At 46.1% G+C, this 72,089-nt stretch overlaps 1 long non-coding RNA gene across 1 annotated transcript; it reads right to left on the minus strand.

Annotated features, from left to right (window-relative positions):
* Positions 1-9,265: 9,265 nt before the first annotated feature.
* On the minus strand, positions 9,266-51,713 carry LOC135912158 (uncharacterized). Its single transcript, XR_010567568.1, has 2 exons — positions 51,406-51,713; positions 9,266-9,539 (listed from the first exon to the last, which is right to left on the minus strand). It is a non-coding gene; the product is annotated as an uncharacterized lncRNA (long non-coding RNA).
* Between the last annotated feature and the right edge of the window lie 20,376 nt (positions 51,714-72,089).

The raw sequence follows: 72,089 nt of genomic DNA on the forward strand, positions 1-72,089 counted from the left end.
GCTCGATTATGGCGTTCACCGGCGACGAGCATTGAATGATGCGGTAGGGACCCGGATATTCCGCTGCAAACTTGCAGGAGAGACGAGTCGATTGGTATTGAACTGAAAGCCACACGAACAAGCCAACAGGGAACGTAGAGGCGCTTTAGCGAGGGCAAATCGTCCTTTTTGAAGACCTGGTGTCGCAGATGTAAATGAGCGTTCCAGTTGGCGGCACTCTTGGGCACATTAATCGTGTCATGAGGCTGGAAGGTACTTAGATGTATTAGGGCGGAATAGAAGTATACTAACCAGAATGTAAGAGGGCTCACGTCCGTATTGTAGAATGAAAGGGAAAAATTCACTGGTGGCTTGCATAGCTATGTTGTAGACATATGTAACGAAAGGAAGCACTGAGTCCCTAGTTAGAATAATGTGAGGCTATGTTCACGGTGAGGATATCACTGAGTGTTGGGTTAAAGCGCTCCCTTAAGCTATTAGTCTCCGGATGATAATTTTAGTGGGGCGATAAAGAATATTGCACTCACTGAGAAGCTTTTCGATGACTTGCAAAATGAACACGCGGCCTAGGCCGGTAAGTAGCTCACGTGGCGCGCCCTTTCGAAAAACGAAGCTGCGCGAGATGAACATGGCAACATCACGAGCTGAAGCTGCTGGAAGAGTGGTGGTTTTGGCATAACGTGTAAGTGGTTGACTGCCACAATAATCCACCGATTGCCCGCAAGGGTGGAAGGGAGGAACCCATACAGGTCTATGCCGATTCTACCTAACGGGCACGCTCGACTTTTCAAACGTTGCAAGGGGCCAGGTGTGTGACAAATTATTTTCCTGCGTTGACAATAAATGCAGGAGCGAATGTACTTGCGAATCTATGTGTACATTCCGCGCCAGTAGAATCGCTGGTGAACCGTATCATAAATTTTCAATACGCCAGCGTGCGCGTTATGTGCGTCTGCGTGGATGTGCGTGCACAGGTCGCAGCGCAAATGGCGAGGTATATCAAGAAGCGATTTGGTACCATTAGGCTGATAGTTGCGGCGGTAAAAGATGGCTTCCCATAGCGCTTAATGAGGTACTTGGCGATGAAGTATGCGAGAGAGCCGTAACGATGATGCCACTGAAAGCGTAGATACAACGTTGATCAACAAGGTTATCCACGGATCCTTGCACTGTTCTGAAGGCATGTCAGTGATACTGGTGCTTGCAAAGTAAGTTGCATAAATGGAAGCAGGTACAATGTCAGATGACACGGGCGAACGGGAAAGTTCATCGGCATGCTTGCACCCCATTGGTAAAGTATAAAAATATCGAATTCTTGTCAACGTGGGGCCGAGTGTCCCAGTCGACAAGACAGATCCTTTAATGTAGACAGCCAACAGAGCGAATGGTGTTCAGTGACGACATCAAACGAATGGCCCTACAAGAGCAAAATTTCTGTAACGCCCAAACAATTACCAAAGGTTCCTTTTTGGTAACCGAGTACTTGGACTTTGTCGTAGTGAGGGCACGACTCGCATATGCAACTACGAAGTCTGATGCCGCTGGCATCGGTGTGTACCTCGGTTCGAGCGGTAGGGTCGAAGTGATGTAGAATGGGCGGTGAAGTCAGGAGATGACGTAGTGTTAGGAAAGCCTCATCACACGCGGGCAAGCAACCAAGCAGATAGCCATCGCTGGTGAGAAGTTTTGTTACCGGTTCTATTATGGAAGCGAAGTTCGTCACAAAGCAGCGAAAGTATGAGCACAGGCCAAGGAAGCTGCGAAGCGCTTTGCTTTCATGGTGGTCGGTTCCGGGAATTTAGCAGCAGCACCAGGGGCCCTATACCGTAAACCTATTCATATATGTTTTTATTCCAATCTCCTGACGTCCAATTAGCGTAACCAACGACGCAAGCATCGGGTGGCGACCCGCAAGGTTGTCTAAACAGATCAATCAAACGCTCTCCTCGTTCATAGGAGGTAACTTTTGTTTGCTTGAAAAACGAATAACATTACCTACACTGAGCGAGCGGCTTGTCTTATCTATTTGTCTGACGAGAGGCGAGGAGCACGCTCCAGTGGAGAGGGATTCGATGAAGCCGAGCCACAGCACTGGAAATCGATAAACGGATGAAGAGGGTGGTGCCGGCGTCTGCGATAGGTCCGCTTTCCTTTACTTAGCTTGCCGTGGCTGGTCGAAAATCGCGGCGGCATGCAACGGAAGCTTAAGAATGACACTGAAACTGATCCTCAGGAAAAAAGAGTTGGCAGAATGAGGTCGTAACCGTGCCGAAAGTGCTGGCAACCGTTATACGGCCACGCAAAAGCTTTACTAAACGCAAATAAACCCATGCTCTCCGGCAGGTGCGAGTAGCCAGTGCCTGAGCGATCGGTGGCAGCCATCTTTTATTCCTTTCGGAACGGGGCAAGCTGCGGCTATCCAGAAGAGTATTCAGTTTTGTTCGGCACACTAATGCATCTTTAGCGCGTACACGTCACTTTGACGTGGTGCATTTTTGCGGTTTTTTCTGACGTCACGTGGCAGGCAGATGAAGTGGGTGCTGCCCGAAAACTTTTGACCAATAGCCGAGGGCTAATGGCGACAAGGCGTCGAATCAGAGATGAAAAAGTTTGTTTTGTTCGGCCAAATCCTGCTTAATGTGTGTGCACGTCATACAGATCGTCTATCGCGGTTTTCGTGACGTCGCGAGACAGACAGGTGAAGTGGGGGTTGTCCAAAAATGCTTTTCGCCAATCACGGAGAGCTGATTGCAGAATGGGAATAGAAAAGTTTGGAATTCTTATCTGTTATAGAGCCCCTAATTTCTGTGGATCGGAAAGGATGCCGTTTTTCGAGACTACGTGGCTCAGCATGACGTGTGGGCGAGCTCCGAACCGGCACTTCTTAATGTTAAGCTGAATTCCTACACCCGTGAAACAGCTGAATACTTCGTAAAGTCGACAGAGGTAACTGCAGAAATCAGGGGAAAAAAAACTAAGACGTTGTCTAGGTAGCATAGGCATGTCTTCCACTTTAACCCACGCAAGACATTGTCCATCATCCTTCGGAAGGTTGCGGGGGCATTACACAGGCCGAAGGGCATAAAATTGAATTCGTACTGCCCATCGGGAATTACGAAGGCAGTTTTCGGGCGATCGGATGATAGCATAGGGATCTGCCAATAACTGGACCTCAAGTCTGGTGAGGAAAAGAATTCGGCTCCTTGCAGCAGTCCAGGGCATCATCGATTCGTGGCAGAGGATACACATCTTTGCGCGTAACTTTGTTTACTCGGCGGTAACCGATGCGGAATCAACATGGCTGACGGCTGAATATGGTGTGCGCTGGCTGTACAAATGGACTACCCATTTGACATTATGGTAACCTTCCTAAGCAAATGGAAAAATCTTATATCTATCACTGAAACGGCAGCACCAGTGTCCACAAGCGCAAGGGTTGGAAAGCTACGCACAAATATTTTCTATGAGGTTTACTGGAGGAATTCGAGGAATTGAAGTTTTCGACGAAGACGCAGTTTGTGCCTCGGGAACTGCGGCATCAAATTTTCTGCGTCACGAGGGCAGGGTCGACGGCGCATAGGTGACAGAGAGTGACGTCGGGGTTATGGGGATCGGCGGCTAGCTCAGGGAAGGTGTTCGGGATAAGCGGATTGTTCTAGCCGCACTGTGCTGTTAAAGCGTCTATATTTGCACGCAGACGAGCGAAGGGCAACAGTTTGAAAAGGAGGGCGACGGTGACAGAAGCGCTCCGCATGTCATGCATAACCGCGACCATGCGCAGTGCACCATGGATTCGGAAACGTGGGGACTGGTCGTCTTAACGGAACTGGTAATAGCCTAACGCGTGCCAACACGGAAGGATAGGTTGGTTGACGGGGCGACAAGGAAGTGTCAACTTGCGCTCACGATAAGGGCGCATGCTCCAGAGGTGGCGGACGAGCGAAGGGCTAAGCGTCCGCGACCTCTCGCTGTATCACTTGTCATATGGCCGGGGCCCGATATTATGCTTGTGCTGGCTCGAGCGTCCTCGATAAAATGGAGAGCTGTCGCCTGGCCTCCTCCCGTGCGAACTTCTTGATCTGAATCAACAAGCCATTCTGGTCGCGCCTGGGTGCGTTGCATGCGCAATTCGTCGAAACTCTGGCAAAGGCTGACAACCTATGCGACGGTTTGTGGCTCTTTCAACTATAACATTTGAAACTTAGAACGACGGAAAGCTGAGCTAGTTGGTAAGGTTTCATCCTGCAAAAAAAAAACGTGAGGCGTGCAGACAGGACACAAGAGTAGAAAAGGGGACAACACGAACGTCAAACTTTTTTTTTTGCAGAATTAACATTTGAAATGCATCATGGTCTATTTCTTTGAGGATGTCCTTGATCTTATCCGATCCGTGCATCGATGGGTTTAGACGCTCACGCAAGCCGACGGTGTCTTCAGTATAACTGGTGAAGTTCTCAATGGGTTGTTGAGTGCGTTCACGAAGTCTCTGTTCTGCGTGGAGCTTGCGTGCCACGGGGCGGCCGATGATTTCCGAAAATGCTGCCTTGAACGACACCCAGTTATTAATCTCTGCTTCGTGGTTTCGAAAGCAGACTGGTGACGCCAGTCAAATAAAATATTGCAATGGTCAGCCTAGTCACTTCGCCCCATTTGTTGACTGCGCTCGCCCTTTGGTAAGTTGCTAACCAGTCCTCGACGTCTTGGTCGTCAGTTCCACTGAATATCGGTGGTTGACGCTGAGGAAGCAAGACGGAACAAACGGTGGCTGGAATGTGAAGCCTTGTATGGTGGTTTCTTCCGGCATCTCTGAGGCAGTAAGTAAGGTACGGATTCGTAGATCAAAGTTGAGACACTGTGAGGTTACCCTACACATTAAACCATATTGTCAGAGGGCTTATATACAAGATGGGCTACGCAGAGCGTCAGCCGTTGCTGTTGTTGTTGTTGTTGCCTACATGTGTGTGGCTCTTCTACACGATGGGGATTGGCCAAGAAATGGGTGGACTTTTCCCAAATTAATATGGAGCATATCTTTCCCAATATATATGGAATTAACATTGAATAGCGTAGAATAACTTGTTAAAATAAGTCATACGGAATTAGTAATAATTAATTTAGAAGTATCAGTGTAACAAGTGTAACACAGCTGTTGATCGAGGTAATTTTGATATCACGTATTCAAATTGTCAATCCTAGAACAATATTCCGAATTATCTGTTGTCGGATGTACCACCTATAAAATCGATCATGTCTTCAACTTAGATCCCATCTCGAATGGACTGGAATTTGAGAAGAGTTCGTGGTCATCATCGAAGGGTTTACCTTTTGCTCAAAACACAATTTGCGTTGTTTTTTCATATTGATTTTTAGGATGGCATTGGACCACAATGTGGTTAAGGGAGATAAAACCTGATTTCCTTGTGCGAAATTCATGCGCAAGGAGAACACGCTGATAGTCTCAAAATACGCCCGGTTCTGACTCAGTGTTTTTTTTATTTATTAGAAAAAGTGTATCGCGGTGCACGCCTATCCCACATAAAATTTCTGAATATACAAAATATTTACCGACTATGATGATACTCCCTCAAACAAAATTTGAGTGCTGCTCTATACGTGTTTTCGTTTCGCAATATATTGGCTTACACAGACAATCCGTCTCGGGCAGCACATTGTAGAAGGGGTGAAGTGTGGCGCGCCTTTCTGGCCCTAATCGGGAGATCACGAGAGGCACCGCATGGGTAAAGTCTGGGCGCGATTGACAGCAGCTGCAGAAGACAGATCTTCGCTCATGCAGCGCTTGGTATCCTTATATGGTATCGATGGACGCGCTCGTCGCATGCCATCGGTGAGTAGAAGACGGCATGCAATTCTGTAGGCATCGCATAGCGGCCGCCGCAGCAGAGCTCGCCTCGCACGGCACTACGCTTTTCTTCTCACGCTTTCACCATGCCCTCCTCCTCCGCTTTCCTTCTCTCGCTCCCTTCGCTAGCACCGTCTTTCATACCCTACAGCGCTCCGCGTACGCTCTTCCATTCTCTTTGCTCATTCGCTCGTTTACGCCGAAGAATGTTGACGCTCAATGAATAACGGGCGCCTAAGAAGGGAGCTCGAAAATCGCTTACGCTAAAGTTGCTAGTAAAGGCAGATTTCTGCCTATCGTAACGTTAGGCATCCCATTTATTCAATGGGATCAAACAGTAGCAAGGAGAAATTAGGAACGGAAAGCTTTGTTAATTTCACTCCCTGGTCGCTATCTTTCACCTTCTAAACTTTGCGATTTTGAGTCACCATGGTGCCGACTTTTGAAGCCTCTTTAACGTAACCAGCCTCCGTTTGCAAACCATCCCTCCACTACACGCGCCGTAAACATGCACATGCGTAAACTACGGAACACAAACGTAATATTCATCTTGACAAGGCAGAATTGCTGCGCGCAAGGTTACAAATCAGTATCCCAATAAAAATATTTTGCCAACGCTAAGAACCTGCTGTCAAGTCTCCCTCCGGGCTTCCTCATCCGATCGGCATTCCTACCAAACCCATCTTTCGTGTATGGCTCAATTTGGCCATTTGCCAAAGTAAACTGCAGGCAGAAAGCGGGTAAGAGTTGAGACCCATTATACCGCTCGCTACGCAATTACACGAACTCTGCCCACCTGCTGCGCCACGGATGTCGCGGATTTTCCACAGCGCAATGTGATGCTACTCTACGGCACTCCTCGACAGTATCTCACGGAAGGTGAACACTACTTTTTGTCAAACCTAATCGATGACATTATTCGCTGATGTTCTGCTGCACACCAAGTGGTCACTGCTATACCACCTCCAGACAAACGGCCTTACCCAACACCTCAACAGAAAACTCACCAACATTCAAATCAATTCAATTCAATATTCGATTTATTTACGAGATGGTACTAGATGGCTACCTGGGTGAAAAGCTGTGTAGACAACTTGACAGAGTCTCATATAGCCGTAACAGCGAAACGGCAAAAACAAGATGGTCAACAACTATACATGAAGTGGAAATTGAAGCACATATGCTGAAAAACAAAGCCAACACATAAATTATTATTGGAAAATCAAAAGAGTGTGTCATAAATACACCAGAAAACAAATAGAAATGTGTGGATTATAATGACACGTGCACTTATCTATAACGGGTGGCCACGTTCCACCGCCTAACAAATATCGCACAGAGCAAGAGGCACCTGCATGTATCGGAAGTTTGTCGGAATATTATCGACGGTTCTATTCGTTATCTGTTGTCACCGGACATTGTGTAATCCGATGGCATGTATGTGCGACGCGGATGGTGTAAAACTTTCTGGAGGACGCACGCTCACCAGCAATGTCTCTGGAACGTTCGACGTCGGTGCATAAAAGCCGAGGCGCTTGACCGGCAGATCAGACTTTCGACGATCGCCGACTGTGCTCGCGGCGGTCGCTCTTCTTTCAGTGTAACTTGCTTTTGAGGGCACAGGCTCGCCCAATAAAACGCTAGTTTGGTCTTTCACAGTTTTGCTGTCTTCTTCACCGTCACTATATAACACTTGACAAAATATACTACAACGCTTTTACAAAAATGCTCGCAACTGAGATTTATACATGTATTACGTTTTTTTTATTATGTTTTAAAGTAAAGCAAGACTGTTGCAACATTTGTAGTTTGCAATCTGTGCAAAAACGTTGGAGAAACTACTGGTCTGTGCTGCGTGGATTTAACATAGGCCTCTGTACACGTGAGCTCGCCGTCGTTCCTAAGTGCCTCAATATTTTATTTGAATAGTAAAAAAAGATCCAGAACACAATTTCCTCTATACATGGTTTTTGTGCGCATTGTGTTAAAGTTTTGAGAAGCACTCACACTAGAACCACAATTTGTCGTATAAGTGTTTTTTTGGCACTATTTGAACTTCTTGTATGTTGGCTTTAGTTGTGCTTAGCCAGACCAACCTGCAATAATTAATGTCTGAAGCAAACTATGCATAACATCTTAATTTTAGTAACGCGACATCGACATCATTACGCGACATCGCCCCACTGACGCACGCAAGATTTTTGCATGGGTATAAGATGTGTAAATTCCATGAAAGATTTGAAGATACTGTTACGCTGAGTAAAATTTGTTCCTCAACTATTTCAATGTCATTATTACCACATCTCATGGCGTGCTATAACCGCATAGACCTGTTCATGGCAGGAAAAGAAAACATAACTTTTGTTTTTAAAGGTATAATTTTTAGCGAATTTGATGAAGACCAGCTGACAATTTTGTTAAGTACATGACTACAGTCAACTGCCCGTTTGCTCACGTTAGGACCAGAAACAAGCACCGTGCAGTCATCTGCATATATAATGAACTTTACAGTTGAATCAATGTTAATTACGCTATTTATGTTAACATTAAAAACAGTGGTCCCAATACGCTGCGTTGCAGCATGCTTGTCGTTATTGTTTGTAGGGATGATTTGTGCGTGCCGATACGCACACTGACTTGCTATGTACGTCTCCGCAGACCACTGCGACTGGGTCTCGTCGTGCCATATGTCACATTTGCGTATAACTCGATCCGCCATGACACCGCTGGCTACTTGCCGTTTTACTTACTGTTTGGCAGTGATCGGGCTGTTTTTAGTGGGTACACCCTACTTCCCAATGCAGTGAAGTCGCCAAGCACTTATGCGTCCCTGGCTACCAAAGCTCGTCAGACTGCACACGTCCGTCTCGTGGCTTCAAAGCTCAGCAAAAGACCCATTACGAGAAGCACCATAGGATCGTCAAGTTTTTACCTGATTTCCTCGTGGTCCTGGAGTCGCCGTCTCATAGTCTTGTCCTATCTAAAAAAACTTTTGTCGCATTATTTAGGTCCCTACAGAATCCGAAGACAACTTTCCCATGTCACATATGAGATTGCTGCTGCCGACCCGGATGCATCGTTGGTTCCACTAAAAACGGACGTTGTTCCCATTTCTCGTTTTGAGTCTTGCGTCAGCGCTATCAGTGTCTCACCATCTCAACATAGCTTCCTCCGGCACGGTGTTCAGTTGCCGGTGGGCTAGTGTTGGTCGCAAAGAACAGATTAGTATAATGAAACCAGGAGGACGAAGTTGAGTGTCACCAGCAGGTGGATGCCGTTGCCATCTGTAAAGAAGTTCAGAGTCCCGTTTGGCCGTGTTACTTTAACCTACGTAACAGACTAACGCTTGCTTCTTCCTCGTATCAGTATTTCCCAGCAAAACATACTTTCCACACCGACCGTCTAGAAGGTTCAACTATACGCATTTTATTATTTAGTAATGCGGCCTTGTGCATATAACGTCATACCGTTGTCTTCGATCTACGGCACTTTGTCACATTGACACACGGTGAGCTTCCTGATCCCTCTCGGTAATATCCTTTTCTGCAAAAACAACCACTCCTAGAATCCCTCTTGCAGCGCCTCGGTTTGCGTTGAAGGTATTTGCAGTTCTCCTCACCGCAGTTACTGCTCACGGCAGTTTTCAACTCTTCTTTCCTTCCGCATGGTCCACCATGAACTGTAACAACGAGAGAAATGATTGAAAAGAATGTTAAAGACGACAAACGAGTTTTAAGTTTTCGAAAAACCTCATAAATATACAATCCAACATACAGTTGTGTTGGCGCACAATGTAGGTAACGGCGCAAGCCATAACATGGTAGGCGTTTGAAATACAGACAGTTGTGCACTACGCAACCACTCTGACTTGAATTCCCCTTCCTATATTCTAACGATTATCTAATTTAAAAAGGTTCTTCGCGATGTTTAGGTGTTTTCTAGAAATCTATATAATTATGAGAACTGGGGCCCTATAACGTAAAACTATTCCAATGTGGTTTTATTCCAATCACCGGACGTCAAATTCACGCAACCGCCAACGCAAGCATCGGACGGTCACCCGCAGGTTTGTCTGAACAGACCAATAAAATGCTATCCTGCTTCATAGGAGGTCACTTTGCTTGAGAAAGGAATAACATTACCTACACTGAGCGGCTTGTCTTATCTAATTAACGAACGAGAGGCGAGGAGCGCGCTGAAGTGGAGAGGTATTCGATGAAGCTGAGCCACTGCACTGAAAATTGATAACCGGATGAAGAGCGTCGCGCCGGCGTCAGCGATTCGTCTGTTTTCTCTTGCTTAGCTTGCGGCGGCTCGTCGACAATCGTGGCGGCATGCAACGGAAGCTTAAGAAAGACGCTAAAACGGATCCTCAACAAAGAAGAGTCGGCAGAACTAGGTCCTAAACGTGCCTAAAATGCTCGAACGCGTTACACGGCTACGCAAAAAGATTTATTACATGCAAATAAACTCATGCTCTCCGACAAGAGCGAGTAGCCAATGCCTGAGCGATCGGCGGCAGCTATCTTTTATTTCTTTCGGAACGGGTCAGCCCGCGGCTATTCAAAAGAAAATTCAGTTTTTTTCGGCATGTTAATGCATCTTTACCGCGTACACGTCACTTTGACGCGCGGAGTTTTTGCGGTTTTGTGACGTCAAGTGAGAGGCAGGTGAAGTGGGTGCAGCCCGAGAACTTTTGACCAATAGCCAAGGGCTAATGACGAACAGGCGTCGAATCAGAAATAACTACTTTTCATTTGTTCGGTCAGTGTGTACGCGTCATATCAGATGGGAAGCTATCGCGGTTTTCATGACGTCGCGTGACAGCCAGGTGAAGTGGCGGTGGTCCAAAAAAGTTTTCACCAATCGCGGAGGGCTGATTGCAGAATTGCAATAGAAAAGTTTGGAATAGGTTTACGTTACAGCACCCCTGTACGAATAAAAGCAACATGTTTCAAACCCGCCATGGTTGCTTCGTGGCTATGGTGTTGAGCTGCTAAGCAAGAGGTCGGGGGATCGTATCCCGGCCAAGGCAGTCGCATTTCGATGGGCACGGAATGCGATAACACCTGTCTACTTAGATTTACGTGCGCGTTAAAGAACCGCTGGTGGTCCAAATTTCCGGAGTTCCCCCCTACGGCGTGCTTCATAATCAGAAAGTCGTTTTGGCACGTAAAACGTAACCCATAATTTGATTTTTTAACATACTTCAAACCTTACTATTTCAAGAAAACAGACCCACCATCATAAAAGTTACGCGATTATATCGTGCAGACTGCAAAAGAAAACGTTTACAGGCGACCGGAGTTGCTACAACGTTTTCGGAGAGCATTTTGGCTTAGAGACCAACTGAAACGCAATTATTAACTGCGTAAAGAGCCCCGTTTCAAATAATTTAGACATACACTAGCATCTGTAGAAAATTTTATGCCTCAAATGCGAGGGGCGCTTCATAAAACGCTCGCGAAATTTGATGTTTTTCTTATCGAAAATGAAATACGTGGCGCCATTACCACTCGCCGGAAGTTGCGTACTCTGCAGAGTATAAAGAGCCAGCACCAGGGTGATCTGCCTCCCTTGCTTAATCCGTTTCGTGTATAAGGGAGGAGGTGTCGCATGTCTGCTAGCCACAGAGTTAAAGGAAGTTTTAGCTCGGGCGAACTCCGATGCGGCCTATTCAAATACATGTAAAACGCGAGAACGCACTTCTAAGATAATCCCTAAACCGATTAAAAAAAAAGATTGTTGCGTTTGAGAGAGAAAGTTAAATTCTAATGACTGTTGGAATTGGAATTTTGATTTAGGGCCTGAATTTTGTGAAAAGAATTTTCAAAAATTGGAAAATATAAAAAAACATAAGCGCACGATATTTACAAATTAATAGCTCTGCATAAGGAAGAGATATCACGGTTCTGTAAAAGGCAACCATTAGGTCATTCAAAGCGGACAAATTTGATATGTCAATTTATATCTGACGTTAATTTGTTACGTTGCGCACAAGCGTTCTGCAAAAGCTGTATTTCCGCATTACTGAATCCATTTTTTAGAATCATGTGTAGCAAGTAAAGTTTGTCCGCTTTAGATGTACTATCTAATGCAATTTACCGAATTGTAATATCATTTTTCATTGCTGAGTTACATAGTGGTAAACACAACAGCTTCGTTTTCTAAACTGTTTTTATTTTTGAAGATTTTTGTAAGACATTGACGACCTATATCAAAAATTCGAAAGCAAAATTCAAATATATTAGGTTTTCTTTTTGAATGCAACAAACCCCGTCAAATTTGGTGCAGTGGTTGCGAGAAAAATGAATTCTCCTTTTACATGTATTTAGACAGGAACACATGAGCTAGAGCTTCATCTTAGCGTCGCTCGACGCCGGGCGCGTCGGAGCGCGTTGGCCGCGTCCGGTTACCTTGGCGGCGCCATCGAACCATCGGTCGAAATATAGACGCTGTTGTTCAAGCCAACGTGACGTAACGTGTGCGCGTGCTAACGCTACATCGGGCTATAGTTTGCCATTTAGTGCTGGGGGCGAGCTCTTCCACTGGAAAAGCTGGTGCAGCCGGTGGCGTGATGCGGTATGAGGGATCACGTGGACACAGCGGCCTCGTTGGCTCCCTCGGATGCGTCGAAGCAAGCTGAAAACGAAAGTTTACCTCCGTATTTAGAACTGCAACTTAAGTTGAAGCCTATGCTTGATTTGATTTAAATGACGCTCGGGGTTAACGTGCTCAAAGACGTTTACTGCGTTTCCTTCGGTGCGTTCACGATAGGTGACACTTAGATCGTCAAGCATGGGCTTCAACTTAAGTTGCATTTCTGAATACGGGGGTTAAAGTCCCACCTCCGCTGCAGCTCTGATTAGGCGAGGTAGTTTTCTCGCTTTGGGTGTCCGCTTGACAACACTTCCAATCACAACAATAAGAAGTAACTGTTTTTGAAGGCGTCGAACATGTTAGGCTACTGCTCGGTGCCGCAGGGCCGTACGTACGCAACTGAGCTCGGTGTCAGTCTTCACACGTACCCAGAGGAAAAGAAGCTACGAGAAGTTCGGATCGCGATTAGAGCAGGCAAGCAGTCATTGGCTGCAACACGGGTGTGCAGCAATCGCTTCCATGATGAAGATTTTTGCATCGGGGCTGCGATGTACAGTAAGTAGGAGAAAGCAAAAGCGAAACATTGTGCGCGTACACGCATGTAGACGCGTAGTAAGTCACTGCGAACTCGTCCGATCGCTGCATTGAGGCTTCATGCTGTTATCATCCATGTGGTTATACAGACAGCCCACTATTAGAACATTTTTCAGATTGTTTGCTCTCGTTGATTGCCTGCCTTTCACGCAAAGAAGCGATCGGGGCGACCCCATTGCGGCGGCTGCACGCCATGGGCGTTCACTGTGCGTATTCGGTAAAAAAGCAGTGCCTATAAACCATTCCATGCTTTGTGTTTGCCCAAGATTAATATTTTGACAGTAAAGAACTTCTGTAGTTTCGAGAGCCCTGCAGAAATGATCAGGAGGTCTCCCGAGTGGTGTTTTTATTGAGCGCCGACAGCCAAACCTATGAGGAGCGCCGCGTTATCCCTCATACTACGCAAGGGTGGCGCTTCCAACAGATGGTGACTCCATAAGTCCTCACCGCCGCTAGGTACTTCTTGCGCTGTGCGAACGCCGTTGTAGCGCCATGTCTCTTTTTTTTTGATGCGAAGTATTTTTTAAGTCTAACCCCTTTTTCTCTATCTGGTTGTCACCGTTCCACAACAGCCTCTCGATACGTTCTGTCTCCGCTTGAAGAAGAGCGCATTTTGGGTGGCCAAGGTTGCAGAATCAAGCGTCTTTCATTTCTTTATATCACTATCATCATCAAGGTAAAGGCGCCGTAGTAGTCCACCTTAACGCAGACACGATCCACGCGTGGCACAGTAAGGCTACATTGGCGAAACTTGCACACTTTACACTCTAGTGTGGCTGGCGCGGGAATAGTACATGTTCTATCGCACGCCGGAGCTGCTGGAACAGGGTGCATGGCGGGCTAGCTGGCTGACCAACAACATGCTGGTCTATATACAGCTCGGGTTCACAGAATTGAGCGCGTTGCGTTTGTGCCTTCGACAAAGAGGCGCTCGTTCCCCGCGCACTTGTTCTCTTGCGCTGCGGCAGCAACTGATCTCCGCGCTTCTTCGGGACACGTTTCAAGCGCAGGGTAAAATTTTAGCGATCTTAGCGTCTCTGACATGACGTACCCGACTTCAGCGGCCGCTGCCTAGCACGTTGGAAACGCAGAACTGGTCGACAAACCAGACAACTACCACCATTGGTAGCAAAAGATGACAAGTAGCTGAGGCTCGACATGGCCGGGCTAGAGTGTCAAAAGTGCGCGTAAGCTCATGGCTATAGAGAGGCCGTAATTTTGTTCTATTCTTTGGCTGGATTGGCGGCCGCGGTAAAGCTTGGCCCATTTCGTCATTTCGTTCTGGCGGCATTGCGATCCTGCATGGCTTGCCGCCGCATCTACGCCATGGCCGCCGCCTCGCGTTCTCTTTCGTGACAAATGCATCATGAGGTTCCTGCTCATTTCTAGCGCTGTGTCAGAAAAGCTTTCGTCGATATGCTTAGACACAAGATATTTCATGAAGATGATGCCCTGCAGTAAATGATCGCTCGGGAATATCGCCCCTCGAATACAACTTACCTTTTGTTTCCGTGCGCCATCACGGCTAACAGTGCTTATAGTCATCTCGAAAAAAGCGTTTTCCAAGCAGACCTTGATTGGTTAATGACTGTCCTACTGAAATGCATCTTATGCAGTTTCGCCAACTTCAGCACAAATCAAAGCAAATCAAAATTTTTTTTGATCTCTCAACAAAGAGAGAAAGGTGATGGCAGGAAAAAAAGCTTTATTTTAGATGCTTTGTGCGCGTTGGCTGATCCAGGAAGCTGTGTGCTGCAGAGCCATCGCTCGTTTCAGTACGTACTCGAGCACACGATGGCCACGCCATGCATCGGCATTGTAGCAACAGCTCAGATCCCCAGCGCAACGGGGAAAACGCACGCCGAGAAAGACGCCCGTTAACTCACAAATTATGAGCGAGCAATACACTTGGCCGCCTGGCAGCCTAGGCGCACCTGGGAGATCAACAGTCGTGTGCGGTTCTTCAATATTCCTCATGCACGCATCGCTACGGCTTTGCCGCCGCGTGGACGCGTCGACAGCACAGGCTCTATTTATTAGCTACTAATATCAAAATTAGGCAATTACCAGTCTGTGGCTTTGTCTAAATTATTTTGATACTATACGCTACTTAGTTATGGTCCATTTAGCCCACGCAAAATTTCGTTGCAGTTGCCCTTGAACTGTGGAGCCAAGATAAAAGATCACTTGTGGGTTATTTAACACGAAATGGTCCCTGACGGCTTCCTAATCCTTCCCAGGATTTCCTGTGGAAAAACATGGACCTTTACTACATTACTCCTGATAAAATTATAGTTTATTATCCATGAAAAAAAATTTTCACGTGACATGCTTCCAAAATTTGCATGAAGCGTGTTTCTCAAAGAAAATTATTATAGTCTCTTTTTTATGTGCATGGCCTTACACCTTCGCGTGCTGAAACTAGAAAGGGTTGGTTTCAATATTTAGTGGCACTTACTCCTACTTCTGTAAGAAAAGATTCCTTTAAGAGCCCCAGCTTTTGACAAACGATTGCCAACTTAAACATCATTACTGACAAAATTATTGATAATTTGTTGATCGTAGAACTATTGCAGAAATATCCTACAGCTTTACGTTATAGCAAAATTTTCTGCACCAATAGTTTGCATATATCCTCTGAAAAATATTAAAATTCTCAAAATATCTGTTTTAATACAATTTCGCCCTGATTTCGTGATTAGGTGCTGTAGGTAAAAATATCACACAAAGTGAATTGGGTGGAGCTCTTTGTTGGCCTTCAATTTCAGTCGTTATCTCATTTGGACTTCTGTTACAAGCAAGGTATGAATATTTCACCGGCTGTGGATGGTTATTGGCTATGGTGCTACGCTGCTAAGCACGAGGTCGTGAGATCAAATCCTCGTTATGGCGGCCGCATTTCGATGGGGTCAAATTGCGAAAACATCCGTGTACTTATAGTTACGTGCACGTTAAAGAGCCCCAAGTGGTGCAAATCTTAGAAATCCCCTACTACGGCGCGCTTCATAAGCAGATCGTGATTTTGGCACTTAAAACCACATAATTTAGCTTTTTCTTTAAGGTATGAATATATCAATGTGGGCCCAGAACAACGTGAGGCGTAGTTCTGTACTAGCCCTTCACCGCACAACGCAATGGCTGTCGTGCTTCATGCTGTCGGCACGTACAGCTTGAGTCTGCCCCACGAATACCCTGGGCATCTGAGTATTCGACATATTGCTAAGCCCGAAAAACCATCCTAAACATTGCCTTTGCTTAGTTTCTTTGTCCTACCTCCCACAGCCTACCATAAGCCGAGAGGTGAGGCGAGTGCTCTTGGAGTTCGCTAGTTCTATCGCAACCTCTGCTTGGTTTTTACATTCAATTTTGCGCGCCTCTCTAAATATTTTAAAACAGACACCTGAGTGCATGTTAAAGATGACCAGTACACTTGGAGTGTTTATCCCAGATAAACATTTGGAAAGCAGTGAAGCAGTGCCACCGAGTTGTTCCATTTGTGCTGCAATAAACGTTGGTTGAGAGTAGTACTGGGCGGTTAAGTGGACTCTCTCATGAGGCAAGTCAACACTAACATTACATTCAAGACAGCTACAAATACAAAAGCCTAGAAACGCTTCTGTCAGTTATATTTATCTATAAATATACCTGTTTATCAGTTTATCAGTCCCGCATGGCGAACCATGGTGGCCCGAACAACGATCTGAATTTCCATTTATGTTTTGCAACTATACGAAATTTCAAGGTTATACAGGGACAAAAGGCAACGAGTCCCCACAGTGATCCCGGATCCCACCCACTATAGCAGCAGTAAAGCGCGCATAAAAAATGTACATTTCCTACAAATAATTTGAATAATTGAACAAAGAATTGTGCTTAATGTTTAAATCTACAGCATAAATGCACAATTACTTTAGGTAACAATATTGTAGAGGTTATGAGCAATGACGTACAAATCAACATAATTTATTTGCAATATCCCCAAAAAAATTCACTCACCATCCCCGACCTGCGACAGTAGGGGCCCAACGAATCTGTTGAAAACCACCATTACAACGGTTGAGGGGTGTATGCAACACTTTATTACTTTATAAAGCGCCCCCCCCCCCCCCTCAACTTAATTTCCGCTAGATTTGACATCTGTTGACTTCAAATTTATTCCAGCCCAACGGGATAAATTCTGTGTTCGCTAAACGCATCCATAAACCTCCGGATAGGTTACATGCATAACTTACTACAAATGTGATAATTAGTCCGCTATCTTTACAGTTTGCCTACTACCCTTTGCCCATAACGCGCCATTTATTTTCGCCAAATAAAAACAAAATGTCTTGTTTAGTACACCGAGGACATCGCTTAAACTAAGGGGGAACTTGTTATGGTGCCTCAAAGTAGGGAAAGAACGACGGCTTATTATTTATTTGCGGTGGTTCTAACTAGGCTAAGAACGTAAACATTTTGTCACATATTGCAGTTATCATATCCGTCCCACCCCTTTTTTCCACAAAATATAAACCTCTTGTAAACTGCAGCTATGTCGGGACACTGGGAAGCACAGCTGATAGCGACCATATCACATGCTCTAACACTTGAATAAGAAACTTTTAACAAAGGTTTTGTTTAATCCAACCGCATTTAACTTCGCACAGAGAGTTTGCACAGTCTATCATCAATTCTCGCCAAAATTGGTCTTGGCGGCTTTTACAGTTCTGCCAGGGCACTGGGCTCAATTCTTTCCGGATCGTTATAGACGCTCACTCTGAAGAGGGTGCATATATAATTTACTGCGTAAGCCCCGATTACCCATCAATATTGAAGTTCACCTCCACATCACCCATTAACTTGTCCTTGAAGTCACTATAAATAACGCAGCTGCCTCCTAGGCCATTAGGCAAAGCTAATATATCACGCATGAAAAAGTAAGAAGAAAAAAGATGAGAGTTTAATAATTATCCGTAACGCCTTTTAATGAGCCAGGACGATTACACTACATGACGTATTGCAGTTAAAACGCTGCCTATTCCTTCAAAGTAAAAAACGTTTTAAGCGTAGACTTCTCATGGGACATTGGGAAACCTAGCTAATAGCAGTAGCGTGAGACTTTGGAACACTTGCTTACAATTTTTTAACGCTCTATTTGATCAAGACGTATTTACCATCGCACAATTGGCGTATAGTTACTTCTATGTTCGCAAAACGTGACCTCCGTTGTTGTTGCAATTATGCCAGCACAGCCGCCTAAGTCTCACACAGCTTGTAAAACAGACTAATAACGCTGTGGACAACTTGCATACGTATTCTTCTGGAAAATGCGCATGTAACCCACCGATTTCGAACATTCTCTACACTTTATCTATACCATGCCCTTAATCTTCCCTAGATATAAGCAAGATTCCTTGTTTAGCTCACTGAGAACACCAGAGAAACAAACCACGATTATCGTAATATCCCCTTCAATCACGGCGTACACGTTTCTGAACGCGACTAATTTTTGCCATTTCTAGGCAGTGCTCGCAACGAATAGACAATGAACATTATGCTTTCAGTAAAGTGAACATTCTCCTTTCTTTAAGTACACCTGTTTCTCTTCTCAGTGAAATCTATTGCTTCACATGACCGCTTTTGTGAAGGCACTGCCGTCTTTGACAGGACATTTGATATGGGCCGTTTCCGTAGTAATCGCGAAAGAATACTACCCTTTTCTGCACTTGTAATGTTTGTGCCCAATAATTAACGTGTGCATGTAATTCGAGTGGGTGATTCAATATATTTATGAAGTGATTCGCAATTAATGACAACGTATTTTACGAAAATATCTGAAAAAACGAGGGTTTAATCATTATGTGTGACACATGCGTTTAAAACAGGAAAGTGAATGTCTCCCAATGCATTGCGCTTAAATTTTCAGGGAATATCACGCCTGTATCTGGTGGGTTGTTTTAGGAGTCTAGGAAGCATCTAGATTAGCGGCAGTATTGCCGCAGAGAGCTCTGCGCATGCAAGTTACGAGCACTCTCGTGAGGTACCCTTCCAAGCGCCTCACCGCTAAAGCTCCTGGGCGTTACTCATAGCATCGTCATTAGAAGAGTGCCAGCAACGCCTCGCGCATGGCAATGCAGCGAGTGTCTCCCATGCACGCGCACACGGCAGCGCCCGAGTCTCCCGTCCAATGAGAAGTCGCGGCGAGGCTCCTGGCCTTCGGGGTGCGTGAAAAGTGTGTTTGGTGTAGAGACGCGGTTAATTGTTGAATAGGCTCCGGTTAACTCTCCTTGTAAATTGTGTGAATGCTCAGTATTGAGTTTCTGGGCACAAGTTCGCCCAGAATAGACCAGTTTGTTTAGCGTGCTTCTTGGAAGAGTGCTACAGTATGACACTCTGAAATGCTTCAACGAGCAACTTTCTATAAGGCTATAATGAAGCTACACAAAATAAACGCATATCGCTCATCACTCGGAACATTGTTTGGTACGTGTAATAAATATAAGCAACGTTTCCCGCATATTTTATTGATGATACTGGAAGAAGACAAACAAATAATTTGTATAATGCATAAAAATAGGGAAAAAGCGACCAGTTAGTTACTGTTGTCAGAGTACATAACCAACCTACACAGTGCAAATTTTCGGTACAGATAACCAAATAGTGGCCCTCATTTTTCCCAAAATACGAGATATCCGCACTGTTTGCTCGTACTGGCAAACAAGTAATAGTGCAGCTCTTATTTAGAAACAGCCTGAAAATGAAATCGACAGTCAGAAGTGACAAATGTCTTATCAAGTAAGCGTTCTATTGGTACTGAAATGGCTCTGCGAGTTTGACTAACGTTATTTTCACGAGGACATCTACGATATGGCGTGATTACTTAGTAAAATTTGACAGTTACACCTGTAAGACATTTGACAGAATTTCTGATGGTGATAAGCTACTGAGACTGGAACGCTGCAACAGACAGAAATCAAAAAGCTCCAGAATTTGATAATCCAACAATTTCAGGCCGTAAGGTACACCAGTCGTTGGGCGTGGCTGATTATAATACTTCATCCGGACCTCCCCGACACGAGCAGATTAAATGTAACCTGCTAACCGCGTTTCTGAGTACGGATATACCGGTCCCAAAAAACAGGGCCTGATATGCAAGTTTCGCAAGCTGACAGCTCATTAGGGCGAGAACTGCCCAGCGCCAGTCGTTCTCCGCAACGCGAGTATGTATGGCCAATAACACGTGTCCTCCGTTACAGGGCGTCTCGAGAAGGCATAAAAAACAATCGTCTGTCATCCAAGCAGGGGTATGCGTAGTAAAGAAAAGGATTACGTATATGCTCATTCTACAAAGAAAGAAAATTTAGCTTCAGCTGTAGCTTTATTGGACTTTCTAGCGTGTAGTCGAAAGTGCCAGTGCCCGCCTTCAAAAGTAGGCTGGGAGGAAGCGAATGACATACTTTATCCCCTCCCCCCTCCGGTTTTCAGAGTGTAGGGCGGGGGGCGGCAAGTGGCCCCCTGAGAGATACGCCTATATTTATTTCGGTTACTCATATTACGCAAGTATTTATGAGTATCAATTGAAAACAGATAACATTAACGCTGATGCTCGACGTGCTGTCGTTAGGCAGTGCCTTTATCATAAATCTCATCATTCATTCTTTTTTTTTTCATTTCTTTTGACAAGCTTGCGAAATTCCCTTAGGTACGTGACTAAGGGCGCAGGCTTGCCTGACTTCGCTCTAAAACTCTTAAAGCTGCAGCAATATGGCAGAAGCACGCTTCAAAGCAGCACATATAATCAATGCTTCATAATGGCCACATTTTTCGACAGGTGTTCTGAAAACATTTTAAACAGAACGTGTAAACTTAAACGGTGAAGCAGTGGACAAGAAAGAGCAAAACCGTAATTAATATTAGTACACGAATAGTAGCACTTCCACCATTTTTTTTAACTTTCCAAGTTCATATGCCTTACTTTAGCTACTGTAATACACTGAAATACCCATTTACGAGACCAGCAGTTGGAGCGGCTAGACCTTGCCAGCGTTTTCCTTGTCCCAAGTCATACTGTTATATCTTCGATCGTGCTAAGCCAACAAGCCTAATCTGTGACCGTGGCTTACGTATAATAATTCGCCTTAACTTGTACTCACTCTCTATTAGATACCTGAGAAAAATATTTGTAACTTCGTGGTTTGATATTCACTTATGACCGACCTGTGCAAGCAGCACTTGCATAGATGGAATAGTGTTTTCATCAAAATTACTAATATATTAACTTCCAAGGCATGTACAGTGATCAACACTCCCGAGAAATACTTGAGGAAGCCAAAATTGCCTACGCGCTTATACGTTTGCTTTTGCACCTTCCTTATCCTTACCTCAAGCTTCAAAACACTGTGAGTGTGACGGCACTTCTGGCTACTTTCTTTGGGCAGGGTTTGGCATACTCTCATTTAAAGGGCTAGTATTAATCAGAAGTGCAATCTATGCCATTGCCACAACAGCGTTTTAACGAGTAGCCCAAGCACACAGGATAAAAAATTGTATATTCTGAGATTGGCTGCGAATGCGTTATTTGCACGTGGTGCGTTGCCATTCCCCTGTATGCGATTTGTCTAAGCTAACTTGTCTAGACAGGGTACAAACCAAGCACTAAAATGCAGCCTGCGAACCTCAAAGCCCATGTAGCATCCTTGTTACTTCTGCAAAGTGTTTTTCGACGTGAAACTGCAGGTTCACATCCGTAGTTTCCGACAACTTTTAGAAAATTACACAGCATTAGAGAAGCAGCAAATGCACCTCAGTCAAAATCGCGCGCACCATGCGTTAATCAGTTTTCCACGCCTTCGTACATTTTGATAGCTCACCCTATTACTGACACTTCTTACTTGCGCACATTTATCTGCATAAAGAATGCGTTAGGCTTCCAGCTTCGCTGCGGACTCGAAAACACCGACAAATAAAGACAAATGAAAGCCGTGGCAAATTTGATGAGACATGATCCTATATGAATTGTGAACACGGATGGTAAATGCCATAGTTTTGTAGCGGTAAAATCCACAAAGCTTTAAGAAAAACTCCTGCGAGAGAAATGAGCAGGAAGAACGGCAAACAGTGGACAGTGAAATATAAATTAGACTCCTACTACGGAGGGCGGAGACTGCGACTTCATAAAGAATGTCGACAAGAACTTTTTTGAGGTATATAGATCACATGAAATATAAAGCACGCATATGCTCTCAAAACGAAAATATTAGGATATAAATTTTTGAGAGGTAGACTCGCAAACAAGTAAAGAAGGATACCTACTGCTTTCCTTTTAGCGCTCCAAGCACCAGGTGTCCACGTTTTCAGCGTTAGAAAAGTAGCGAACGCGCAGACACTCATTGTCTGGGGATATCGAGGCCTTGTTTAGTTTTACACAATTTAAAGCATACTTGTCGACAAGTCCACATGCATACATGTCACATCAACAAAAAACAATGACGTTTGTAATAATGGTCGCAACATTCAACGCTGTAACATCGCACCTTGCTGGTGGTTATGGTGTTGGCCTGCGGAGCACGGAGGTCGCGGGATCGAGTCCGGGCCACGGCGGGCGCATTTCGACGGGGGCGAAATGCGAAAAAGCCCGTGTACTTTAATTTAGGTGCACGTTAAAGAACCCCAGGTGGTCAATACTCCCGGAGTCCTCAACTACGGCGTGCCTCATAATCAGAAAGTCGTTTTGGCACGTAAATCCCCATATTTTTTTCCCTTCGAATTCGCGTTATAGAATGAGCGCTACCAATGAAACAACGCTCCTAACTTTCTCCCACCTGACCACCGGTATAAGCGAACTATAAGCAATAAATACTTACATGCTTTCTTGCATTAATGGGAGGGTATTCTGTGCTTTTGTATGCGTTCAGCGTGCATCTATAGCTTTTTTGCTTGTGCGGCACGGTTTTTTGCCCATAGTAACGAGTTTTGTTTGCAATCACTACTTCGCTTGCAGCAATGAATCATCTGTCCTTTCCTAGCTTAGAAGAGCGAATGCTGTTTTGAAAGAATAAGCCGCCATGGTTTGGCACCTTTCCTAGGAGTCCCGAACACTCGCCGATGCTCTCTGGGCGCATGGTGCGCAATCTAGGAGTATCAGTCACCACACGGGAGCCGCACGAGTATTGATACGACAAATCTTCAGTGAGTGGCTCTACCTTATCGGCAGTATAGACGTTCCTAGCAAAAATAAATGGTCAACCGCCTCACAAATCATCTTCGAAGTAAGTTGTTCAATTTCCAGGCACGGAGGTCACGTTTAGATGCGTACGCAACACGAAACACATCGCACCTTTATTTGGTTGCATGGAAAAGACGACGAGCTGCTTCAAATTATTTCAAAGCCCTTCGCCACTGCGGCTCCTCTGTTTGTTTGCGACGCTAACGCCATAAATGAACAAAAAGAGCTGGAGCGGGATACATTCATCGTCATTAAAGGTTTCTTAATACCATTTGAGAACTTCCTAACAACATGGTACTGCTGCTTAGAGTAGCGTTAGGGCAAGGTATCAGCCAAGGCCATCGACGAACACGAATAGGTCCTGTAGTAGGAATGAAGGAAAAGGGCTTTATCGGCTAAGTTACATGGCTCTAGTTACAGAAGCCTACTCCACGCGGGAGCCAGTTAAACGTCCGAGTTCACTTCAGGACTCCTTGTACCATTGCACGAAAAATATCGGCTTTTAATACCTCCGCCTTCCCTAGGCGTGTCAACTAAGGAATCTGAAGATTGTCGAGCAGCAAATTACAACCGTCAAATCCATTGCGATACCGTGCCCATGCTATCGCAACGCCATGTATGCCAACCTTCGAAGCCCGATAGTATGAATATGAACCTGCGAATGCAAGGCCGCCGTGGTTCTTCGGCAGCATTTGGTGTTGGCCTCCTTCCTCAATAATGTTCAGGCTGTCAGGTAGTGGTGGGGGTGTGGCCTTTCGTGGACCAGTAAGCAGTCGGTGTCCACGCTGCGGTGAGGTCTGGATAAGGACTAATGGATGGGTGATGGTTTGTCTCATGGCAAACGTCTGAATAACTGCGAATCCAAGGCTGTCATCGCTCTTGCGTAGCATTTAATGTTGGTCCTTTTCATCATTAGTTGAGGTCGTCAGGTAGGGGTAGTGGTCTGTTTTGGACCCGTCAGCCGTCTGTGTCCACACTGTGTTAGCGTCTGGGTGGATAGGCGCGAATAGATGGGTGGGGTTTGCCTCATGGCAAACGTCTAATTAACGCCTTTTTGGTGTTGAGCCATAACAAACACCTCCGACGTCACCAGATTCAACCTGAAGGTGACCAAAAATCGGGTTGCCCGAACCATCGATGTTCGGTCGTGGCTTCGTAGATGGTTCTAGAAGTGGTAACTGATGTGACACGGCAGCTCGCTTCATTGGGTCCATCTCACTGGGAATACAAAGGCGCGCGCACACACACACGCACACACACACACACACACACACACACACACACACACACACACACACTCACACACACACACACTCATCGGCGTGCCTGAGCGACACGCCTATCAGAGGTTATGATCGCCGTATAGCTTTACAATGTTCTACCCCTCTTTCTGTCTATCCCAATTCTAGTCGTGCTCGCCTTCGGAAAGACCAGTAGGTTGCCTATCTCAATAACATCGATAGCGATTTGTGCAAAGCATGTTCCTAAAATAATACTCTTAGCTCGCTGCGCCAGCCCATCCAATCTGCATTCTTATTCCGGCCAAATGCGACCATCGCATCAGTCTCCCATTTCTTTCCAACATTTGCGTCAGCCATGCAAGAGGGAAATGGTCGCTCTCGGCCGTAAATTTGATGCCTTGAATATGGTATACAAGCTTTTTCACTGCACATTTTCTGGGCAGAAACACTCTGTCTCGCAGTTCCTCTTCTCGCGGTCTCAGTTTTCATATTCTTTGCAGCATAGGATGCTCTTCACCGCTTTCGTTAATTTGGGCAGAGACGACACCTTGACTACGGTTGCTGGCACCACACCATAGAATGCATTCTCTGCATAATTCTGGCGAGACAAGTACAGGCCGTGAAGACAAAGCCTTCCTCTCAAAAGAATCAACTCCGCAAATCTTCCACTTTCATGGGATTCCCGCACTAACAGCTTCTCTTGTCCACAAACGACCCACATTGATGTAATCAAGTACGCAATGTATATTTTTCTAGCAGTCTTGTATACATCTTGTTAAACTTGCTTTTCTTCCTCATACATTCTTTAAGGGCTTTCTACCGCTACATGCGCATCTGCTACATGGCATTCCACTTGGTGTAATAATGTGCAAGTGCAATGCGAAACGTGCGCGTATTGACGCTACGCAGAGCGCATGTCATACTCCTTGTCTCCTCGCGTGCTAGGACGCGTTTATAGGTAATTTTTCCGCTGCATGCTTGCAAGCTCTGGCGTGGCTTGGGGTGGCTTTTGGTGGCTGTGAATTGTCGATTTTTTGCATGTGCCACTATTCGTAACGTTTTTCTCTTAGCGAAAATTATGTATCTTCTGTAGGCACGGTATTGCACACGTAAGCACATTTGAGAATTTCACAATTTTTTCCACGCTTGTCTGGTGTTTTGCGTGGGAGAGAACATGGAGAAATTTGTTTCGTCGAGTGCGGAAAGCTCGTCTGTCGTGTCACCCATTTATTCCGCAAGCTGTATGACGTTTCATATGGATGAGAGAAGAAAGAGACCCCTTTCGCTGTTGTACTTTTGTCCCTGCGTTTTCGCTTTATTTCTCTGCATTTCTGTGAGCTGCCACTCCCTCATTGTGGCAACGGATGAAGATATCTCCGAGTACCTTCTTAGTGTGCAGACGTAAGGACAGATAACGTCCAGGAAACGTGTAAGTGCGTCAAGCTATACAGACAGTCAGGCCGCTGAGTTATGCTCAGACAGCTACGACTCATCGGACGAGGACTTCAAAGTCGTGATGAGTAGATCAGTAAAAAGAAGACTGCTGCAGGCATCTTCGTTGGTGAGTGCTTTTACCATGACGAGCACACCGCAGCGCTGGCCGCACACTGTGCTCTTGATGGCCGTGGACCCTGCGTCCAATTTGCGGCTCCTAAACAGGCAGGTTCTCTCTTTGTTGCTCGAGGAAATTGCACCAAATGAGATTAAATATGGAAGAATAAACTCGCGCAGAAATGTCCAGGGAGTTGACGCGTTACATCGCAGCGCCCTACAAGGCCTACGTAATATAACTGAGATCGACAATGTAAAGTTGCGATATAATCCCTACAGGTGGCGACTGTAGTGCGGGCGTCATTTAATAATAATAATATTTGGGGTTTTACGTGCCAAAACCACTTTCTGATTATGAGACACGCCGTAGTGGAGGACTCCGGAAATTTTGACCACCTGGGGTTCTTTAACGTGCACCTAAATCTAAGCACACGGGTGTTTTCGCATTTCGCCCCCATCGAAATGCGGCCGCCGTGGCCGGGATTCGATCCCGCGACCTCGTGCTCAGCAGCCCAACACCATAGCCACTGAGCAACAACGGCGGGTTTGAGGGCGTCATTTATGACGTCGACGCTGTCATACCGAATGGCGACTTGCAAATACTGATCAAACCAACTACAGAAGGCACTTTCATTACGAGAATTTTTAGATTAGGAAACACGTGCTGTAAGAATATTTTCGTTGAAGTATCCAACCTTCTTTCCCACGTCAAAGTAGGACATGTCCACCATCCAGTACGACCATTCCTACCGAAGCCCCTCCAGTGTTTCAAGCGTTGCAAGAATGGCCACGTAAAGGGTGCCTGCATGAACAACGTGGTGTGCCCGCGGTACTCTGAGTCCCATTTAGAAGACGCCTGCAGGACAGATGTTCTAAAGTGCCCTAACTGCAGTGGTCCTCACATGGCCTCACCATAGGATTGCCCGCGGGTGCGGAAGGGATTCGTGATCCTCAATCTAATGCTGTGATACACTTCAACGCATCGAGAGGCTGCTGCCGCTGTTCGGCGACGTCCGCATTGACAACGAAAAGGTTCGCGAAATACTGCAGCTGCAGATATTTGCACGCCATCTTCCGTCAGAAAGATTGTCGCATCAACGAATAGTATTACCAAGACAGATGCGAGGAAAGCAAACAAAGCGGACAGGCTCGCCCGTCCTGAAGAATGACCTGAGCTACCGAGGGCACAACACCCTGCTAAGTTACCTCAAAACGCTACGACCTCGACGGCTTCGGCAACTGTTGAAGCTACGCTGCCTCATGATCTCCAGGTCATAAACATTCTGCGTTCACTCATGTATGCCATACGCGTTATACTTAACAACATGAAATCTTCGTCTGCTCAAAGCACGCTGCAGGGGCTGGACCCTTTGAGTCCAGTACTTGGAGCTCTTGGTTGAAATCAGGGCTCTACAGAAGCCGTCGTTTCAAGTGGTTCGGAAAGCGTCGATATTTCTGTGGAACACCACAGGATTTAAGTCAAGCATGTCGGACTTTCGATTATTAGTGTTCATGAACACGTTCCCCATCATCGTCATCTGCGAGCCCCTATCAGCTAACGTCCGACTGATCAGGTATGGGTGTTTCACGTCCGCCACCCTAGAAGTCTTATAGTGAAGAAAGGCAAGCTCACTTTCACAGCAGTCGGAGCCTACATTTCGCCCTCAAGTAGGCAAGACTCCGAGCGGCTACGGCAAATCATGACAGTGACTCCGGAGCCTTTGGTGGTGACTGGAGATTTTAATGCCCACCATCATCTCTGAGGAAGTTCGGAGATAAGCTCCAGGGGCAGAAGATTAGCGTCATTTGCCTCCGAACAAGAACTGTACTTGTAAATTTGATGAAATCTCCCCATTTCTGCGTGGAACGGTCTACTGTAGCTGCCTGGACCACACCTTCGCTTCGCACTCTTTAAGCAGAAACGCCAGGTAGCTTTCGTATATTTAAACACGTGGGAGTGACCACCTACCCACTTATATTGAGATTGCAGGGTTGAGGGGCTCCAATTTAGCCGGTTTCACTCAATGTACCGACTGGCCAATGTTTAAATCAATCGCCGAAGACGGATGTCCTTATGACTTGTCCTCTAGCCTAGAGGACACCATAAAGTGTGCCCTAGAGGCTACAACGCCTCCGCTTGAGAGAACGTCTACACGGGCTGAGTACGACATTGAGCTGGAGAAGTTTCGTGCAATTTGTCGCCGTTCAGAGCCACGATACAGGCGTGCAGTGTCTGGACATGACTTCAGGTTATCCAGAAGAACTCAAACGAAAGTCAGCGTCGGACGGACAAACTTGCATCGCAAAGATGGATGTCATTGTGCTACTTTTTGGATACACGAAAACCTTTGTCTCACATATGGAGACCTGTTCGTGGACTGCGTGGAACCCCTCAGCAGCGCCACCCTTCCAAGTTCTGGCCCTTCACTAACAATGCAGAGAGATTGACGTCACTGAACATATCTGCAGGAGGATTGCTGGCGAAACTAGTTCCGCTCAAACATCGATGCTCCACCACTGACTGATTTCACGCAACCCCCGCATGAACAGTCCTTTCTCCATTAATGAACTCGAAGTTGTACTTGCCTTGTGCAAGCGTTGATCTCCACCAGGACCCGACGGTATAACCTACCTTGCCTTATGTAATCTTGGTGAAGTGGCTCGAAAATTGAACCTGCTCTTGTTCAACAACTCTTGGTAGAGAGATACTGTTCACTGGAAATGGAAGACCAGTCACCTAATTCCACTGCTCAAGCCTAGCAATTCACCTGTAGACATTGCATCATATCAACCTATTGCGCTTGCCAATTGCATAGGAAAACTAATGGAGAGGCTGGTTCTAGCACGACGAGAATGGCACTTAGAACATTACAAAGTATATCCAGATGCAATGGCCCGTTGCAGGCATGGCCGTTCTTTCATAGACTACGCTATTGCCTTGGTGACGTACGTCGAGCAGCTGAAGTCCTGGAAAAAATTATATACTGCCCTGTTTCTCGATGTTAAAGGAGCATACAACAACGTAACGCATGAAGCGATTTTCAACGCATTAGAGGCAGTAGGTCTTGGTGGCAAGATCTATTTCTGGATTAGTAGCTCCCTGCATAAGGGATCTTTTTCATACTTACCGAGGATGGCCTAACCTTCCTGCATTATAGTAACCGCAGTGCGCTTCAGGACGTAGTACTGAGCCCAACGCTCTTCAATCTATCACTCATTGTAATCGCCAACACCCTTCCATACACCATTAGGCTCTCCATCGATGCCAACGACATCTGTATTTGGACATCGGGTGCGACGCGTCTTCAGCTTCGCGCGCGGCTTCAGAAGGGAGTCACTTTAACATCATACCACCTTCGAGAACCTGTACTTCAGTTATCATGTGAAAAGTGTACAGTGGTGGCATTCACCAAAAAACCAATGTCTCCATACGGTATATCTGTCGACCGGCAGCTGATCTCATACAGCACAAGTCAAAGATTTTTGGGATAGATAGATAGATAGATAAACTTTATCAAAATAATAATAAAAAAACAGCTAATGGTCGGGGCCCTTAGTCCAGGGCTCCGCTGGCTTTTGCCATCTTCTCAGCTCTCTTTATCAGCTTGAGCTGGTCGTCGAGGGCCGAGCTGGACAGCAGTGCCTCCCATTGCTCCCTCGTGGTGTTCGTGTCTGGGTGTTCTATGTTGTGTATTGCGCACTCCCACGTAATGTGGTATAGGGTTGGTGTGGCCCCACACCATGGGCATTCGTCCCTGTAGGCTGTGGGGTGTATCCTATGTAATATGTGTAAGTTCGTGTAAGTGCCTGTCTGGAGCCTACGCCAGGCAGCGGCATCCTCTGTGTTTAGATTTCGATGGGGTGGTGGATATAGCAGACGACGCCCTCTGTGGTAGTTGACGATTGCTGAATACTGGAGGTCGACAGGGTCCAGGTCTTCTGCAGCCGGCGTGTTGAGTGCTCGGTTATGTACAAATCCTCGAGCTGCTCTGTCGGCCTGCACGTTGCCCGTGATGCCTGTGTGGCCCGGTATCCAGATGATGGTTTGGATGGTGAAGTCCTCAGGGTCCTCCTTGAGTATTCCGGCTAGGACTTGTGCAGCAGGTCTTCCAATTCTTCCCTGTAGGAAGTTGCGGCAGGCCTACTGGGAATCCGTGAGGATCGTCAGTGGTTGGTTTGCGTGTAGGCCCTCGCGGATGGCTAACGCGATGGCCAGCTCCTCGGCTTCCGTAATCGTGCAGGGGCGGGTCGATGTAGCGGAGGTAACGTGGCCTCGGTAGTCGCATGCCACCGCAACTGCGCCCTTGTTGTTCGTGCCATACATGGCAGCGTCCGTAAAACGGGCCGTGGTATTGAATCTGAACACTTTCTCCATGTACTGGGCCCTTGCTCTCCTCCTGCCGGAGTGTAGGTTAGCGTCCATGTTGCGCGGTATCGGGGCAACGTGAAACCTGTCCTGAACGTGCCGAGGTATGTAACAGGTTTCTTGGGTTCGTGTTGTTATTTCTGGGAACCCCAAGGTTTGTAGGACCTGCCGGCCCGTGCGAGTCCGCGCAAGTCTCTGTTGTTGCGAGACGTAATGGGCTTCTGCCAGTTCGCTGAGGGTGTTGTGCAACCCTAGCGCCAATAATTTTTCAGTCGATGTACTCATCGGCAGGCGGAGAGCGGTCTTCAAAGCCATCCTTAAAAGTGTGTCGGCCTGCTTCGTCTCGGACTGTGTGAGGTGGTAGTAAGGCAGGCTGTATGTGATTCTGCTCACCACCAGGCTACTGACCAGTCGCAGGGTGTCGCTTTCCTTCATGCCTCTGTTCTTGGATGTTACGCGGGAGATCATGCGTGATATCGCCTTGACACTGGTTTTGAGGAGTGTAAGGGTGTGTGTGGCCCGCTGGTTAGATTGCAGCCACATGCCCAGCACCCTCAGCAATGGCTTCTCTGGTATGAGGCCCCCGTTGAGGCGTACCTCGAGTCTTCCTGTTGGGTCTGTGGGGACTGTGTGGTTACCCCGGCCTCGCCAGACTCGTAGGAGCTCAGATTTCTCGGGGGAGCATTGTAGTCCCCGTTGGCTGACGTATTCCTGGATGATATTTGCTGCAGTTTGCAGCCGTTCTTCTTTTTCAGCGAGGGACCCTGTTCTGGTCCAGAGTGTTATATCATCTGCGTAGATTGCGTGCCGAAGACCTGCTACGTCCTGCAGTTTGTTTGCGAGACCGATCATGGCGACGTTGAACAGCGTGGGAGAGATGACAGCACCTTGTGGTGTGCCCTTGTTGGGAGGGTGGTACACTGGAGTCTGGATCTCTCCCATCTTCAGCTCCGCCGTGCGGTGGCTCAAGAAGCTCTGAACATACTTGTACGTTCGCTCGCCGCAGTTGGTGTTGGCCAGCCCTTCTAGGATTCCTTGGTGGCTGACGTTGTCGAAAGCCCCTTTGATGTCGATTGCTAGGAGGACGTGTTCGCCGCTGCGGGAAACGTTACTGAGGACTTCTTCCTTGATTTGGAGTAGCACATCTTGTGTGGACAGGCCTGCGCGGAAACCGAACATGGTGTCCGGCAGGTGTTTGTTATCTTCCAAGTGTTTCTGTAGTCTTGCGTTTATAACTTTTTCGTACACCTTGCCGAGGCAGGACGTGAGCGATATGGGCCTAAGGTTTTCAATTGCCAATTTCTTGCCCGGTTTGGGGATCATGATTATTCGTGCGTGTTTCCACATCGCCGGCACCGTACCTTGTTCCCAGTGTTGGTTGACAAAGGCCGTGAGCGCGGAGATAGACTTGTCGCTCAGGTTTCTGATCATCGAATTCGTGATCTGGTCCGTGTCCGCCGCTGTGTTACGGATGGTGGCTGCGATGACCGCTCTCATTTCGTTTTCGGTAATAGGTTCGTCCATTAGCGGGTTGGGTTGTCCGGTGTAGGGTGTTCTACATGCTTGTGTGGGAGTGGGATCTCCATAGCACTTGGTCTTGATGGCATCGATGAGGTCTTGTTGGCTACCTGGGTAGGTGTGTAGTAACCGTTCCAGAGCCCTGTGTCCTTCTCCTTTGGTTTTGGTGGGGTCCAGGATGGCTTTGAGGATGTGCCACGTCTTGGCCGTGTCCAGCGTGCCACCGAAGGAGTCACAGAATCTATACCAGTTCGCGGAGGCGAGTTGCATGGCATATTCTTCTGCTTCCGCTGTTATTTGTGCTATGCGCGTCTTCAGTTTCCTGTTATATTTCTGTTTTTTCCAGCGGCGGGTAAGGCCCCGTTTGGCATCCCACAGGTGTAGTAAGTGGGGATCCACCTCTGGGGTCTCTTCCGTTCTGGCGATTTCCTTTGTGTGGCGTTGTTTATGTCGACGGAGGTTGTCGCACCAGTCTTCCAGGTTCGTGATTATGTCGGCGTCTTGTTCTTGGGCTTCCCTGATTTTTCGCCAGTCAGTGATTTTAGCTGTGCCGACCTGCCTGCGTAGGCGTCCAGTCTGTAGTGTTATGTTTAATATGTAATGATCGCTGCCTAGGTTTTCGAGTGTGTTGAGCCATTCGGCTCGCGTGGTTTGAGTGATGAAGGCGAGGTAGGGAGTGGTATCGCGTGTTACGCTGTTCCCTTCCCTCGTCGGTATGGTCGGGTCTGTGATGAGTGTGAGGTGACACTGTTCAATTAGTGTTTGTAGCTGGAGACCTTTCCAATCCTGCCTCTGGTATCCCCACAGCGTGTTTTGAGCGTTGAAGTCGCCTATGATTACCAGGGGACTGTCTTTAGCGAGGCGGAGAGTGTCCCCAAAGAGTTTACCTATGTTTGCCCGCCTTTGGCTGGGGGGGGCAATAAATGTTGAGAACGAAGGCGCTCTGTTTCTGGTTGCCTTTGTATATTATTTCGAGAAGTACATGTAGTATGTCCACGTCGTCTATGGGTTTGTGTTGTATGGTTGTGATGTTTCTGTCTACTAGTGTGGCTACCTTCCACTTGTCGTCTTGACTTGTGTGGTATTCTTCGTAGCCATGTAGTGTTGGTCGGGTACCGGGCTCTTGTAGGGCTATGACCCCAGGTGGCTTCGAGGAATGAGCGATAAATTGTGTCAGCAGCCCTTTCTTCCTCCGGTACCCACGGCAGTTCCATTGCCAAATTTCTAAGTTTTCTTTGACTTGCCTGTATGGTCTAGGCATTGTTGGACGTTGTGGTCGGTGATGTTACAATTTGGTTCGGTGCTGCTACAGGTGTGGCCTTGTAAAGGTTCTGTCGTAGCGTCTTACGTAGTTTTATGGAGTGAAGCTGGTTCTTAAGCTTGCTGTCTACAGTGGCTTCCATGTGTTTTATTGCTGCATCTGTGCGTTGTATTGCAGTCTGTGTGATTTGTTCCAATTGGGTGCGTGTAGCGTCCATGAAGGCTTGCATCTGGGTGCGGATGGCATCGACATGGGTTTGTACGTCAAGGATGTCCTTGTGTGGAGCCATCTCTTGTGGTATTTGTGTGAGCTGTAACACTTGCTGTTTGAGTTGTCTGTTTTCTTGTGTGAGTGTTTGTATCTGTGCGCGCATGGCCGCGAGTTCCTGTTCCAAGTTTATAGATGGTGGCGTCTGTGGTTTTTATACGAAGGGGAGGCTACTGCTGCCCAGCTTACCTCGTGTTCTTTGGTGGTAGCCCTCTTGAGCGAGGCCTCCTTGGTCTTTCGGTGGTGTTGCTGGGGTCCCTTGCCTTTGAGTGCCGTGGTCGCTGGTGCTGCCTGCTGTCCTTGTTTGGGCGTCGACCGGGATCGCCGTCTGGGCGACCGAAAGTGAGACCGGGGGCGAGAGCAGGAGCGGGACCTGGACCTCTGGTTGGAACCGGACCGGGATCCGTGGATGCTCGGAGACTCCGAGTAGTCGAAGTCGGAGTCTTCCCGCTCGGAGCTGAACCATCGCGGGCGAAGGTCAGCCGCCTTGGTCGACTGAGTGACCGGGCGGGGCTGTCGTTGGGTTTTGGGTGTGGTGGTGGAGGCAGGTTTCCATCTGGGTGGAATGCGCTTGAGCTTATTGTTGCACCCTGTTGCGGCCGTGAGATGGGCCCCTCCGCACAGGGCGCACTTCGGAACACAAGTGTGTCCGGCGTCTGGATTAATGTTGTTGCAAACGTTGCACGCACGAACCGTTGGGTTGGGGCAGACGTCTGGTCGGTGTCCGGTGATTCTGCAGATGGAGCAGAACTGCCTTGTCGGCTGGTAGTCTCGGCAAGGCATCTCCCCTCCATAATAGTATACAAATCTAGGCACCTGGGGTCCCTCGAAGTGGAGTAGGCCTGTCTGGGATTGTCCGAGCATACGGGCCCGCACGATGCGGACTCCGTGTGTGCGGACCCGAAGATTCGCCATAAGCTCTTCTTCGCCGGTACCTGCGTCGATGCCGTGTACGACACCTTTAAGCAGGCCCTCGGGTGTTGATAGATACACCTTCACAGGATGTGATCGTCCGTGAAAGGTGAGGCTTATAATTTTCATGAGGGTGGCCGCCGTGGCCTCGTGAGGGGTGCTCACGATGATGATGTTCGAGCCGTGTCGCAGGCGGACGATGAAGTCATCCCCCTTGCAGGTCGGCGCACCTCCGGTGGCTTGTACGATCGCCTTGGCCACCTGGTGGGTCTGTAGTTTTCGAACGATGAGGCCCGGGGTCGGTCGGATAATGACTTTCATGTCAGTGCGCGGGAGTGGAGGCGCGCGTCGGCGAGGCCTGCTCCTTGCAGCCGCGTCTTCAAAAATAGGTGTTCCGGCTCCGCGCTCTTCGCAGGTAGCTTGCGACGTGGCTTTCGCGGCGGCGGCTGGCGCCTGGGTTAGAGCTAGCCCTAACGGTGTGGTTGTCGATGGCGGAGTTTGCCCGACTGGGTTTTGCTCACCAGTGGATTGTTGTTTTTGCAGACGGCGTTTCCGATGGAGGGAAACGACCGTTTGCCACTGGGATTCTTGATTGTGGAGCTGCTCCGAGAGGACGGGAGACGGCCCGGGCAAGGCCTCGTCAGGCAGGGGCCTCGGGTGACTCTCGGGTACAACTTCCATGGTTTCGGTGTCGGTGGGTTGGTGGGCAATGGTGCCTGGGTTTTCCACGATCGTAGCGTTCCGGGCTGGGTCGCCCCCACAGCTCACCGTAGACACGGTGGCTGCTTGCGGGTCTCCGAGCTCCCGTGCGCCAGCGTTCGGCGTTAGGGCTAACCCTACCGTCGGCGTGGCCGAACGAATAGGGCTCTCGTTGGTCTTAAAACTGCGGCTCACCGAAGTTCGGCTCCGTTGAATCCCCTTGATGTTTGCAAATATTCATCTGATACCGGTGGTACCAGGAGGTTTTGGGCGCTTGGGAAATTTGAAATCAAGGAGCCGATGCAAAGCACGTCTGCACGCTTCGAGCTTCTTCTTCCTTTTGGGAGCGGTCATTGACAGAAATCTGTCCTGGACCGCTTATGTGAATTATGTGAGAAAACGCCTGAGAGGAAAGTGGCATATGTTTAAGTTTCTAGCAGAAAAGACCTGAGTAGTTCGAATACAATCTATGCTGTGACTGCACAGGGTTCTCTTTATTGAATTCCTGTGGTACAACCTGCCGATCACCTCTAACACATGCAGAACTAACCTGAATACAATCCAAAGCATCCAAGCCCAAGCCCTCAAGATATGCCTTAATCTACCGCGGAGCACGTCAACGACTGAAGTTATTGCAGTCGCTCAAGGTTACACTGCTAGAACGCACACTACCCTTGAAGCAATGCGTGTGCACATAAGGCACTTCGCCCGAACCCCTACCCATCACCTGGCAAGTCTCCCAGTAGAAAGGTCCCGCATGTCATTCAGTGCAACTGTCTTAGCTCGCCGCGCTTCAGGGTCGCTTCAGAAGGTCGCCGCAGGTTACGCACCTGCGGCAGGACCTTCTATTCCTGCATGGTCTGTGAGCCGTACTCAAGTAAACCTTACGATCCGAAGGCTTAGTCGGGCTCGCCAGCATCAGAACTCAAGAAACTTACTTTACTCTTATTGTGCAACAAATACAGCAACTGCACACACGTCTATACTGATGGCTCAACTACATCGACCAGTTATACCAGCGATGAGAACAACTCAGTGGTTCAAGACTTTCTGTATCACTACGTCTACAGCTGCAGAGCTCGCGGCTCTCCGCGACGTGCTTCGAATGATAAATGCTGAAAGTCTTCAAAACTGGGTAATTTCTGCAATTCAAGGCCGACCTTGCAATGTTTGCAGTCGTTTCTCCGACACGAAACTAACAATCAGCTCACGTGGGAAATCATGGAAGTTTTCCACCACTTGAGAGAAATAGGTCATGATATCTTATTTCAATGCATACCAGGTCATTTCGGTATCATTGGAAATAATGACGCAGATGAGCAGCTCGGATGCCAAACAAAGAAAACCGCTGCGTCCCCATCCCTCTCTGAAGGACCGACGCTGCGAGACATTTTTGCATTCTAGCACACACACTCTCCTTAGCAGAGTGGAATACCGCACATTCAAGGCGCACCAGACTGCACTACCTTCACTGCAATTCAGACCTCCAGCCGGACTGCGCCGACACGAAGCGTCTCTTCTGTGTCGGTTGTGGCTTGGAGTTGCCTTCGCAAAAGCTTGCTCAGCACTAATTGGAATCGCTGATAGTCCAGCTAGTGATGCTTACAAATGCGAGAACATTGACCACTTATTGTGTCGCTGTCCTCAGTTTCAAGCCCATAGACAATATTTGTACAGCACACTGACGAAACTAGATTATCGTCCTCTGAGCGAACAGACAGTACTAGAGCACCGACCTCACCGATCATCGGCTCAGAAGGCAGTGAAGGCAATTTTGTGATTTCTGAAAAAGTCTGGTTTGCACGATCGGCTTTGACTGAATGATGGTCTGTGCACGTCTCAGCACCCTCTCTATCTCCATTATCTCTCTTACCCTTCTCTGTTCCTGCAGCGTATGGCAGCCAACCAGACTCCTGACTGGTTAACATCCCTGCTTTCTTTATATCCCTCTCCTTCTTTCAAACCACCATAACAGTCTCTATGCCTAATATTTTTTGTATCGTCAGCCATTAGCCTTCGTTACACAATTTCCCGGTTCCTGTGCGAAGTTCTGACGTCCTACCGGTTCCTTGGGGCAAGATTTTCACTTGAGTACCTCTCCACTGTAAAATGAAAGCACCTATGAAGGAACTTATTGAGAGTCTTTGGTCTGTACCATTTTATCCGTTAATGCTTCAAGAAGGGAATGGGCAAGACGTACTTAAAACGTTTAAAAATATGTGGTTAGCGGTGAAGTTAAAATCATTTTTCATGAAGCTTCACACGGGAACCTTGCCTGTCAGAAGATGGTTAGAAGAAAGAGGGATTTATGTGTCATGGGAAAGCAGGTGTTTTCTGTGCAACGAAGCTGAAAAGGTCGAACGTGTTTTCATTGGTTTTAATAATGCCATATTCTTTTGAAGTATATTACAGAGACATTCAAAGATAAACCTTACGCTCAAGCAACATGACATTTTTTTTCATTCGGGCTGCAAGCAGTCTGGCGTAGTCTGTTAGCATATAGACACTGCGATGTTAAAGGCCAATCTGTGTATGAATATTATGTGGAAATGGTTGCGAAAGTACGTGACGTGTACAAGACGATCCACTGTAATGAAGATGTGGTGTCAATGCGGCATACTTTACCACATATAAAATGGGTGTGATCTTTGATCACAAAATCCTTTGAGGCTTGTAGCCAAGCTGGACATGAAGAAAAGGAACGAAAACCGGGCGTGGCTTAGTGGTTGAGTAGCTGACTCCCACGCAGCGGGGCCGGGTTCAATCAGGGCAGGAGCTTGTTCTCTTTTCTTTTCTTTTTTAGCATGGAAAGCAAGTCCAAGCCGAGAATGTCTTGGGGACAGCAGGCAACAATAACGGTGAACAGAAGGACAGTGTCGTGATTGGTGATGCAGAATCGAGCGGCACATAAACCAACTACGGGGGCTCCTCCGCCATTGGCAAAACGGCCAAATGTCACAGCTCTTCCTGAAGCATATCCTAACTGGTGAGCTCGCCTGCATGTGTCCAAAACCAAACTCGGGGTGTGGCCCAGAGAGAAAATATCCCGTTTGCTAGCATGACAATAGGATCCTACCGGTTATTTGTGCTAACGCGTTCTTACAGGCTGATTCAGCCCTCAACATCTTCATCATTTTTCTCCGAGAATACGCCACGATCTAGGGGTGTGGAGAGTGCAATGTATGTCGTCGGGGTGGCAGCAGGTGTCGGAGTCGATTGTCGAGCTGTCGTCTCCGGGAGCCTTGGCGGAATACTCGACGTACCATACACTGCGAAGCTCCGTTACGAGGACAGGGAACGTTCAGTGCCACCAAATATGTTACTTGAAAACACACAGGCGTCAAGCTAACAGAAGTATCTGACACAGACGTGCACGCTCCACTTGGAAAAAAGGTAATTCAGCAAGCTTTAAAATCTACCGTAGTCTTCTTCACACCACCGGCCTCTTCGCCATCATAAATACCGGTGCAGCAATATCATTAGCGAAGAAGATTGACCATTAGTAAACAGAGTCTACATATGAAAATATTTGCTAATTCGGTCTAGTTTTCACAGAAGTATCTCTAATTATTTATTTTTATTTTCTCAGTTAACTCCATAGCACGGAACACGTCTGGCGTCGTAGTTCAGCTTTACCACTTCGCTTTCACCGAGCGCCAACAACGCTGCGTAGCAGTCCAAAAATTATTCGAAGCCTTCAGTAAGTTACATTTTCAGAATGAAATCTCTGCTTCCGTGTCTTTCTTTCGTTAGATATATTGCACTTTTACATAGCTTCAGTTCTTTCTAGAATCCTATACTAACCCGTTGTTTTTGTTTTCCATTTTGCAATTTGTGTCCTACCTAGGTTATTTTGTCCTACCTAGGTTCTATGACCAATGTCTGTGGTGGGTATGCGCCATGTTTTGAACTCAATGTCAGCATTTATAAGGAAATGACACATTTAGTAAGTACGACTTGATGCTATCCACCTAGATTTCAGAAACTGGGAGGTTAACAAAGAAGCTCGAGAACAAGTTAAGGACCACGCAAAGACCGAGCGCACGAAAAATATTAGGTGCAACTTAGAAGGTTGCGTTGGAGTGCAATTAGGAGGCTGCGGGCTCCTGTCAAGTCGGTTGCCTCTAAAGCGACTTTTACCCGGCAGTCTCCTCCATCACTGATGGAAATAAAGAAGTTATTATTATTATTATGGAGGCAGGAAGAGAACGGTGTGGATGAGAGAGCGAACGCAGATGGCCAATACTCCAGTTGACCTCAAGAGAAAAAATGTAACTGAGCAGGCCGAGTATTACGCAGGGTAGATAACCGGTGGACCAGAAGAGTTACAGAATGTGTGCCAAAGGCAGAGAAGCGCAGTCGAGGACGGCCGAAAACTAGTTGGGCTGATGAAATTAGAAAATCTGCAAGCACAAGTTTAAATCAGCTAGCGAAAGACAGGTGTGATTGGAAACTGCAGCGAGAGAGAGGCCTTCGTCCTGCAGTGGGCACACAAATATGCTGATGATAATGATGATGACCAAGAATGGTGGAGTGTGAACTACTAAAAGGCATTATCAGCGCACAAATAATTTAAATAACTTATTGAGAAATCCGTTCACAGCGTCCTGTTGACGTCGTGTAGTTACAGCGTGGACCCTGCAATAGAATATTCGAAGATGGGCACATACGGATATTACGTGTAGCGAACTGGAGACTAAGCAATCATTCGACGTTTTTGTAATAAAGTGCATCCACAAAGTAGCACATGAGGGATCCACAGAAATACAGCGATATCAGGCATTTTTCTTGCTGTGTTTCTTGGATGAGCCTGCAAAAACACTTGTTTTTGTATGTGTTTTAACTGGCCCTTTACAGCCGTATCCGGGTGAGCACAGTAGGCAGAAACACAGCTCAAGCTTCGTGTATATACGAAAATGGGTATCTGCAAGAATCCTATTAGTACAACTAATTTTTTCGGCGCAGCGTACGTGAATTAGGTTTAGCAGTTACGTAATATTTAAAGCATATTGTCAGAATGGCTTGCTATTTGCCGTGATACTTTTTCTTTCCTTTCGCACATTGACTTAGGGTTTAATCCTTCAACGCACATATGTGCCATGGTAATCAGAATGCTTTACTTTTCGGGCTGTCCTGGAAATGCTACGGTACTCGGCCTAGCTTCAGGCGTGCTACCTTTCTTGCACGTTAGCGAACAGGTGAGTCCTCATAAGAAGGAGCGCTGAAATAGGACCTGCGCTCTTAAGCGAATCTGTTATATTTCAATTCACTGACTGTTTAAAACTTTGAACACTCACAGGCAATCACCATATGCAGAAGGATGAGAGCGAGAACGACAACAGTGAGGCTATTCATGTTCTTGGGCTCTGGAGCTTGGTTGACCAGTTTTATGAGACTGACTTCCGAACCGATTACGCAGACACTGTTGACCCTCACTCCATGAACACAATCGTCGCACTACTTTCATAAAGGCTTGCCAAGGGTGTTGAACAATTGCTTGAGTGAACAAAGGGCCCCGCAAAAAACGGAAGGATTTCTCATTGTATTTATGCACATTTTCTTTTCTCCAGCATGACTTTTTTTCTGCTATCGAAAGCAAGTCCTACGTCATACGAAGCCCGTTGTAGATCCTGAAAAAGCATCGCACAGTTGCACAAATAAAAATGTCGACTATTTGCTTTGGAGAAAACTAAGCTCTTCGTTGGGCACGTTTGCCCCCGTTGTTAGTAGCAGTAAAGCATGTAGTTTCTTAGACGCCAATTATGAACTACAGGTGCCAAAACGTGAAGATATTCTAAACTGTTTCTATGCATTCCTGAAAGCAGCCCTCCACGACTGATCAAACATTTTTCGGGCCACATTCGCTTTGCCTGTCTGTCACGCAACATCAAGAAAACTGCGAAAAGCTTCCAATATGATGAATGAATTATGAATTATGAATTGACAAAACAAAAGCAAAATATTTATTTTCTGTTCTACACTTCTTTCGCCATAATTATAGGCTAAGGTAAATATTTTCGAGCTGTGCCCACTTCACCAGTCTCTCACACGACGTCAAAAAGAATGCGACAGCTCAGCTCGTCAAAGTGCCGTGCACGCAATAGATATGCCATAATATGTCGAACAAAACTGTTCTTTTCTTTTTTCATAATAGGCGGACACTGCCCCATTGTGAAAGGAATAGAGGATGTCTGCACACCGATCACTCTGGCACTGCTACTCGCAGCTTCCGGGAAAAGGAATTGATTTCATTTCATTTCATTTATTGAAGCCTTAAAGGCCCGGAGGCATTACATAAGGCGGGGGCAAACAAAGTATGAGGCTCTTCGTCACGCTAAAGAGGGAAAAGAGGAAGAAAAGATAGACGAAGAATATAAAAGGAAACAACGCTCAGGAGGGAACCGAGCAAGCAGTAGTATCATCAAAATCACTGTAAAGAAACCATAATATTCAACAAAATATATAGTACATAAATACTAATAAAAACATATTATGCGTGAGAACAAATCACTATCAATTAATTACATAAAAGGGGTCAATAAGCAAATGCATTTGAGACGAACCATTCTAGGTGTAGTGGATTGTTAGTTTCTCACGGAAAGTCGTGTGGTCGGCGGAAGAAACAATACTGTCGGGCAGAGTGTTCCACAGCGCTATTGCATTTAGAAAAAAAGAATCCCTCATCGAAGACGTACGGCACTGCATGTGCGCGATTGGACAGCTGTGGTTGAGGCGGGGAGAGATTCTAGGCGGGGGTTGTAGTCGAAGGTGTCTGGCTATTGGGTGATAGTAGTAAGAGTGAAGCATGCAGAGACGCGAGATGATACGACGTGATTGGAGACTGCGAAGATCGAGTGTGCGTTTTAGTTCAGTTATGCTGGTTTTACTTGAGTAGTTTGACATGATAAAGCGTGCAGCACGATTCTGAATGGCTTCTAATTCGTAGGTGAGATATGCTTGCGAGGGGTGCCAGATAGATGATGCGTACTCCAGTTTCGACCGAACGTATGTCTGATATGCAAGTTTTTTTATAGCGGGCGATGCAGATTTCAGATTGCGACGCAAGAAACCAAGTGTGCGCGAGGCGTTTGCGCATATTGTTTCAATGTGAGTAACCCATGATGGTGATGATGTCAAGTGAACACCTAGATACTTATAGCAGTCTGTTCGTGGTACTGTAGTTGAGTTTATGTGGTACGCATAATTTGTAGCGCTGCGCTTACGTGAAAAGGACATACATTGGCACTTATTAAGGTTAAGAGGCATCAACCATTTTTCACACCATGAAACGATAGTGTCTATGTCTTCTTGTAAGTCAATGGAATCACCAGGGTTATGGATGGCGTTGTAGATGACGCAGTCATCAGCAAAAAGACGCAGTCTAGTTTTTGTGTCACATGGCAGGTCATTGACATAGATTAAAAATAACAGCGGGGATAAGCCGGCTCCCTGGGGGACACCGGATGTAACATCAGAAAGGTGTGAGTCATGAGAGTTAGCGGATGTGTATTGTACGCGTCCTTTTAAGAAATGTTCGATCCAAGTAATCAGTGATCGGGGGATTCCAAAAGTAGATAATTTGGCAAGTAGGTGATTGTGAGGGACGCGGTCGAAGGCCTTCGAAAAGTCTAAGAAGATGGCGTCGATTTGTAGGTGATTGTCCATGTGTTGTAAGATTTCATCGGTGAATTCAGAGAGCTGAGTTTCGCAGGATAATAGTTTTCTAAAACCATGCTGATATGAGTAGAAGAAGTTAATTGATTCAAGGTAGTGCATTAGATTGGTTGCTATGATATGTTCCGGCAGTTTAGAAGGGATACTGGTTAGAGAAATTGGACGATAGTTACGTGCTTTTGTTTGATCACCAGATTTCTGGACGGGAATGATTTGAGCCTTTTTCCAATCGTGGGGAACTTCACCAGTACTGATTGATTGTTGGAAAAGTAAGCTAAGTATTGCGCTTGACAGGGAACTGGTGTTCTTAAGTAATTTGCAGCTAATTTGATCGCAACCAGCCGAGGAGGATAATTTTAGAGCCTGTATTAGCCCAGCTATTCCATCAGCGTTAATCTCGATATCGGGCATTGTGGACAGCGAGTGGCATGGTAATTCGTCAGAACTGAAGTCTATAGCAGGAGAAAATACTGATGTGAAGAAATTGTTAAGGGCTGTAGCACATTTTTCAGTGTAAATTAGTACATTGTCGTCGTCTGATAGTTGTAGCTGAGTTTGGCGCTTAGGCGGGGAGATAATCTGAAAGAATTTACGAGGGTTGGACTGAAGGATTGATAAGAGGTCAGTTGAAAAAAATTTGTTTTTGGAAGCTTTCAATTCCTTGATGTATTTTTTGACGCTTAGTTCGTACCTATCCCAAGCTCTGTGGTTATTAGTTAACTTTGCTTTCCGATAATGGCGTTTTTTCTTATTAAGTAGACGTTTTAGGTGCTGCGTAAACCACTGGTCATTTTTGTCGGTATTTATAAGGATAGTAGGGATATATATGTTTTTTAAGTTTAGCATAGTGTTTTTATATAATTCACAATTGGCGTTGACTGAGCGAGCAGACTATGACTGTCGAAAATCTTCGTAGAAGAGTGCAAGTTCGCGGTTAAATGCGTCGAAGTTAGCTTTCTTGTAATCAGTGATTAATTTTTGCGTTGGGGCTTTCTTTTTTAATGGCAACGAAATGCCGATATGAAGTACGTTGTGGTCGCTAATGCCAGGGAGCGAAGTCAAATTTTTTATGTTTTCCGGGCTAGATGTTAATAAGAGATCCAGGGTGTTGTCGCCCCTAGTTGGGCATGTTATTGCTTGGTGGAGGTTAAAGTCTAGTGTTAATTCAAGAAACTGTTTGGGTTCACCACAGGGTGTTCTGTCGGGTACTGAAAGTAGTGGCCAATTGATGCTGGGATAATTAAAGTCTCCAAAAAGGAAGGTAGGTGTAGCGGGCATATCTTTTTTTATTTGTTCTAAAGAGAGGCGTAAGAAATTGCAAAATGAGGGGTTACTATCTGGTGGACGGTAACAGATTCCAAACACTATTTCGCCAATTGTACTGTGCAGGCTTACCCATGTTAGTTCGATGTTGTCGTCGTGATTTATCAGGGATGACGGTAAGCTGTCTTTAACGGCGATTAGTACAGCTCTCCCTCGCCTATCATGCCGATCGCGTCGGTAAACTGTTAAGTTAGGGTAGGATGGAAAAACTTCGTGGTCGCCGACGTCCTTATTTAACCACGTTTCCGTTAGTAAAATCATATCGGCTGTGGTGTCGTCTATGAAGCTTTCGAGTTCGTCACGTTTTGGAATTATACTGCGAATGTTAGTGAAAACCACGCTTATGTTAAAAAATGAATCAGGGCGGTTTTTGAATGAAGCAGGCACGGAATTTCTTGTTTGTCACTGCGGCTGGTCAGATAAGGTATCAGTCGGAGCTAGCATTTGATTGCTGTTAGGTGTTGTGGTATGTTCAATGACTCTATCGGATGTAGTATCATAAAAACAGCATCTGCTTCCTACATGCAGCTTGTCCAGGCTGAGCTTAAACGCGCATTTTTGGGGCTTGATAAATTTTAACAATTTTGAGCGTGCAAGGCGCGTACTTGGGGCAAAATCTTCTCTGACGGCAAAACATGTACCTTTTAGCTTACGCCCACATGCTATTATGTTTTCTTTCGTCTTGAAGTGGGCCAGTTTTACCACTATAGGGCGTCTTTTTGTTTCAGAGAATCTTCCAAGTCGGTGTGCACGCTCAATATCGCTGGCGTTCAAGGTTAAACCAAGATTATTTTTGCATAGGTCTAGAATTTTGTTCTCTGAATCACTCCAAGGTTCTTTATCGGAATCGTCAATGCCAAAGAAGAGCAGGTTAGCTCGCCGCATACGGTTGTTGGAGTCAATGTTCGCAGCTTTCAGGGTAGTGATGTCGTGCTGTAGTCGGCCGATAATGTTAACTGTGGTTGAGGTGGTTGGATCTTGTTGGTCTGAATCTGAGATGTTTGAGCGGCTCATAATTTCAGCTATAAGTTTGTCTTGGGTAGTTTGGGTTGTTTTGATTGCTCAAACTCTACACGAATTGCGGCTTGAACACTTTCTAATCGTTTGATAGCGTCGAGGATAGGCAGGAGTTCAGCAGTAGGGGATGGACCGGGGTTAACCTCAACGTCACCGGATAATAACAACATAATTTCGCACAGAAAATCGAAGGCAAACGCATCGCGACAAAACAACACCACACCGCGACACTTCAAGTCGTAAGGGCACGACACCGCCACTATACATCAATCATCACTTCTGAATTCCTTAGAATGGGTTCGATTACAAACCTAAAAGGTTAGGAGCGTTGTGAACATCGTTGTTCTGGCGGTGTTGTGCCCCGTGTATTCAGCGATTCCTTGCTGTTTATATTGAGCGCAATGTGGTCCCGTGGTTGCTGACGTCGGAGAGTACCAAGGTTGCCAGGCGGTGTGCCGGGCTCGTGCTGGAAACAGGCGGCTGATGCCATTAGGCTTGATAGGAGGCAGTGGGGTTGGCGGAGAACTTGTTTCGTGCAGGTAGGTGGTTCCAGGCGGGCTTTCGGCGGTCAGGGAAGGGCATACGGGTCAAGGTATCAGGTACGTCAGTACCTGGAAGGTTAGGAGCGTTGTGAACATCGGTGTTCTGGCGGTGTTGTGCCCCGTGTAGTCGGCGATTCCTTGTTGTTTATATTGAGCGCAATGTGGTCCAGTGGTTGCTGACGTCGGAGAGTTCCAAGGTTGCCAGGCGGTGTGCCGGGCTCGTGCTGGAAACAGGCGGCTGATGCCATTAGGCTTGATAGGAGGCAGTGGGGTTGGCGGAGAACTTGTTTCGTGCAGGTAGGCGGTTCCAGGCGGGCTTTCGGCGGTCAGGGAAGGGCATACGGGTCCAGGTATCAGGTACGTCAGTACTTGGAAGGTTAGGAGCGTTGTGAACATCGTTGTTCTGGTGGTGTTGTGCCCCCACATTGCCTATAATAACAATTTCTGCGTGACCGTGCAACGTGGCGTAGCCCTTTCGGCACGTTTAGGAAAGGGCTCGTAAATGTGCTTCTGTGCGCCAGCTCTTCTTTGCTGAGCATCTTTTTAGCGGTATTTTTAACCTTCCGTTGCACGCCACTACGATTTAGGACTAGGCGCCTGAAGCTGAGCAAGGGGAATGGACCAATCGCACACGCCGGCACCACCCTCCTCCTCCAGTATCCTACGTTCAATGCTCTAGCTCGGCCCAACCAAAATCCCTCTCCACTTCTGCGTGCTCATTGCCTCTTGTCCGCCAATTACGTAACAACTAAAAGCAGCAGATCAAACGAGTTAGAATCAACATACAGCGATGCTTTGTGCCAGGGCACAAACAAGTCGAAACAAGAGGTTTTTTTTTCGGGGGGGGGGGGGGAGGGGTTCCTTTTTTCTTTTCTCCGCCACCGCCACTGCCGCGGATGCGTGGAGGCGAGCGCCATTTGGTGGCTTTGTAAGGATCCCAGCGGCGGTGACGTCGCGCGCGTCCTCCGCATTGATTGGTTGGTCTATTCATCAAGTGAGCAGCCACAACATAGCATCCATGGCCACGAATACCCGGTGACGTTCGCTAAAGAAAAAAAGCTGCTTTTTTAAAGCTGTCAAGGTACGCTATGCTGTTCGCTTTGAAAGAAAACAAAAGTGGCCTCCTAAAAACGAGAAGAGTGTTTGATTGGGCAGTTTCAACAACACTGCAGGCAACCACATGATGCTCGTGTCGGTGGTTACGTAAGTTAGACGTCATGAGATTGGAATAAAAACACATTGGAATAAGTTTACGTTCTAGGGTCACAGTAAACGACACCATTGTGCACGTTTGATTGTTCATCAGACTTTGGTCTAGGCACCACGGCGCCAGCCATAAAAAATGTACCACCTAAAACCCAACCAATGATATTGCGTTTCCAAGTCGGGTGTTCGCACCACTGCCCCATGGAGGTTCTTTATGTAATACCTAATGTAACGGAAACACATAGACGACAATCTTATACTCAGATCGAATAAATTAGCAATCATGATGGCGATCAGCGCACTACGCAAAACAAAGGACAGCAAATCAAGAATTTAACGAGAACACCGCGCTGGCTTCCAACTAAACTTTATTGGACAACCACAGGCATATGCGCGGAAAGCGAGTAAAGAAACGAGCAAAAAATAAAACAACAAAGCTTTTAAGCCATGACGAACTACCTGAGAAACACTTGTGGGGATGTGGGGGGAAATCCCAAAGGTTGCGCCAGCCAGAGCGGGGAGCGTTCATGTTGTTTGTAGGTGACATCACGTCTCGGATTTCTTCCCACGCATTTTTCGCAGAGCGCAAGTCACGCTTTAAAAGTTTTGTCGGTGTTTGGCAGCCTATTCTTTGTTCTTGTTTTTTCCGTATATAAACCTACCATTCTCCAATAAAATTTAGTTTTAAGAGAGCGCTGTATTCTCGTCAGCTTCTTGGTTTTTGTCCTTTGTTTTGCGTAGTACGCTGATCGCCATCACAGCTGAACTACTAGAACTCGCCCAGTTCACCACTCTTTTAGGCGCACTGGCAAACATTCACTAAGGGCTCAAGAAAATGCGAATTTCTTCATGAAATCCGCCAGATTAGGCGACATTTCAGGTAACATTGTAACATTAGCCAGCATTTTATTAACACGTGTATAACCACGTGTTATATATGTGCATCTGCTTTGTGGAAAACTGATTTACCCACGGACATGCTTTTGGCGTGTTTATGACATATTTCAGGCCTCCAGGAGCCATGTTAAAAAGGTAGCATGAGACATACCGCATGGAGGACTACCCAGTAACACTTCGCGGCAGAAAGAAAATTGAATATAGCCCAATGCTGCGTCCAATTTGAAGATTAGTCGGAGAATATCCTAAAGAATGCAACTCTAAAATCTAGAGAACAGCTGTATTCGGTCTAAGTGTGTCAGCAAGACAGTACATAGCTACAACGGCAAAAATGAATCCCACCTGTTTAACGCAGAGAGAGAGTATTGGCCGGGAGGATACGAGAGGCAAATTTCTTGTTTGCTACCTAACAAATTTGTCTTGTAAAAATGCCTTGAAAGACAGTATGAAGCGATGAAAACAGATGAAAACCAAGCTCAACCAAGACAGATGAAAACCCAAGCTCACGAACCACTATTGGGGTTCACGCACCACGGTGCATCTCGAAACACACAACATCATTCCAAAAGCGCTCTTAGGCGGTGACTAGTAACGTCAACATATTAGGATTGTCTCTTATCACAGGAGCCATCCGTATTGTTAAGCCGTGAGGGGAAGGAACGTCTCTGCACAAGGTGTACTGCCCGCATTGTAAGAGAAGGTGACAGTTTCGTTGTAATCGCGGTGGTCAAGCTCTCCTGTGTTGGAGATCGCTACACGCCAAGTGCTTGTATTGCTGAACGCCACGCGCAACCACAATCTACACAACAGCGTCGCGTTTCTCAGGTGCAGTCTTGATGGCAACCAAAATATTAAGGTAGGGATCATGGGGGAAGTCGACCTTTTCTGAATGGTTGTGCATTCCGATCGTGTAGTGCAGTGCCCCTTGCACGTGCAGTGCCACTTCTCGAATTTCGGAATGAAAAGTAAGGGTCTTCTCTGCGAATATTGGAGCAGCTTCATAGGTATGCTCGTTTCTGATAATCTCCCAATGAGGTAGTAGCCAATGAAGTATGACGTGGTGTCCGTTCTCAACCAGGTGGTTCATGCGCATCGGGACGCACGACCTATAGTAAACACTGTGGTGCCACTTTTTCACCTCACAAATGCGAGAGTTTATTCGCTTTGTGGCGTTTGTGTGATTTTCACAGGCTTTATGTGGCAATAGAGAGCTTTAAAATAGGGGCCCCAAAGAGCTTTGTGGGTGTTAGCGCTGAGGCCACATAATAGGGCACGCAGGAGCGAAGAGTTTTAGAATAGGGCTTTGCGTTTGCGGATAGCGTCTTGCGCTGACAGCGCCACTACGGCGTCAAAGAGTAGCTATTAGAAATAAATAAGTAAAATATACAATTTTATGATAGGAATAGTGATTTTGACGTGCGTGCATTCGCGTTAATTACAATTTACAGGTTATTGTGTGACCAGCAAACAATTAGTTGCGCTTAGTTTTGAGCAAACCAACTTTACGTGCCTTCACCAGCCAAGCTTAGCCGTGTTAGACCTACGAGCCATAAAATCCACAAATGAATTCGGAATCAGCGGCGTCTAATGAATCAATCTTCATAATCTTCATAACATAAGCTAGTTAAGACAAAGCGATAACCGCAGTCACTTCTCCTAGCTTGCGAAGTTCAGGCGTTACAACGAATCGAACTCAGTTTGGTGCCAGGTTAGAGCCGCCACTTCGATGCGTGCCGCCATGTTTGTTGATGTAAAGCTTTTGGGGCTGCTAATTGGGCTGCTGATGAATCGGTGAAATAGCATTCCCAACGCAAAACCCAAACGCAGTTTACGTCTCGCGCATGCGCAGTGGCTTCGGCTTCGACGCTATTTCTTTGGGGCCCCAAAAAGTTTGGGGTCCCTATTCTAAAACTCTCTATTGCTTGCCTGCACACCAAACGTACTAAAACAAAGGCCTGTACAATGTAACAATACCTAGGGGTGGATTCTATTGTTATTCAGTGTTCCCGAAGGCAGAACGTAGTAAGAACATAGATCGCTGCGCTACTCCTCAACTCTGAAAAAGTGGGAGACATAAAATTATGCAATGGAGTCGTTGCGTTATCCCTGCTAGGCTGAAATATAATATAAAGTATTCAAGCTCATGCTTTTCAAATTTTTCTAAAGGCATTCCTCGATAACTATTCGTGCCCACTATCACGAGCATTCGAGATTGCCTTTTGAGGACCCATTTAGCAGCTGAAGCGTAAATAATACAGATCAAGTCTGGACAGGGCCCCTTGCTTCCATCTGGCATCGCTACTACCAGCAAGACCGCGTACCTGGTTCTGCAGAACAGTAAGGGTTTTTCTTTTCGATATGCTATAACAGCGTTCAAAAACCAGGACGGATAGGAAAACCGACACACACTATGAAGGCTGTGGTGCGCCGTTCTTCCCGTCCGCCTTGGCTTTTGTGCGCTGTTATATATCGACATAACTACCCAATCGCCCACATCGAAGTTTTACTGCGGTAAATGTCCATCGTGGGCCATCGCCATTTTACTTCACCCCTTCAGTTGTGCGCTAGGTGCTTCCTTCGTGCGCCATTGTGCTCTTATGGTCACTTCATTATATATGGAGTAAAGAAGAATGGCACCTGTCACTGCCATTTCGCAAGCATGAAAGAAAGAGCGACTATACGCGTATGTACAACGATGACTTGGACTTACCCCAACAGCTATACTGGACCAACAAATTCTAAACCAAGAACCATCTCTTTCGGTTGGCACTGCATTTTAATGCTGCAATTTACAAAGAAGAATTTTCGCTCTCACGGCAGAAAACAAATCTGCGCAACAGCGTAATTAAACTCGCTTGAAGCCAACCCAAACAAAGCGGAAAATACAGGCAATGTGCCAAGGCTGCGTTTACCAGTGAAACGGACAATGATTGTCAAGTGGCAATGTAATTTTCGCTGAATCAGGCCCCACTAAAAGAATTCTGCAGAAATAATTGACGACCATCTTCAATGTAAGCGAAAAGCCTGGACAAGCCTGGACTGGCACTCGAATTTCACACAATAATAACTGCCTCCTACCGAAACCAAAGACTAACTAGGGCATATTTACTGCGAACTTTTCGGCAACATCAATATCGAATTCACTACCACCCTCCATTAAATCATCTCCTTCCATTCATTTATTTAAGAGGAAACTTCGTCACCACTTGTTAGGGAAGTGATTGTGTTGTATATTTTTTACGCTTCTGTATGTGAAATAATACTCCTAGGATCTGACTTTTGTGTTTATACTTTATTGTTAACACTATGACTCGGCTTTGTTTGTTAATACTTTCTGCTCCTAGAATTGCTACTGCTGTTGTTAACCGTATTAAGTGTACTTTTTCTATGTATTTGCTGTTGGAGGTCCATCCTCAGTCTTTGACTATGGGACCACCTAGAGTTACTTTTTCTGTAAAACATTTCAAGCGCATCAATAAACTGAAACTGAAGCTGTGAAAGTCCCCTACAATCCCCCCCCCCCTTCCACTCCTTGCCGCTCATCCCCGCACTCAATCCCCTCGGTGCCTTTTAGGTGTTCCTTCGTGGCAGCCGCAGAGACCGAAAAGGGTCCACTTCTTGCTCACCTTAGTTCGAAGGCATCAGCGCCGTCAGCGTTCGACAGAACCCTCACCTGCTGCTGCAGTGTGTACTCCGCGGGAAAGAAACCGCTGTGGATTCTCGTCCGCCACACCTTCCATGGTGGGATAGTCAACACCGGGCGCCCAGCGAGATGAGCGACGACCAGGGAACGACTGCCTCCCAACTTCCTCCAGGTCCTCCCCGCCACTCGCTTGCCCGGGAGCATGATCTTGTAGGAGACGACGGCAAGTGGTAGCCGTCGCGACCATCGTCTATTTAGGCCAGACAGCCATGGTGCCGCAGTATCGTGGGAGCTGCAGATACCGTGGCCACTCAGGTCGAGCGTGCCAGCGTGTTCCACGCTTGCGCTACATGCGCGTGAGCCGCCTTCTTCACCGGCTCTGGAGGCGATAGTCGCGCCGCGACAAGGTTCCGCTGCTCGTGCGAAGCACGAATAAAATATGTGCAATAGGCGCGTGTATTCGCCGGTTCTTGGTGCGTGCCAATAGTTCAGGCCGTTGAGGGAAACAACACAGAAGGCGGTGTTGTCGAACGGCGTGCAACGATGGCAGTGGCGGAGAACTGCGGGTCACGATGTGCATAATATTTCACTTGCTGATTCATGCTGCATCCTAATTTCAAGTGCGGGTAGGGCTGTGCAGGGCGGCGTACTGTGGCGACTAGCAAAGCATTGGTCTACAGATGGCGTGGTGAGTCAGGCTGCTTCGTTTGGTGCGTAACTTCCCAGTTTTTTTGTCACGGGGGTACGGAAAAGCGATGTTGTCGCCGTTCGTAATGTCGGGTTCACACAATTCGACAGAGATGTAACAGGGAGCCCCGGCACCGTAGGTTGTGAGTGAGGTGCAGCAACAGTGGGGCCGTAGTGCGACCTTACGTAATTCACTTATTCACGTAATCACGAAAAAAATGCTCCCAGTATCTCCAAGCGACCTTAAATACCATTACGTTAGTTTTGTCGAGCTACGTGGCATTTGCATATTTTTTAAGTTCACCTCAAGTGAAGCACCCATCGAGGTTACTTTAACTAGCCTGTTCGAGCTCGCCTTAGCCTTATCACTTTTGCCTTTATAGACGGGGTTTACGTTGGTTTCCCGCCATCTGACCAAAATTTTTACGGCGAAACTGTTTATGGTATTTTCTGGCGCATCTCGTCTCCGTGGACATAGACTAACAATTTTTCATACATGGGCCGATTAAGCAGGCGTTAAGCTCTCCCCACACGTCGGCCGATCCCGAAGATTGTGCAATGTCGGGCCAACCCCCTTGCGGAGGTGACGCAGGCGTTAAGCATTGTGAGCGAGACGCAGCAACTTATTGCTGGCTTCACCTGCGCCGCTGGCCGATGCGCGGTCGAGGTAAAGCGGGCGTTAAGCACTGCTCATACGTGGGCGTTAAGCACTTCCCATACGTGGGCCAATCCAACAGATAGCGAAATGCCGGGCTAACCCACGGCACAGGTGCAGTTCGCCATTAAGGGACCCACATTCACAACTCCAATGGTCATCCGTCTTCACAGAGTGCAAGGGCACTGATTTTTTTTCGTTCTCATCACATGCTCTATGCTATTTCTCAGCAGTGTCATGCTCATTGGACTGATTTTTTTATTAGCTATATTGGGACATTATTGGGCCCTGCGGCTTTGTTATTAAAAACATTTTCTTCTGTTTTTCTCTAGTAAAAGATCTCTGTGATAAATTTCGATCCTTCAAAAATTGCTGAATCTGTTTCAGTCTTAACTACGCTTTTCTTTGTGCCAAAACGATCCCTAAATACGTCTCTGGTGTTGTACTGCAGCGCATCGTCTCCTCCTAAGATTTTACCGTGTTCATTTATCCCTTAAAGCCCTTTGCGTACTTTTAGTTGGAGCTGCTTGTGCTCTAACCTGGTTCCAGTACCTTTTCGGTGCGTCTTTGTCTCTTTTGCGAATGTTATGCACCCAATATTCACTTGTGCATTTCATTTTCTCTTGCACGAGCTCACTCGCCCGCTTTTTCTCGGTATTTGCTATATCTAACGAGCACCTCGTCATCGTGCAATGCCAAGTTTTTGGCCTGTCTATGAGCCCTAGGAGCGTGCTTACGCTCTTTTATAGCTTGCTTCATTTCTTAGTTGGATCACTTACTTGGTTTCCTCTTTCCAATCAAACAATTTTTTTTCTGTGGTTATCTTATCTCCGGCTGCATAACCTCTACCAGTTCCTTTTATTCCCAGACTGTTGGAGGAAATGCCTCCATTTTCTTCTACATGTATTTAGGATCTTTGTTCTTTTTTTTCTTTTCGTTCATTATTTGAAATTGGGAGCATATTGGTTGATGTTTTATGTTAGTATCTCTCCAACATTTTAAGGTGAAACGTTTATAATCACTACCCAGGCTATTTTCTTTATGTCCATCTATCATTATTTGGTCTAGTCAATCGCAGACCATTTCAGAGATTGAGGTGCACTCTATGCAAGTCTGCCCGTTTCCTCATTGACACGTCACCTGTTCGTAAAACTTATCCTCCCCGTTATCTGTTGTCGTGTTCTGTTCATTGCACAGATCCAGCACTAGAGAACCGTTGTAATCAGTATATCCGTCTAAATCCACCATGTGGGCAATCATATCGCCTACTAATACCACCTGGCCTAACTCCAAATAATCGTTCACCACATGGCGACCACGCTGAGAACCATCCGATCTAGGTACAGCCTCCGAGAGAAAGAGGTGGAACAGGAGGAAGACATCTTAATGAAGATAAAGGAGAGGTGGCCTGGAACGCGTGTCTCTAGCCTGCTGGTTATTGCTGTCATATGTGCCGGGTTTCCATTTTTATTTTTTCTTCGATCACTAGACTTGGCAACAGATTTTGTAACCTTTCAATTTCAAAGTGAATAGCCATATAAGCATCAGCACTATCATCATCAGGCTCTAGATAGCGTTGATGGTGGGTCTTGTCTGAATCGCATTCTTCGCCTGCGCCTGCGAGCCTGCAGATAGTACCAACATGGCGGCAGCACTGTGGATATTGATTTCAATGCTTGGGCGCTATGGGGAGCTCTACCCAAAGTATAGATTATATAACACTTATGTTTTTTGTTTTTTGACTGCGCAGCAAGAATGCACAGGCGACGACCGGCTGCACACATTATGCTCATCATCGTGACACATCGGCCTATGGCTAGCTCATGTGCATCTTACGAGAACAAACGGGTGTGCTGGTCATGGCTTGAAGATTCATTTTGATTCATTGAACACGTTTTCGGCAGCTACGCACCGCGGAGACCTGACGAGCTACAGCGCGCCGACGAGGAGGCCAGCACAAGAGGTCGGCATTACGCGTTTAGGTACACTGACTGCGGGCTGAGTTATATTGTTCTCCCGTTAAGTCAAGTTACACAGAAACAAAGTTCTGTGGAAGTCACCGCGCGGTGCCCAACAGTACCCGGGTATGCTTGCGGCTATCGGGTTGATTGGGCCAGCACGTGATCATGGGCCGTTTGACGTGCGCGTAGGCGTACGGTCTTCGGTCGAGCCTTGCTTACTCTTGCACAGCATCCGCCAACCTTCACTTACCTGGGCCCTTTGGGCACGCCGAAAAAACATCTTCGGTAAGGAGGCTTAGTCTATTAGTTGCCCGCAGCAGCGGCTTCTTTCCTATCATTTCACAGGGCTCTTTTGCATGCCACAAATGGATCGTCCGCTGTCAAAATCTGGAACACTGCACAGCTGTCACTGATTTGTAAGGTGTTTAGCATAGATATCATCAAGCACACCGGTTTCAGTCTGTGGTGACACATTAGCGTCAGTCCACTGAAGTTGGCAAATATAAACGCAGATCGTCGTTCGTCCATGGCCTGGTATGTGATGAACAGTTACTTGCCCGCTCGTTTCACGCTTTTACAGCGAAGCTGTGTATGGCTAGCTAGTCCGTTCGTCCTTCCGTCCGTCCGTCTGTCGCCTGGACGCCGAAAAGCCCTCCTGCGCAACCCTACGCGCATGCGCGAAAAAAAGTGACAGAGAGGCACGCGAATGACTGCGCCAGTAGTGACGTTGTTACTCTCCGTCACATCCGTTGCTCTCGATCCGGCTCCGAAATGGTTAGGCCTTCCGTCATACGTACTCCTGAGCAACAGGCAGCTATTGATCAGCAGCGCCGCGCGCATAACCGGGAACAAGCTCGTGAACGCCGCACCGATGCTGTAGCCCGGGCTGCAGCATCGGTGCGGCGTACAGGATTACCGTACTCAGGATTACCCGTACAGGATTAGCGTGCTCAGGATTACCCAGTTATAAACACCGGGGCCATACGTTTCAGCTTCGCTGGTTGACCACCTGTACGGAGTACTTGGGCCATGATTTTTTAATTGTTCCAGTCCGACCTGGCCATAGCAACAGCTGGGGAAGCACAGTCAAGATAACGCAGTGGAACAAAACACGGAACGCGAACCTGCACACACGACGCCTCTGCCGCAGCACAAGGCCTTCAGACGGTACACGCATGAGCCCGCGGAGCCCATGAGCCAACGAGGTTATAAAACCTCCTTGACCACAACAAATCCGCCATTGTGCCCCGACAACATGGCCGCTACAGCGAAAATTACCACGTGACTTGATCCACACCTTTATCTTAGCGCGTGGACTGGGTAGCAGCTCTCCTCAGTTTTTTCCTTCCTACCTGCTGCCATGTGGTTGCACAGAAGTTATTAAGGGTGCATGCAACCTCAAACGTTTTCTTGTTTTAGGCCAGTAAGTGTTCCGCGAACTTCTTTATTTTTTCCATAGGTACAATTATTCACTCATCGCACTTCACAGCTTGAAATATTAACCGACTGAGCTCTATTTACGTTGCTTGTTATTGGGAGCACCCTCGGCAAGAGTCTTATACAGAGACGTGCGTTCTCTCTTAATATTGTAGAAAAATACTGCTTGGACTTACCAAAGATCCACTTTTGCTCAGACTTTCCAGCAGAATCGCATTCGTTCGCCCGCATCGTTCGAATTTAAATTTGACTTTTTTACTTACGTCGTTTCTCAAGAATAACTCCGAATTTGTATTCATTTGGACCTCTCAGAGCCATCTCCCACATTTTAAAAGCGAAACTCGAAGGTTTTTCTCTGCCTTATTGCAGGCGGCGGTAGTGACATTACAGGCTTGTTTAAGACATCACAAACGACGAGGAGCAGAGACGAAAACAAGCTCGCACCTTTTTTTTTTTTTGACAAGCCGGGCAAGTAATTGTATAGAGATGTTTAAAAGACTTGGGCTACGTCACATCAGCCGTCTGCAATAAGGCAGAACATGGCGCTCTTTGAGATTCGCTTCCAATAATTGGACGGACGCTCATCGAAGACAAAGAAAAATTCGCCGATTTCGCTTGACAACCTACGCAGGTGAAAACGAAAATGTTACAATCAATGGTCCAGGCTATTAAGTTCTTGCTGAAAACATTTAGCAAGGTCGAAGCTGCAGCAAACAGCGTAAAAGTTTTTTTCTATGATTATGTGCGTTATATAAAGGCTGATACAAGCTTCACTGCAATACAACTTATGTATTGCTGCTAGATTATTTAGCACGCGAAGATCAAAATATTACCAGCCGACAGATACCTTATGACTTGAGATTATGACAAAGCGGATAGTGCAGGATCTCAGGTGCGGTCCGTCTCAGGGCTGCAAGAGGTGGCCGTGGAGCGTTGGCGTATTGAACCCTCTGCACGCTATTCTCACTTTTTCCAGCAATGACTCGTGTACACTCTACCACAATGCACCACGATGATGCGACGACATCATGCAGCCCCTTGCCGCGATGTCTTCTTTGTTAAGGTCTTGTTGTGGCCTATAGAACATTTCACCGAGTACACAACTCCTTCGCCTGCGCGCTTTTTTCTTTTGCTGCGGCATGCTTAAGGCAATAAAATAACCGTGAAGTTCTTGCCAAAGATTTTACATAGGTACACTAGCACATCGCAAACACTAACTGTGAAGGATAATTTGGAGCTTGAAAAAAAGAAAAGTCAAGTTTGGCCAACAATTGAAGCATTCGTTTCGGAAGCAAATTATTAGACAGCTATACGAAGTAAGGTTAGTCGTTTTGTCAGCTCAATAAAGTGCTGTAAGCATTCGCTTACTAACTACATAACGAGTACATTGTCAGGCGTGCGCCAGCAAACACGAACACGGGTTGCTCAATGACCGCGGACTCACGCTGTCAGAACGCTGGCGTGATGGATAACGGCAGTAGCGGTGAGTGAATTCTCCTTCGTGCTGCCTCGCGCTGTAATGCCAACTAGGCGCGTGAGAATGCAGCGCACATGAAGCCATTATCTATATCCAACCGGCTATTCTTCGAATCCAGCGCAGGTTGCATCCAAGACCAGACTTGTGCGGCCGCGATCGACCGCTGCAGCTGGAGTATGAGAGATGCTTCCTCCCCCTCATGTCGCACACATCCCCTCTTACCCCCTCCCTTTGCGTACGGGACAAGATGGCGCCACACCTTTCCTACCTTCCCTCTTTGTAAGCGCGAGCAGACAATGCTTTATCAAGCCATCATACTTCTCGGCTCATCCTTGTAAACTTTCGCTCGCACCTGCAGCACAGGGCGCACCGCCGCGATGTTATCGCATTCGGACGTGGCGGAAATTAACCAGGAGTTAAAACTGAAAACAAAAACACCTACGACGCCATTACATTCGCAGTGATGAGAGTTACCCGGCGCATACTCTAGCCAAAAAGGAAATGAAAAGAAAAAAACAAAGAAAAAATAAAAGACGTCACCAGCGGAAAGCACTGCCCTGCGTGTTTATGGAAATGGTAATTCCACCGTGTGCGGCAAAGTAGTTTTGAATGTGATTACGCTGCTAAATGTGTTAAGTGTAAATTTCAGCATGAAAAGTATATAAAGAGAGAAAAACGAGACAAGCGCCAGCACCTGCATGCTTACTTCTCTAACAATGGGTTCAAGTAAAGAACAAAAGAAAAGATCTATCGCATTCGAGAATTGATGCGCCCATGAAAAGACCAGTTATTTCACTTGGCGAGTTTACAGAAGCTCAACATGTATATTTTAGCGAAGCCGCTAGGCGTAGGCCTTATAGCTTTCTCTGCAACGAGTCTTACGGGTGAGTCTGATATATTGTGAATCCCGAAGCATAAATACAATAAGGAATGCTTGTTATTGATCGTCCAGTGTGCGGTACCCTTGTACTTGCGAATACGCAGGCATCGCGAACTGTCGACAGCACACTGTCGCCATATTTTATATTATTCACAATAAGATTAGTACATGCGCTAGCTGAGCTTCTGATAATTTTGTGCGTATATTCGCTCTTTCATGTTCAAATGTGACTCCCGCGGCAATGAGCGAAGCCCAGAGTAGAATAAAAGTAAGCTGCTAATCTCGGAGCATCCAAAAAACGGTACCCTACGCGCACCACTTATGTACATACAGTCGAGATGTCCGGAGAGAGACACAGAAAAGGATGCATAGAAAGGCAAGGAGGCTAACCAGAGGCAGTTTCGGCTGGCTACCCTGCACGGGGGGAAGGGTGAAGGGGGATAAAAAGAGAAAGAGAGCGGAAGGGGGAGATAGAAAGAAATAGAGACGAGCACGACCAAACCACGCTCACTACACAGTGGTAGGGGGCGGCGTTCTTACAGTCTATCGTGGAGCCCCGCAGACCGTAGGAACCTTAATAACGCGAGTAATGCCGTTAGCGTGGATGTTCTGAGGGAGTACTGAACTCAAGCTTTGAATTCTGATAGTGGACGATTGTCGAACTGGTCCAGTACTCTGCACGGCACTGGTTTCTGGGCACTGTATCGCGGCAGACACAGATAATATGTGCGAGAGTCTCATCTATGTTGCATGTGGCGCGCATGGGGCTGTTGGCCATTCCAATAAGGAAAACATACTAGTTCGTAAATGCATCGACTAGCCACAGACGGTACAGCATGGTCTGTTCACGTCGTGGTAACCCAGGCGGTAGGTGCATCCGTATGTCCGGAGACAACGAACGCAAACGACGCATGGTGAAACGTTCGAGACCCACAAAGGCAAAGTACATTCACGGGACATCAGTCGCAGCCCAACCGCAGCGTCTGTTCGCGAAAGCGGAATCAAGACACGTTGACCACTTTCATGTGCAGATCGGGTGGCTTCGTCGGCTTGGACATTCCCGCTGACGCTGAAATGTCCTGGAAGCTATTGAAAGATGATGATGTGTCCCTTGTCATGGCTGCGATGATACATGTGTCGAATTTCTGAGGCCAGTTGTTCGTTGGGTCCGTGGCGCATTCGGCTTTGTATGCTCTGAAGGGCTGCCTTGGAGTCGCTAAATACTGTCCATTGTTGCGGTGGTTCCTGATTAGGGAAATCGAGTGCAGCACGTAGTGCCGCAAGTTTAGCACCCATTGATGTGGTGACACATTAAGTTTTTACTTTGATTTCTTCAGATTTTGCCGGCATGAGGACTGCAGCAGCTGAGCTGTTGAGTTTTACGGAACATCTGTGTAGACATGTTTCCGGATCTGTGTACGTTATGAATATGTTCCAAAGTTGCTTGTTTAAAAGCTTGCAACTGCGCTCCAGCTTTCTTTCTGATTCCCGGAATTGTCAATTGCACTTGCGGCCGGTGCAGACAACACAATGGATATGATAATCGTGTAGCAAGCGTAAAATTTAATGGCAAGTAGGACTGATGTCTTACAACACTTTTGGCAAAGGTTGAATGTGGCCTTTTTGCTGGCAAGCAAACAAGATGATGTGAGGTAATCCGAGTCAGGTTTCCGATATGGGCTCTCAGGACATCTGTATCTATATAGACTGTCAAAGGAGTCTCTCCGGCAATTGCCACGGTCGCAATCAATGACGCAGTTTTGGGGAAACGGAGACAAGTTCTGAGTGCTTGTGCTTGCACACTCTGAAGTTTGCGGATATTTGTGGCGCAAGTATTTCCTATTACAGGTAAGCTGTACCGCAGGAAGCCCAAAAACAGTGCTTTATGTAGTTGCAACATTGATGGCACTGTTGCGCCCTAGGTGTTCCCGCCGAGAAATGCAAGAAGGTCCACGATGGCGGCCAAACGCCTTGTCATGTACGAGACGTGAAGGCTCCAAGACAAGTCCCTATCAAAGATGACACCAAGAAGTTGATGCGTTCTTCTGTTTCATACAGTTTGGTCATTATTACGCAAACCATACGGGTCCGTCACTTTGCGAGTAAAGGCAACGAGTGCACATTTCTCAGAGGAAAGCTCCAGGCTTTGCCTTCTTAGGTATGTTGATACGGCTGTTGAAGCTTTCTGACGTCATGCGCAGACTTGTAGTCGGGTCACTCCTGAAGCCCGCATGCAAATGTCGTCTGCATATACGGAGGGCTGAATGGTTTGCCGTAACGAATCAGCGTGACCAACGAGTACCAGGTTGAACAGGGTCGGGCTGAGTACTCCATCTTGCGGTACACCGGCCACGACTGGTGCAGCTAGGCGGCGTTGGCCCGTCTTCAATCAAATAAAGAAAAATCTTCCATTCAAATAGCTGAGTATCCAGCGAACGGCGCGTCCACCAATGCCTACAGCTTCCACCAATCCCCCCGTGTGAAATTTATGAAAAATGCGTTGCTCTTTTTGGTCACTTTAGGAGAGAATACACACGAATTTCAAGAGTTAAACAACGCAGCACTAATGATGGTTGGATGTAAGCAGAAATTCTTGCTGCTATAAAAGAAAAAGATATGCTTTGGAGTCTGTCTCGCCGAGCCCCTAACTGCAACACCCATAGTTTAAAATTCAAACTTTGCAGAAACAAAGTTACTGCAGCTATTCGCCTCGCTAAACGCAACCACTTTCGCAACAAGTTTAGGAATGCCCCGTTTGACGGCCGTAAAACATGGTCCCTAATAAATGACCTCAGAGGTCTTGGTAAAAAACTATGTAACATTAACTAAATTCTTTCCCACTTTTCAGCTGACGGCCAGAGTATAGCAAATAATTTTAACAATTTCTTTTGCACAATATCGGGTTTTCCCAAACCTCATCCGGATACATGTACACTAAAAACAAGTAACCCGCAATCGGCTTATCTACCGTTGCTGACTGATTGCGACGTAAACAGAATTCTTTTTAGTCTTAAACTCAACAATTCCGTAGGTACTGATGGCATCTCCGTCATGGAGCTTCGAAGAAACTGCAGGTACATCAAGGACGTTTTGATAGCAATAATTAATCATATCTTGTCATGCGGCGTTATTCCTGTGAGTCTGAAAACGGCGATCATTATACCACTCTATAAGAAAGGATCCCGAGGCAAAGTTTAAAACTACCGTCCTATATTAGTTTTACCTTGCATAACACACATTTTACAGAAACATGTGCTGCTCACTATGAATAACTTCCTTGAAACTAACAACATGTTCTCACCGCAGCAGTACGGCTTTATAAAAGGCAACGGCACACAGGCACATTTGGATAATTTTTCTGATTTCCTTCATTTCTGTTTCGAAACTAACCAGGTAGCGTGCGCACTGTTTCTTGATGTAAGCAAGGCATTTCACAGTGTCTGCCATAACTTGTTGTTAACAAAGCGTTCGATGATGGGATTCCGTGGTTTGTTTCTGTCACTTCTCGATAATTCTCTCCGGGAACGGTTTCAGTACGTCTCAGTTCAAAACTTTCACAGCAGTCTTTCGCCAATCAAAGCCGGGGTTCCACAAGGTTAGGTTCGCCACAAATTTAATCGACCCTAACGTATTAAAAACTCAACTTGTCTGCTTTCGAAGTCCTTTAAAGAGAGTTCACTTGACTAGGGAACTGATATTACATAATTCACATTGCAATCCATGTTCTTGCGATCATATCGACTACACATCATCCGTAAAATATGTCGGTTTGCATTTTGACAGCGATATATTATGGAATTCGCATGTTTCTTATGTCTGTCAGAGGATTCGCTCAGTGCTTTGATTATTCTATAGGATTCGTCACCTCATGCCCATATCAATCAGGAAAACCACCACGCATACGTTGCGCTACAGTGTTGTCTGATGCGAAATTACCGCCTACGGACCTTGCGCTCTTCGATGGGAAAAAAATTAACTTACTAATGCGCTCTCTTTTAAAATTTATAGGTTATCAATTGTGTCTTGAGGGCAGCACCGACATTCTTAAGGTATTATCAATGCTAGATTGTTCTTCGGTTTTACTGCATGCAATTTCCCTGAGACATTTCTGAGACAATCGTTTTAAAGTACCTTATGTAACTCCCCGTAGCCTTAGACCAAAATCACGTTATCAAATACCTTGTTGTGCAACAAAATACCGCAAAAGTATGCGGGAATACTATGTTCCTGCGTTGTCTAATTATTACCTTGTTACACGCTGCAGTCCACATCAAAATACAAGCTCAAAAAAGCACTAAAACGTGCGGATTTCAGCGGTTATAATATATAAAGAAATATACCTCACTTACCTCCTCGTGCGTTATGCTTAAAAAGTGATTTTGGTCAAAAATGTGACGAGACAGTTTGTTTCTGCAAAGGTTTCATGGAGCATTTCCGTCTTTTTTAACTCATTCTGTTTATAATCATGTACTCATTTTTTACTGTGCCATGGAAACCTGTACGTATATACGGACATGTATTATAAATGCGTATAATGTGTGTATCAATGTATGTATATGCAGTTATCGCTTCCCTGTATTTCTTTACTTCATTTTTTGGTCTTTTTCCCCTTGATAATGTAAGTTTGTACGCTGCCTGTCACGCTCTGCAAGTCAAGCCCTATGTGGCTTTAGCAGGCCTGATGAATGTATTAGGTATTATAGAAATATTAAAAGAATTTATTATTATTATTATTATTATTATTATTATTATTATTATTATTATTATTATTATTATTATTATTATTATTATTATTATTATTATTATAAGGCGCCCAGAATCGCATGATGATGGACATTTTCGTGCGCACCTTTAACCTGAAGGAACAACGCCGCAGCGATTCGCTTCAGATGTGTCCGGTGCTGCACATATGTTACATGGTCAATAACGCTATCTATTGACGAGCGTCTGCGTCGAAAGCCAGCCATTACTTCTGGATAGACGTTGTGAAATTCCAAGTACTATTCTAACCATGTAAGGATCATTCTCTCCATTACCTTGCCGACACAGCTGGCCAGTGCTATCGGACGGTAAGATGAGAATTCCAATGGAGACTTGCCAGGCTTGAGGAGTGGAATAAGGCGACTGGATTTCCACGTGACCAGGACGTCACGCCATGATGCGTTGTGTAGGCCAAGAAGTGCATCTCTGGCCTCTTGACCAAGGTTTGCAAGCGCAGAGTATGTGATGTCATCGGGTCCTGGTGACGAAGATCGTCTGCAGACAGTAAGTGCGGCCTCCAGTTCTTCAATGGAGAAAGGAGCGTCCATGCGACGATCGCGGGAGCAAGGGGGGACATTGATAGGAATAGATGCTCAAGGTGAACGTCGGACTTGCGATCCTTGCGCAGTAATCTTCGGCTATGTCGACTTCTCGGCGTCCTTGATGTAGGGCTAGAGGTTCAAATGACCGGCGCTGTTGAGGAGCTGTTCGAAGACCACGGACTGTTCTCCGGACAAATTACAGAGGTTTTCGCGGATTGAGTGACTCACAAAATGATTTCCAGCGTTGGTTTCGCAGCACATCAAGACGACGTTGAGTTTTGTTCTGAATACGTCTGGCCTCTCTAAGGATGTAAATCGGTTTAGTCCGTCTGTACCGTCGCTCCGCTCGCCGGCGGATTGCACGGAGGCTCTCTATTTCCGCATCAAAAGCTGTGTATTTCTCCGATGGCCTAAATGAACGCATAGCGTCCTGCAGAGCCTTGGCAATCTGAGCTTCTAGTGTGGACGAAAAGCCTTCGTGACACGCATCTTCCATAAGTGATTTAGGCACGGGCCAATCTATTGATTGTTTAAAACTGGATGGGACGGATTTGACTAGGGCTTTAATCTTCAGGTAGGTAGGAATGTGGTCACTTCCGTGGGTTTCTATATCTGTTAAACAAAAAAACAGAGAAACACTCACAGGTGTTCTAGGTTTCCTTGTTCGAAAATGCTCCTCAAGGTGTCCTCGTGCTTCAGCCGCTGTCACTTCCGTACATGCAAGTGCATGCGTATAAGGGTTTCCAAAATTTCAGTAAGATCATGGGAGCCTCAACCGGCAGGATAGTCAGTAACTTGAGACGGAACACATCTGGAAAGCTTAGTGGTTACAGCCATGCGCACGGCTCATCTTCTTGTCCGAACATCACTGCTATGCTATTTTGTCACGGCAACGTAACTCCTGCTGCTCATCCATGCTTGCTGCAGGCGTAAATGAGCCGAGTGGTCACGAGAAAGCGATGATAGCCTGTGGTTATCTTCGCTTGCTTAATTTATTATTCGCAACATCTCTTTGAAACCATTTGCCGCTGCCAGCACACATCGAATTCTGCATTAAGCAAGCGTATGATTAGAGACCCGATAGCTCAGCGACAGCTCATAGGTTGTTTTACCCTAATATACGCGCCAATTAAAAGCTCACAGAATCGCGTTCGAGGCCAGTTTCAGAACATGCAATACAATTCATTAGAAATCTCACCATGCTGGTCGTGCGAAAGTAGATGTCTAGCGAAGCTGTCGAGAATCACCACTACAACTGCTGAGATATGCAAAGCTTTATGGCTTTAGATTAATGGTAGTACTGCTCTGTTAGAGTCAAGGTAGGGATGGTGCTAGTCGTAATTTTTACAGCACACTGCCGCCCATGGTGGTGCTGCAATACCATTGAAATCAACTGCTAGGCCGGTTATTGTGTAAACGAAACGCCATGGAAGTAGCACGTGACGCCGCAAGCTGGCGTCGCCTTGGCAGCTTGCGCAACAGCAATCTTCACCGGGCAAGAACATGCGCGAAGCGATACGTGCTTTGCATTGATATCCCGAGAGCTTTCTCATCAATTATATGGTTCGGATGCTTATTTTACAGCGAAGCTGTGCCCCTCTACCACCCAAGGAAATTTTCGCGTCGTTTTAAGCAAGAAACACCCCATACGTCGGACGATGTCGGAGATAGTACAATACCGGCCTGACCCACGGCGGAGATGAAGCAGGCGTTAAGCACTCCCCATACGTGGGCCGATCCCGAAGATAACCCAAAAGCGCAAGCTGCACCTCCGGGTCCGAGCTCAGAGTTGTGCTTCTCATTGCTCCAAAGTGTTCGATAATTGAAATTTACCTAAAAAGGTATTTAAATTTGGTGATCTATTCTGGCAGCCCCACGAAATGTGATATCGTGATGGCGAGCTGCCACACCACCGACAGGTGTGCCCATACAGCTATGGAAAAATGTTTAATCTTTGTAGGTTTGGAAATGCCCCCTTCTGCTGAGGTCTGCTCAGCAGAAGATGTGGACGTGCTCGGCAAGGTGCGCTGCAGTGACCACAGCATGGTAAGAACTCGAATTAGCCAAGATCTGAGGAGGGAACGGAAGAAACTGGTACATAAGAAGCCAATTAATGAGTTAGCGGTAACAGGGAAAATAGAGGAATTCCAGATCAAGCTACAGAACAGGTATTCGGCTATAACTCAGGAAGAGGACGTTAGTGTTGAAGTAATGAAAGACAATTGTGGGCATCATTAAGGAGTGTGCAGTGGAAGTCGGTGGTAACTCCGTTAGGCAGGATACCAGCAAACTATCGCAGGAGACAAAAGATCTGATCAAGAACCGCCAATGTATGAAAGCATATAACCGTACAGCTAGAATAGAATTGGCAGAACTTTCGAAGTTAATCAACAAGCGTAAGACAGCTGACATAAGGAAGTATAATATGGATAGAATTGAACATGCTCTCAGGAAAGGAGGAAGCCTAAAAATAGTGAAGAAGAAACTAGGAATTCGCAAGAATCAGATGTATGCGTTAAGAGACAAAGCCGGCGATATAATTACTAATATGGATGAGATAGTTGAAGTGACTGAGGAGTTCTATAGATATTTATACAGTACCAGTGGCACCCATGACAATAATGGAAGGGAAAATAGTCTAGAGGAATTCGAAATACCAAAGGTAACGCCAGAAGAAGTAAAGAAAGCCTTGGGAGATACGCAAAGGGGGAGGGCAGCTGGGGAGGATCAGGTAACAGCAGATTTGTTGAAGGATGGTGGACAGATTGTTCTAGAGAAACTGGCCACCCTGTATACGCAATGCCTCATGACCTCAAGCGTACCGGAATCTTGGAAGGACGCTAACATCATCCTAATCCATAAGAAATGGGACGCTAAAGACTTGAAAAATTATGGACCAATCAGCTTACTGTCCGTTGCCTACAAACTATTTACTAAGGTAATCGCAAATAGAATCAGGAACACCTTAGACTTCTGTCAAGCAAAGGACCAGGCAGGATTCCGTAAAGGCTACTCAACAATAGATCATATTCACACTATCAATCAGGTGATAGAAAAATGTGCGGAATATATCCAACCCCTATATATAGCTTTCATTGATTACGAGAAAGCGTTTGATTTTGTCGAAACCTCAGCAGTCATGGAGGCATTACGGAATGGTAGATAGACGAGATACGTAGGTAGATACGTAGGTAGACGAGCCGTATGTAAAAATACTGAAAGATATCTATAGCGGCTCCACAGCCACCGTAGTCCTCCATAAAGCAAGCAACAAAATCTCAATAAAAAAAGGCGTCAGGCAGCGAGATACGATATCTCCAATGCTATTCACAGCGTGTTTACAGGAGGTATTCAGAGACCAGGATTGGGAAGAATTGGGGATAAAAGTTGATGCAGAATAGCATAGTAACTTGCGATTCGCTGATGATATTGCCTTGCTTAGCAACTCAGGGGACCAATTGCAATGCATGCTCACTGACCTGGAGAGGCAAAGCAGAAGAGTGGGTCTAAAAATTTTAGTGCAGAAAACTAAAGTAATGCTTAACAGTCTTGGAAGAGAACAGCAATTTACAATAGGCAGCGAGGCACTGGAAGTCGTAAGGGAATACATCTACTTAGGGCAAGTATTGACGGTGGATCCGGATCATGAGACGGAAATAATCAGAAGAATAAGAATGGGCTGGGGTGCGTTGGGCAGGCATTCTCAGATCATGAACAGCAGGTTGCCATTATCCCTCAAGAGAAAAGTATATAATAGCTGTGTCTTACCAGTACTCACCTACGGGGCGGAAACCTGGAGGCTTAAGGGTTCTACTTAAGTTGAGGACGACGCAACGAGCTATGGAAAGAAGAATGATAGGTGTAACGTTAAGGGATAAGAGCAGATTGGGTAAGAGAACAAACGCGAGTTAATGACATCTTAGTTGAAATCAAGAAAAAGAAATGGGCATGGGCAGGGCATGTAATGAGGAGGGAAGATAACCGATGGTCATTAAGGGTTACGGACTGGATCCCAAGGGATGGGAAGCGTAGCAGGGGGCGGCATAAAGTTAAGTGGGCGGATAAGATTAGGAAGTTTGCAAGCACGGCATGGACACAATTAGTACATGACCGGGGTTGTTGGAGAAGTATGGGAGAGGCCTTTGCCCTGCAGTGGGCGTGACCGGGCTGATGATGATGATTATGATAGGTGGGCTGTTCCCGAAGGTAGTGCAATGCCAGGCCGACCCGCGGCACAGGTCAAGCAGGCGTTAAGCACTCCCAGTAGATTTAGATTTAGATTTTATTTCTCTCAAAACGAAGTACAAAAATGAGAGAGGATGGAAGGGAAAAAGCTGCCGAATGCAGCTTGACGACCCCCTACGCCTTACAGAGCAGCAGTGTGGTGAAAAACTAAGGCAATGTGACAGGTTGCAAAGTATACACAGAAACAGAATCCAAAATCACAATACTCGTAATCTATTGCATAATTGTAAATTTACGCGTAATCTATTACATTTTCATGATTTTACACAATTAACGCAACTACACAATTTCTTCGCCAATTCCCATTATACAATTCTAGCGCCAACGTAGACAAAAATACAGATAAATAAAATATATTCAAGTCCGTTACAATGCAGGCTCGAAAAGGTTAATCAATTCCATGAAAGTTTGTGTAGAAAGCAACCTAAGAGAAAAACGAGTATATTCGAGAACATTTGGGTACTTAGGCAGATTGTACGACAAAGATTGTGTGTGGTATTTGGTGCGACTTAATGGTAGGGTCCATGACATAGAGTGACGTACATCATATGTAGGTTCATGACGTACAAGCTGAAACATTGTTAGCATAAGGTTATTGTTCGTTGCTACAGCAGTCTTGTAAATGCAAAGCAGTTTGAACACATACAAGGTATTTATACTTAAAATATTGAACAGCCTGCAATATTCTCTGGTGTGAACATTCCACGGTATATTAGCTATCAGCCGTACTGTACGCTTTTGTGCAATTAGAAGGCGCTGTTTATTGTGTTGTGTCGTTGTACACCAAACTTTGTGGCAATAAGTAATCACTGGCGCTATGTATGAATTATAAATGAGGAGTTTAACCTGTGGGATGGGTTAACCTATGTTTACATAACACGCCATTTAACATGTTCATTTTAGCACGAATATCTTCAATTTGTAGGTCCCAAATTAGTGTCTCATGAAATTTAACACCGAGATATTTTATACTTGATACAATATCAATCTTGTCATTACCTAATAATAGTTTGATATCAACCCTTACTACTTTATTTTTTGTTCTATATGTCACAGCCTTTGTTTTATTCGTATTAACTTTAAGACAATTTTTATTACACCAGTGCCGCAAATGTTCCAAAAATTGGTTGCCACGGATGGATAACTCAGCTAGTGTGTTTCCTGTGGCAAGCATTGTAATAGCATCAGCGTAAGCTGCGAGATGAACCGGAAAGGGGGTATGAAAAATGTCATTTATATAAACTAAAAACAACAAAGGCCCTAAAATGCTTCCCTGCGGTACACCGGATAAGATTGGCTCAACATCTGATGAGGTTTCATTTAAACGTACCATTTGTTTACGGTACTTTAGGTAAGACTCTAATAAAGCAAGAGTGATGCTTTAATGCCATAGTGACTGAGTATCTGAGATAATAGGAAGTCGTCAATTAGATCAAATGCTTTCGATGAGTCTATATATATAAATTATAATTTCTTTTGTTTAGTCAATGCCATCTCAGTCGATCTCTGTTTTCTAAATCCAAACTTGTAGTCAGAAAGAACAGAATGCTTACTTAGAAAGTTAGTTAACCAGCAATGAATAATTTTTTCTAATGCTTTAGACAGTACTGGAAGAATCGATATTGGTCTGTAATTGGAAAAGTGACAAACAGATCCACTTTTATGTATGGCAAAAACCTTTGCCATCTGCATTTGTTTTGGGAAGACGCCGGTACTTAAACAAAGGTTATAAATATATACTAGTGACGGGACTAATAGGTCTATTACAAATTTAAATGGTTGGATTTAAAAACCATCTTTATCCTTGGATTTACTCGACCGGAGGTTCGGAAACACGAATATTATTTCAGATTCAGTAGTTGGAAACATAAATAAGCTTTCGTGAATGTTTGGTGCCGCACAGGCATAACCGACAGGGACATCTGGTGCGATACAAAGTGATTTTGTAATAATAATGAAAAACCTATTAAACTGGTTGGAAAGTTCCTTTCCGCACAGAACTTCGCCTTCTTTTTCAATGGAAGCAATAGGACGGCGTGACCGGAAGTTAAGCCAGCGATTTAGTTGGTCCCATCGGTCTCGGGTACTGTTTCTCGAAGCAGGGCCGAAAAAATGGCTAAAATATTCCATTTTCGCCCTCTTCAGTTCTCGGTTTAACTGATTACGGTATTTTTTTATGCGCCTAATTCTGCAGGGTCTCGAGATTTAACGAACTGCGTGAATAACTTGTCTTTTAATTTAATTTCATGAATTAGTTCTGCCGTTATCCATGGTTTTCTATTTTTGCATTTTCTTGCGTGCCTCAGAGGAAACGAAATGTCATAAACAGCTTTCAGTTTTGATAGAAAAGCATCGTAAGCTTTGTCAGGGTCATATATTCATAGGACGTATTCCCAGTCAGCGGCGGAAATCGTGTTCCGAAAGTTGCTCAAGGTGTTCAAATCAATGCGCGATACTTGAAATCATGCGGGTTACGAGCGCTATCTGGTCTAGCGTTGTTAACGAAAGCAAAGATTGGGTGGTGATCACTGATGTCACGGGCGACGGTCCCTGCACCTATGTTAGACTTACCTGCATTTGTGATGATAACGTCCATACACGTTGCCGTGAAGCAAGTTATGCGCGTCGCGGCTTCGATAACGTTGCAAAACCCATAGGCATCAATTAAGGCCACAAGTCCCTTGCCTGGCATCGATTTACATTCAATATCTATGTTCACATCACCCGACAAATAAAGCAATCTTCCATTAGAAGACGCGCAATCAAAAAGAGCTTCTAGTGTTTAAAAAAAATGTCTAGTCTTCCATTAGGGGGACGATACACCACACTGAAAATGCTACTATGGCTTTCTACAGTCAATAGCTCAAATCTTCCGTTGCCAACGTAAATTGCTCGCTTTAATCAACAGTTATTGCATTATGAATATGCAACGACACGCCCCCACCTTTGCAACGGGATCTGTTAAGGAAAAAGTGCTTATAACCATCTAGAGCAATATATTCAGATTCATCATTATACCACGTTTCACTGAACATTAGCACACTAAAAGAGAAACCCAGAGATTCAAAAATTAACTGCAAATCTTCAAACTTATTGTTAATTGAGTGACAATTAAGATGAAAAATTCCTAGTGTATTCTCATTTGCAGACTTCTTGAGAACCAAAGGAGCTAAAAGTTCGTGACAATTCATCAGAACGATAAGTTATACTAGATCATTTTAACGAGGTCCGCAGTGCTGATCACCTTTAGCAGCCTGCTTCTTTATTTTTGCATACGAATATTTGGCCACCGCGCACCCACACGAATTTCCAGTTGACCTCCCGTTTCTTACTGATTGTCTGCCCAAGTAGACACTTCCGTTCAGGGCACAAGTGCTCGTTGATGTAGATAGGGGCAGACGCAGTTGAAACCGAGGTCATTACATGTGATCCGTTTCTTTCTGGCTTTCTCAAGGACAGCATCGCGTTTCTGGCGGTGAGCGAATTGCACAATAGCGTTTATGTTTATTGAACCGCCAGGAACTGACACTCTGTGACACAGTTCTACATCAGTGGGTAGGATAGGCTATCCAATTTTATCGGCAATTTTGCCGATTAACTCAAGCAGGTTTTCTTCGTGGTTCATGGGAATTTCTTTTATTTTCAGCTTGCGCTTTCGCGAATACTGTTCGCACTCCCTGATCCTTACGTCTACATTAATAAGTTGGACATTCAAGAGATTACATTGTTGTTTTAAACTTTCATTTTCTACCCGCAAGCGTTTGTTTTTCTACAACACCTTCTGGAGGTCCACGGTCATTTCATTAAACTTTTGGTCTGAAAAAATACGTGGGCCGATCCCGAAAACAGTGCAATGCCGGGCCGACCCGGGGCACATGTCAATCAAGGGTTAAGCATTCTCCATACGTGGCCCGCTCCCGAAGGTAGTGCAATGCCGGGGGACACGTGGTCCATTTGAAGCAGGCGTTAAGCACTCCCAATACGTGGGCCGATCCCGAAGGTCGTGCAATGCCGGGGGACACGCGGCCCAGGTGAAGCAGGCGTTAAGCACTCCCCATACGTGGGCCGA

Source organism: Dermacentor albipictus, chromosome 8 (genome assembly GCF_038994185.2).
Source record: "Dermacentor albipictus isolate Rhodes 1998 colony chromosome 8, USDA_Dalb.pri_finalv2, whole genome shotgun sequence".
Taxonomy (NCBI): domain Eukaryota; kingdom Metazoa; phylum Arthropoda; class Arachnida; order Ixodida; family Ixodidae; genus Dermacentor; species Dermacentor albipictus.